The 72,089-nt window shown below is 44.5% G+C and overlaps 1 long non-coding RNA gene across 1 annotated transcript; it reads left to right on the forward strand.

The window, feature by feature from the left end:
- Positions 1-5,730: 5,730 nt before the first annotated feature.
- Positions 5,731-50,686, forward strand: LOC311620925. Its single transcript, XR_014794769.1, has 3 exons — positions 5,731-5,777; positions 37,861-37,926; positions 50,649-50,686. It is a non-coding gene; the product is annotated as an uncharacterized lncRNA (long non-coding RNA).
- The last annotated feature ends 21,403 nt before the right edge of the window (positions 50,687-72,089 follow it).

The raw sequence follows: 72,089 nt of genomic DNA on the forward strand, positions 1-72,089 counted from the left end.
GAGAAATACTCTCGAGATCACTGGCATCCATGCAGGTGTCTGTGATCACGGCACAAGGAAAGGCAACCCAGGAGAGCACCCAATTGGAGGCGAGTTGGGATACTCAGTGGGTTGTGCAGAGCATAGGGGAATGCGGGGTGCACACAGCGCTATGGGGTCACCCCAGCAGGGCACACAGGCTAGACGTTTCTGGGGGTCATTTAGGTAAGTCCGACCTGTCTGCTTTGACCCAACGTAATGTCTCCCTAATAACTGAATATGTGCTTAAACACAGCAGTGTGTGGATACCTAAAACATGCCTTATAACTAACGCAATACTTAAGCAATTGTATACATTTCCCGAGATCACAGTCATAAAAGTCAGCCCGGTCACACCTGTGCATAACCAAGGACTCAGAAAATAAGGTGGTGAAGGCCCGGGGCAGCGGCAGGTGCAGGAGAGAAGGGGTCAGTGGGGACAAAGGAGAATATCTGTGAGACGTTCAACAATAAGGTTTTTTAAGAATCAGCCCAGCCAACGCTGGCTCATAATAAAAGCCTAGACAGTGTTTTTCATGAACATGTCCTTACCGGAAGGGTGTAGGTTTCCTTCAGATGCTTTGACTTCTGCTAACCTTACAGTAACAGACAGAAGCTAGGCATCAGTGGACAGTCTCCAACAGCCTCTATAGATGGTTAGTTGTGACAAACACACACGCAGAGACACAGGCACACATGAGGCCGTTTTGTAAAGTGGCAATGGGCCAAAACATGGTGAGATTAGGCAGCATCACTTACCAGCTGCATTATAAAAGCTAATGTGATTTTATAGTGTGTGTGTGTGTCTGTGTGTGTGTGTGTGTGTGTGTGTAACAAGCTAAGATTTTTTAAAAACTTGTGATTAACATTAGCCACGGTCTTAGCATTAGCGGCTCTTCAGACTGATTATGCCCCGGACACCTCGGGATGCCAGCCCTCTCCTCAGGCAGTCTGCTGGGTACCAGGGAGCCGGGAGGAAGTACCTTGATTATCACGTTACCCAGGTTATTTTCAAATAATTGCGAGTAAACAGGAAGCAATGAATTGGCATTCTCAAATATTAAAAACACACACCCTGTGGTCCTATTGTTTCTGTGATTTGCAAAGTTACTGAGGCAATCACTGCTTGTTTATGCCAGGGGCTTAATTTACAGGAGCGAACTTTCTTTCCAGGCTGATGAGACTGCTCCAGTTTTGACCAAAGTGACTCATTTGTCGTCAACCCTTACCATGCAAAGGGTGTCACCAAACGCAGTCCCTGCACATCAGGCAGGGCTCGTCCATCCTCCCCGTCCCCCAAATCCTGGGTCTCCTGCACCAGGAGTGCCCGGGGTTCAGATCAGACGGCATTGATTATACTGGGGGGAGCTATGGAATGTCACCCCCGTGCTGGCTCACCATCCCCATGGGTTCGATGCCTGTCGGTGACATGATGGCGACATGCTGCCAGCAATGCCAGCTGATCTGAGACAAGGAGACGGGAACTACAGCCCCAGGCTGAGACCCTGACCTTAACCTTGACTATTTCATCACAGCTGTGAGGTACACACTCTTCAAAGGTGCTAGGACCGCCATGAACATTCCTAAGAACCACACTTACAAGAATACGAGAGGCCCAGTGCACGGAATTCCTGCAGGGAGTGCAGCCCCCGCCGCAGGGGCTGCCTCAGCCCCCGCCTGCCTCAGCTTTCTGCGGAAAGATGTCCAGTCTAATTAGCATGTTACACTTTTATTATTATAGATAGGCATTTCAAGTGCTTAGTCACAGGAGGTAAACTCTGCTATGACAATATTTTAAGAGACGTGGTGTTCAGAACGAAATCACATTCTAGTGCCCATCTCTGCCTCCTCAGGGCCAGACATGCTGCCCACACTCAGACAGTCCAATCTGAGGTTCAGGCCTGTCAGTCCTTGACTGAGCTGCCCCTTGACAGCCATGGGGTCCTCCTTTCCCTGGCCGGAGGCATCTGGAAATCCTGGGGGAACGCAGTCCCTCCTGCACGTTCCCTCCTCACCTCTGCCTCAGCGGGGTTGATTCTGTTTGAATGTGTCCTTGGTTCCTGGCCCTGTGATTGGCGAGGTCTCTAGATTCTCACCATAATGTGACTTTTATCCTGAATCTGCACATGTAAGGCACCTCTGCTCTAGCTCACAGTCTATTACTTAACTTCTCTATTTGAGGTGATCACAGGGCTAATACCGCCCACTTTGTATGTTCCGAGAGAGCCATGGGATTGTATATAATGCGCATAACGCAGCACGTGCTACGTAGTAATTGTCTCGTGCATGATGAGTTATTCTCTCGTTAATGCATAATGCGACTTTTAGGGAGGCCCAATGGAGCTTCTTCCCACCGCCCACAGACCCACACACAGGGAAAGAGCGGGTGGGTACCTGAAGGTCCGCATGATGCAGCGATGGTGGGGTCAATGCAGAGTGATAGCACCCAGTGTTAGTGGTTTTGCACCATCCTTCTCAGAGCTGCCCAAGCATGGCCGTCTCTGCTGCATTACATAGTGGAATCTGGGTCTTTATACTTGATATGCCTCTTTCCACACTGAATCTGGGATAGCAGGGAAATAAACGTGGCACTCCTTATTGAGAGCAAAATATAACAGTTTGCTATAACTTATATCTGATTCAAATGTAGGATAATGTCCCATTCAGAGAACCTCGTTTCAACAGCCACTTCCTCCTGCCAGCATCTTCCAATCAGAGAAGCAGTTTCATTCTTCACTGACAAATCTTGAGGATCCAACTGGTAACTGCTAGCCATGCTTTCCACTTTCTGTTCCCCAGACAGCAATGCCTTCTGTGTGTTTCTCCTCCTTTCTCTTATTTTACACCCATTGTGACGGCTGAGGTTTGCACGGTTTTCTCTCCCGCCTTCTGCTTCTGGGTTCTGGCCTTCCCTGTCATTCCCTGGGTCTTCATCATCGAAGTCCAGAATCTGGTCTGACAGCTTCATACTGAGGCCACAGGGCAGCCAGGGACAGGTAGGATGACCAGGCTGTCCGTCAGAGTACCCGTCCATCAGACAGGCCTTGCAGGTCATGACGGGTGACCTCTGAGGGGAGGAGAGGGATGAAGCGGACTGTGTTATGGTGATGCCATTACCACATCAATAACTTTGAGTCTATGTTGATCTCTGTAACATGAGTTCGTATCAGTTTCCAACTCATCAATGTTGGTGTTTTCAATTGGTCAGAATTTATATAATGAAAAATGATAATAATTTATATTGCATGACTACATCGCATGGAATTTACTGAGTGAGTTCACAACATCTAAGAGACAGTCAGGACAGGCATTTTGGCCTTGGCTTGACGAATGAGGGGGAAGCAGCTTGTTGACTGGCCAGAAGGAAGCAGCCTGTCAAAGTCCCTGGGTCAATCAGAGACCCAGACCCCAGATCCCCTTCCTGCTGGTCTGGTGCCTCTCGCCTCCCGCAGTGGCCTCCCCTTGGGACAGGGTGGGAAGGGAAGTGGGATGACGGCCAGGAGTAAAGAGCATGCTCCCGTGGGCGAGTCAGGAGCACGTTTGTAAAGCCGCCTGTGGAAAGCTTGGCTGCATCCACATGGTCTTGACTTGAAGAGGATCTGGTCTCCTTCTTGATAGAAAGCCACCGAGGATCTCGTTCTCATGCCGAAAGGGCCCTGCGAGGGGGCGTACCGGGCTCACACAGCCGTCCTGCGCTTTCACACGGGGGTTCGGGCTCCCAGGGGGTGAAGGCGTTCTGGGGGTTTTTAGAAGCAGCACCAGGTGCTCACTAACATCGTCACCGGGATTTCCTGGGAACAGGGCACATGGCTTTGGCAGCTCTCAAGCTTTAATAGTAACCATTTCTGCCGAAACCGGTTTGGCTCAGTGGATAGAGTGTGGGCCTGAGGACTGAAAGGTCCCAGGTTCGATCCCGGTCAAGGGCATGTACCTTGATTGTGGGCACATCCCCAGTAGCAGGTGTGTAGGAGGCAGCTGATCAATGTTTCTCTCTCATTGATGTTTCTAACTCTCTATCCCTCTTTCTTCCTCTCTGTAAAAAATCAATAAGATATATTTAAAAAAAAATAGTAACAATTTCTGTAAATAAATTGTTACTATTTTTTTAATGTATTTATTGATTTTTTTACAGGTATAAAGCACACAGGTATTTAATAGTGTGTTTTAAAATGAGATAATACATTTTTTTAAAAATGAGCATCTATCTATGTTACTGAGTGCCATTATTTAATTCCCAATGAAAACGAAATATAAAAAGGTTACTGAGTAAACATACAATCACAAATTATTAGAAAACTTACTGCTGAAATAAGAGGTAACAAAGAACGGTTGGCTATATGTGCCTCTGTGTGTGTGTGAGTGTGTGTGTGTGTGTGTGTGTTCCAATCAACAGTGTCTTGGGTCTGGTGTGAAAATTTCCCATTTTCTGGTATTTGTAAGAATTAATTGACCAGATTAGTTGTTCTACGCCTTAAAAGGCTGAGCTGGGGTGGAGGGGTGGGTAATTAGGTAACTGGAGTCACCTGCTAGCTGGAAACAAAAGGCTCAGAGCATGGTCACTAGACTTAGAATTTAGAACAACAATCAGGAGCCCTTGAGCTCAGGGACAGGAAGGCCAAGGCTGCTGCGGGGCGGGGCCTGGAGGCAGAGAGCTGGGAGGCGGCAGTGCGGATGGGCGGTTTCCCCTCCAGCCTCGGGGCTTTGGTGCGGCCAGGAGAGCTCCACACACCTTCCTGTCTCAGATCTCCTTTCCCTGCCGCAAGAGCCACCTGCACCTTGAGAGTGAAAGGAATGGCACTCGCCCAAGTTCAGTGCCCCACTCAAAGCCCTCTGCTCATTTCCATTCCGTTGTGCTTGGGTTGAGCTTTCTAACAATTCAGAAAACTTGAAATATATATTTAAAACTCGACCTATATGTACTTTAAAATCATGCTTAATTTAAATTCTGGACTCTAATACAAATGTTAATCAAGGATCATTTTTTTTAAGCTGAGTAACATGGAGTGTGTGTGTGTGTGTGTGTGTGTGAGAGAGAGAGAGAGAGAGAGAGAGAGAGAGAGTATTACCTTTTAATTTATCTTTTTCATCATGCACTGGAATTACGTCACCATTGATTCAATGTAGAAATTAACATGGATAACCTTGAGAATATTATGCTAAGCGAAGTCAGTCCATCAGTGAAAGCTAAGAACCACATGATTTCACTAATATAAGGGATATAAAAGTGAATTCACAGACACAGACACAGAATGGTGGTGAGCGGAGTGACATGGGGGCAGGGGAGGAGTCAGGGTAAAGGTGGCAGAAGATGATTTGGCTTCGGATGGTGGGCACACAGGGCAATCTACAGATCACGTGTCACGGACATGTGCCCTTGAAACCTCCATAATCTCATTAACCAACGTCACACACAATACATTTAAAAAACAAAAATTAAAAAATGAATTATTAAGCATTGAAAATATTTTGTTTTAATTTCCAACGTGTTACATGTCCATAGACATGATCCACACAACCACACGCTCTGTCAGGTCCTCAACACATTTTAAAAGTCAAAGGGGCTCTGAGCCCCAAATGTTGGCAAGCCTCCCATAAGGCCGGCCTCTCCTGGGGGCCGCTCCCCCCCGGGGGCGGGCATGGAGGCTGCGGCCTCCCGCTGTGTCCTGCCGCGCTGTGTCATTGGGAAGGAGCCAGTCCCTCAGGCCCAGGCCACCGGCAGGGAGCTGCACCGTCAGAACTTCCTCTTTCTGGAACAGCGGGTGAGTGGAAATGTTCCAGGGACGCCGTCGGCTTCAGTAGGAAATGAGGTTTCTCCTGTTGGAGGGAACAGTCTCAGCCACGGGTTTTTGCAAAGGTGCGTTGGAACGCGTGTGTCCTTGGGCCGCTCCCAGGTTGTAGCTGGAATGGGAGAGGGAGAGCGGACTGCTGGCAGGACCCTGTGAGTGCCTCTGGCCCAGGGACTGCGCTTGCTGACTGCTGTCGCCATTGACTGTGTCGTGAATGAGGACGGAAAGCTGTGATGGGAAGCCACCCCTGGGCCTCCCACCTGGCACTGGGACATCACCAGCGGGGGCGCCATTCTTCCTGAAAGGTCCCTCATCCAGTGGTCAGAGGGTGCGAGGAGGCTGGGTGTTCAAAGAGACCTTCTTACAAATTAGGCAGAGGTGGTGTTGCTTCAGACAAGGTCTGGACACGTGGGCAGGAAGAGGAAGGCAGAGCAGAGCCTGCCCGCTCCCCATCTCCTGGGGTCAAGAAACGGCCCTTTCATGGCTCAGAAAACAACCACATGAAGGCATTTGTCCAGGAAGAGCCCTCAGTCATTGCTCCAGGCCCTAAGATAACTGTGACCCATTCGAACATATAGCTCACCTGATTTCTTCCGTAATACAGCTTTGCTATGTTGATGTGTGAAATACGGGATGTTTGTTTTAAGGTGACTGGCTCAAGGTGTCAGGGCCGGCAAGCTATTTGTTAGGTTTTTTTTGTTTGTTTGTTTTAATGATGCTGATGATTTTATTTTACTTAATGTTTACTGTATTGGATGCATTGGCTTTAAGGCTCCGTCTTATAAAATTGACATTAAAAATAGTTTTTTCTTCCTCTGCACAAGGAATTCTCAGTGGAGGAGGAAAGTGTACAGCCTGGTATCCAGGCGTAGCCTGCTCCCAGCCCTGAGCCTGCTGGGCCCGGGCAGCGGGGTGTGGGGTGTGGGGGCCTGCAGGCCGAGACGCCCCCCATCAGGTGCTGTGGGGGGTCTCCCCGGAAGGTCAGGCCACTGAGTGTGTAATGAGCGGGGGGCAGCGCCGCAGCCGTCATCTTCCCGGTGACAGCTGCTCGCTGACCTGGCGTGCCGGCAAATGGAGAGGAAAACTGCGCCGCGAGATGTAAATTCCCCATCCCGGCCTCATGAATATCTTGTCTCCGGGATCCGAGCCAGTGACCTGGAAAACAAGGCTCCTCCCCGCCGGAGTGACAGGCAGAGCTGGTTTCCTGTTAGGAAGACTATGAGGTGTGTAAAAAAATTACGACTTCCGAGGGGAGAAGAATGAGATGTCACACAGAGCAAAATATTACTTTCAAATGGGCCTCCGCGGGCCCTTTGAATGGCAGCTGTTAGGGCTGCAGCGGGTGACGTGCGGGTCCGGAGTGGCAGTGCTGCCGGGGCAGGAGAGAATAGACATTCTTCTCTTTAATGCTCATCTGAGAATATTTGAATATCTGCCATTCTTTTTAAGCCTAAAAGGTTAATTCTTGGAAAAATAATTTCCATTAGCAACACAAATTTTAACCTTGTCAAATCCTCTTATGTAAGGAGTCAGGGCTGAAAGGCGGACTCTTGCTGAACACGAAGCACATAATCCCGGTGTCAGGACAGGGTTTGCTCTGGGGTTTCACTGATTTGTCAGTTATTTGCTTCTGGGAAGTTCATGATGGCACGTTCATGTCTATGTTCAATATAAAATAATCATGTACCATCAATTTTTTTGAATTATGGAAAATACTGAAATGATAAAAAAAAAATCCAATGGTATACATTTTGATGAGGAGATATCTTCATTTATATAGAAAATATGGCCATTTCAAAGTCTTATATTATGCAATAATATCCATAGTAAAACAACGGTTTAGAGTTTGGCTCAATTTTGAAAGCATGTTTATTTACAATATTATAGTTACTTCTAGTAATATAGTTTTTCTACTTTTTATAATAATTTATAAAGCTTAAAGACAATTAAGACAAGTGATCAATGACAGACAATGGATCATATAAAAAATAGCATGCAAAGTATGTATATTCATAGCTCCCTTTCTGCCTTCTGAGAGCAGTATTTACACTTATAGACATTAAAATAAAATACAAAAAAGACATTGTAGGATTTCTCGTTCACATAGATTTATATAAATTTTTCTCAGATAAATATGTTTGTTTTTCATTTAAAAAAGTGTTTGCTAATGTTATGACATATAAATCATTTTTTAAAACACCCTCTTTGAATTAAAACAAATTTTTATATGAAAGAGAATTTTACATCCCCCTGCCCATACACAGATGCTTCCCCTTTGTTGCTCTGTTTACACTTTGCAGGTTTCTTAAACCATTGTATTCAATATAATACAAATGCAAATTATATTCAGTATTATTACAATTATTTTTCTAAAGTTGGGAATTGTCTCCCAAAAGATTTGTTTGTCAGTCAGAAGTCTTCAGCCTCCACATCGGTGCTAAAAATGACTGTTTTGGATGTCGGGGGGTTGCTGCGAGCCATTTCTGGAAAACGACCATTTAAATTTGCACACAGAGCTCGGGCAGAATGAACATGGTAATGAGTTCTGCCATGGATTGCACACTCAAATTATCATCAATTGTGCATGAAATTCTTCCAAGCTATTTGTTCAGAAAATAAGTACTAAATTATGCATTCAACTTAGATTCAGGCATAAAAATAGGTTTTCACAAATATTTTCAGACGGCAATTTTTGTGTGTGCAAATACTATACCATCTCGTTATGTGCCATTTTCCCTTTGCTGGGTTGGTCCATGTCAGCAGACAGGCCAGGCCGGCGCTGCCGCAGGCGCACGGCGGCTTTCCTGCGGCTCTCCCGTTGTCCCGGGATAATGCCGCTCGCATTGTGCGGGGAACAGCCCGAGCAGGCCTTCCCCCGCTCCTGTCCGTCCAGGCCCGGCTGGAAGGAAACGGAGTCAAGTCCTCATTTTCCATCGCCGCTGTCCTGGCCACAGGAGCTCCTGTGGATTTTACGTTTGATCTTTCTAAGGATTTAAAATCTCAGCTACATCCATCGGTATGACCTCTACAACAGAGTCACTGATACTTTCAGGTGAAAAGATTATTTCTTTTAATTACTGCAAAATTTAATGTTAGGAGAAGAAAAATGCAAACAAATGACCTTCCTGTGGCTAGCACGAACAATGTCCTAACCCAAGGTCACTGCTCTTTCACTGAGGAGTTCGATAACGGATCAAATGAAAAAAAATTCCAAGTAGCAGATGGCAGGGCGAGTCTTCCTTTCTGACCACAAGGATGCGAGTCAGAGGAAGTCTGAGCGGATCCTGTCTCCTCCTCAGCGTTGTTACAATTGTGTTTCCAAAGTGGGGAATTGCCTTCCAGAAGATGTGTTTCTCAGACAGGAGTCTGATTTAATTAATATCTTTAATTCAAACAAAGGCATTTCGTAGGCTCAGGGATGGCATCTGTTAAAACGATGCAGAAGGTGAAATGGGTCATGGGTGTCATCGCTTTCAGAAACGGCACCCTCCTCTGCCCAGGCTGCACCCCATGAGGGCGAATCTCCCCTTGATTTTCCCAATTCACCCCAATTCACCCCCGCCGAGTTCATAGCTTCTAGGCGCGCCCTCTCTCTCTGGACCCACCTCCAAAGTCGGCCCCGTCCTCCCTGTCCTCCACCACCGAAGTCCATCCCCAGGGGGCTGTCTCCGCCAGGCCGTGTGTGGTTGTGAGAAACGGAAACCCAGGACAGGGAACCCGAGCCACAGAGAGGCCATCTGCGCGCCCCGAGCAGAAACCGAGCCCACCTTCTGCGGGCTGCGGGGACGGGCATCTGCCACGGAGCCCTCCTCCGTCTGCTTCTCTGGGGTGCATGTGTGTGTCTCCCTTCTCTCGGGCATCCTTCTTCCTCCAGAGAATACACTGCTTCTCTGCTCCTCCTGGATTGTCCCCAGACAGTGACCTCTGTATTTGGCACTCCTCACGTGTCCAGGCTGGCACCCGGACTTGACTGACCCAATGTGCAGGCGCCAGGCTGTCATGTCCAGGCTGTCATCATGTTGGCAGCTTGAAACCAGCAGAGCCACCAAAATGATCATGCTGCCCCCGCCAAACTCCTCTGGGAGAGGCTTTAAAAATATCCGCTGTGTGGACAGATGATTGTGATCTCTGAACGCATAATAATCTGGCCACTCAGTATATTTATTTATCTCAGGTTGATAATATATATTAGAGGCCGGGTGCATGAATTTGTGCATGGGTGGGGTCCGGCCAGCCTGGCCAGGAGGAGGGGACATGGGCGGTTGGCCGGCCTGTCTGCTGGTTGAACTCCTGGTAGAGGGGACAATTTGCATATTAGCCTTTTATTATATAGGATATACACTGAGTGGCCAGATTATTATGTGTTCAGAGATGATAATAATCTGGCCACTCAGTGTATATTTATGTTGATTTCAGAGAGAAAGGGATAAGAGGAAAGAAATAGAAGCATCAATGATGAGTGAGAATCATTTATTGGTTGCCTTCTGCACACCCGCTACTGGGGATCGAACTTGCAACCCCGGGCATGTGCCCTTGATGGGAATCAAATCTGGGACCCTGTAGTCTGCAGGTTGAAGTACTATCCACTGAGCCAAACAGGCTAGGACGAGAGAGGGTTGTTCACACTCCCCTGACACACAGCCAGCTAGATCCAATCTCAAGTGAGCCGTTGCTCTCTCCTGGCTGCCTCCGCATCCTGCGCAGGAGCCGGTGGAGCTTTCCCGGAATCCCTGATGTCACCTCCGGTCCTCCGCCCGACACAGGGCCCTGAGCAGCGGCTGGCTGGGTGCAGGGAGGTCAGCAGTGGGTGGGGGTGAGGTTCCCCAGCCGCTGTCCCTCCCAAACGCATCCAAGAGGCATCCTCACCCTGGAGTCATCGGGTCAAGGAGGTCACCCGATGCTCCGAGCTTGGCTCCTGGAGGCCCCAGAGGGCTGTGCGCCTGGCTGAGGAGGCCCCTCCGAAGGGGCACATGCAATCCCCCGGCTTCAGGACGGAGCTGCCCCTGTAGGTCCCCTGCCTCCCCTTGCCCCGCCTCACCGACCCATGCCATGTCTGGGTCTCCTGCAGCCATCCCAGAGGGCTGCCCAGGAACGGCAGGTGGAATGCTGGGGTGAACATGTTCTGGAAAGCGGGGTCTCTATCAGATTCTGATTGAAAATGTGTGTGCCCAGCTGGAAGGCTTGTTTATCTCAGGCTGATAAGCCAGTGCGGGCTTGTTTCACCCGCAGCCCATGTGCTTGGACACGGGGATGCTGACCCGGCCAAGCAGGCCTCGGGTTTGCTCACATGCTTTCCTGGGAAGGGCGGGCGGGCCCGCGGCTCTGGTGTGCCAGGGCCTGCCTGTCCTCCCGGCTCCAGCTGCGATGACGACGGAGAGGCCCCTGATCGCCGAGAGGCTGCGGCCTTCTGAGCAGATGGACTGGGGGTGCCGCCGGCTCTCAGGGGAGCAGTCCCTGTGCTCCATCCACCCTGGGTCCCCGGAGCACGGCCGCCCCTCCCGCCTCTGTCTCCTTCCTCTTTGTCTCGTGTCACACACGGTGGTTTTTGTTATGTTTGTGAAACAATTTAAAGATGGGAAAGAACAATGTTGTCCGGTTGGCGTGATGTCTGGGGGCCGGCGGTCTGGCGGTCTGAGGGTGACAGGCAGAGGATCCCGAGAGCCTGACAGGAGCTATTAACGTGGAGCTCCTGATGAGGTTCCGGGATGGAGCTCCGTGACCTGGAAGCACAAACCGGGGTCACTGATTGACTCGTGCCACGTCTTCCCAGCCATTTCCATTACCGCGTAATTATAGCGGCCGGCGCTGCCTGGGGGAGCGGTCCCCAGGCCCAGGGCTGCGTGCACGCTGTCTGCTGCGTAAATGGAAGAGAAGGAGGCGGTAGGCGAGGGCAGCTGCTGCTCTCTTCTCACCAGGCGGCTCTGAGCCCGGCACAGCTCCCTGTGCAAGATCGGTCTCCGGCCTCATTCTGTAGCAATGGTCAGGTGGTCTTGATGGAGTATGGTTTTTGCTAGTATTTACTCAGGATTATTATTATTTGCATTTAAAACACAGTCCCATGACTTCACAGGATCTTAGAAATGAGTGCTATCTCAGAACCGAAGCTCTCCCGGGTAATAATATTGAAAAAATGAAAGCATTCTGGTATATTTCGAAGCAGCATCAAGTCACAATGTGTATTGAAGTTTCCTGTGCTGCAGTGACTTTGGGAAACTGTGGGAGGAGAGAAATGCTCATATTTCCAGAAGCTTCTTTCTAATTTATCTCAAGTTTAGACACAGTACTGCCAGGTCAGCTTTTCACCCCCTTGTCCAAGAATGGCAGTAGGAATGTGCAGAGAGGGTGAGGTGGGGTTTGTGTGTTGGGGATGCAGATTTTTGTTTGCAATGTTTTCTTTGTTGCATGGAAAAGAAAAAGTGAATTGGCAGGTGCATGCAGTAAAAAAAGAGGATAGTCAAGAATTTGTTGCTTAAAAAAGTATAACCTGTGTTTTTCTTTAAGCCTTTTCTCCCTTGATCCTACTCAACAGCAGCTCATTTTCCTAGTTGTTCTTTGGAGGAAAGAAAATGAAATAGAAAAACCAAGGAGCATAGCTCTGGCTGAGGGGAGTCAGGACACAATCCCTGTCCCGGAGAGAAGAGGAAGAGAGGACACAGGTGGCAGTTTTCTTCCTAATTCTGGGAAGTTCCCATGCACCGCTGTTCCTCACAAACACCACAGCTAACTGACACTTACACACCGTGTACGCAGCCCCGTTCTCACAGACCGTTCCGTCTTTATAAGCACAGGGAACATGCGGGATTGAAAGCAAAGTTACTGTGTAAAGGGATTTCTTTTGTCAAATATGCATAGGTTTCATGAATCTGAGTTTCTCACTTTGTTCTTTTAGACAGTGTTCCCAAAGGTTTTACACAGCTCCCTGCGTCCAAGAGAACATAGAGTCTTCTTACTTAGTTGGTATTATAGAAACTATCTGTATCTGTATATCATATATCTATCTCTCTATCTCTATCTCCATCTCCATCTCTATCTCTATTTCTATCTCTATCCTCTCTCTCTCTCTCTCTACTTTCCTCTATCTCCAGATTGAGCAGTCTGTCTAGCTATCTAGCTCTCTCTATATTTAGCCATTAGAATGCCGTAATACCCTAGCATGACCTCCTTCTTATAGAATATGTTATTTTCATCCTGGGGATATTCTTTGATGTTTTCTCTAAAACCTCAATTAAGAATCACTAAATTAAAGTAATCTTCTTATGACTCTTCTTGTAAAGGTATTTTTAAAATAAAAAAAATGCTATTTAATTTGCAAAGTTACCAATGTGAATATTTTCAAGGAGAAGTCAGGGTTTTTAAGAACATTTCTGAAAATTACTTTCTATAGAAATCAAAGTTATTGTCTATGGGACATTATAAACAAACTCAAAAGTTATGAAAATCAATTGATCATTGATTTCCTGCTGATTCAGACTTGGTGGCGTGTCCCCCTTAACTAGGACTACAGCCTCGAGTTTGTGTATTTCTTCTCGTGTATTTCTTCTGCTGGCCGCTCCTGGTGCCCTAAAGGTGACCTAGCCACGCCTGACTAATGGCCAGAGACACCTTGCTTTCGCCAGGACCATGGTCAGCAAACTGCGGCTCTTTGGCCCCTGAGTGCGTCTCTTCCACAAAATACCATGGCCTGGGCGAGTCTATGTTGAAGAAGTGGCGTTATAAGAAGTTTAAATTTAAAAAATTTAGCTCTCAAAATACATTTTAATTGTTGTCCTGTTGATATTTGCCTCTATTGACAAATGAGTTTGCCAACCACTGTGCCAGGAGATTCATAATTCAGCAGACGCCGCAGTGCACATTGGGATGCAGGGGCGTGCCAGTAACACAGGGATTCCCCGTGTCCATGAACACTGGATTTGCAGGACGTAGGACGTAGGATGCCCTGAGATTTGGCTGGAAGAGGCATTTGTCTCCCGATAAGTGGGAGGGGGACACAGACACACAGGTGAGAGGAAGGGACACAGACACACAGGTGAGAGGAGGGGGACAGACACACAGGTGAGAGGCTGAAGAGGGGGCAGGAGGAAACCCCGTCAGCCAGGGGGCGAGTGGAGAGGGTTGGTCCCTGCGGCCCTGGGGCTGAGCACGCTGGGAGTTAATGTGCAGATGGCACTTCTGCGGGATTACATGGCGCCTGCTCAGGCCCAGCCGAGTCCCTGTGGGAGCTCAGGGACAGCGCATCAGGAGGGATTAACACGTTTCCGGATTCGCTTTAGTATGGACCTCGCTGCCTGGTTTCTATTCTGAGGAAGAAATCACTTCTGAGGCCACTCACATAGACCAGGGACCTCATCCTAAAGACCGGGCAAGTGGTAGGTGTTTTTGGTGTAACGAGCCTATTTAGTAGCTTAAAGGAAAGGAAAAAGGACTGTTTTACATCTCTTTAGCATGAGCATTTGGTGTTTTTGTACAAGTGGCATTTTCTGGAGACAGTGGGTAGGTATCGGCCTTCTTGCTAGTATGTTAAAATATCACATTTGCAACGCTATTACCCACCCCCTCTTGTTCTTTCCCCACCTCCTTTTCGGATAAGTAGTTATAATAAGAACGTGCATAGCGCCCTCCGTCACCATGCCCACAGCCAGTTCGGGCCTGCTGTGCCGGCCTGCCACTTTCCTCTGGAAATTTGGCAGGAGACACATGAAAATTAGAATATCTGCCACTAATCTCGTAGGTTCTGCCAGCCAGAGCCATCAACGTGAAAAGGGGGAAACACACAGCACACGGCCTTTCACAAGTCAGCCTGCGGGCGCCGGAGACAGAGTGATTGTGGGACCGGTGAGCCCGGCTGGGCCGCGGGCACAGGACGCGCGCGGGTGTCAGAGCAAAGGCGCTTTCAGGAACGCAGCCAAGGCAGGGCGTGCTGCTCGGACCCGGGGGCGGCCGGGATGCAGCATGTCCCCCCCCCCCCCCCCCCCCCAGCCAGTGTCAGGGCCCCGGCCCCCCAATCAGCGCGGCAGATGAGGCACCGGCCTCCCTGCTGGGAGCTCCCGCCCCGGGAGAGCATCGGGCTGGCGCTGGGGCTGGGGACCTGGTGGCCTCCGGTGCAGGCCCCGGGGGCCCCTGTGAGGAAGCGGCCCCGGGTGCGCCTCTGCACCCTCGTGCACACGTGGAGAGGAGAGGAAAGGAGAGGAGAGGAGAGGAGGGGAGGAGAGAGGAGAGGAGAGGAGAGGAGAGGAGAGGAGAGGAGAGGAGAGGAGGGGAGAGAAGAGGAGAGGAGAGGAGAGGAGAGGAGAGGAGAGGAGAGGAGAGGAGGGGAGGGGAGGGGAGGGGAGAGGAGAGGAGAGGAGGGGAGGGGAGGGGAGAGGAGAGGAGAGGAGAGGAGAGAAGAGGAGGGGAGGGGAGGGGAGGGGAGGGGAGGGGGGAGGGGAGGGGAGGGGAGGGGAGGGGAGGGGAGGGGAGAGGAGAGGAGAGGAGGGGAGGGGAGGGGAGGGGAGGGGAGGGGAGGGGAGGGGAGGGGAGAGGAGAGGAGAGGAGGGGAGGGGAGGGGAGAGGAGAGGAGAGGAGGGGAGAGGAGAGGAGGGGAGGGGAGAGGAGAGGAGAGGAGGGGAGGGGAGGGGAGGGGAGGGGAGAGGAGGGGAGAGGAGAGGAGAGGAGAGGAGAGGAGAGGAGAGGAGAGGAGAGGAGAGGAGAGGAGAGGAGAGGAGAGGAGAGGAGGGGAGACCTGGGCTCCGGGCGGGTCTCCCTCTCCTTCCATCGGTGGTCCGGAGGCGCGGGCTGTGTCCGCAGGGATGCTGGGCAGCTTTCCCCCTGGGCCTCCCCCAGCGGCTGCAAGGTCACAGGAAGGACGAGCACTGAGGTGGGGTGGCCGGCATCTCAGCTGTGAGCCCGGGGGCTGCGATGGGCCCCAGGCCCGGCCCATGGGGGCTGCGTGTGCCGGCACCTTCCCTGGCGGCCAGAGCAGGTCTAGCTCCAGGGCCTGGTTGATTAAACAAAACCCACTGGGGAGCTCACCTCTTTGCCTTTAAAGTTAGCTTTATAATACTAATATTATTCATATAATGCTATTTAATATGAAACAAGATGTTAAAGTAGGGATGAACACATTCAGCATACTTCTGGAATATTCCCCACCTGTGCATGTATTGGTGTCAATGACAACATAGTGTAATATAGTATCTCTGTGGGATTGGATTTATAATTTTGCTATCAAATTTTAGCTCACAGCCCTAACCAGTTTTGCTCAGTGGATAGAGTATTGGCCTATGGACTCAAGAATTCCAGGTTCGATTCGGCCAAGGTCATGTACCTTAGTTGTGGGCACATCCCCGGTAGCGGGTGTGCAAGAGGCAGCTGATTGATGTTTCTTTCTCATTGATGTTTCTAATTTCCTTCTTTCCTATTTGTAAAAAGTCAATAAAAATATATTTTAAAAAATGTTAGCTCACATTTGGCCAGAGCACTTCCACAGCATTAGTGTTGAAGCTTTCCTTAAGTAGAACGTCGGTGCACTCGCCAATGTGTCAGGTGATGGCTAATAAAAGGCTAATATGCAAATTGTCCCCTTGACCAGGAGTTTGACCAGCAAGCAGGCCTGCCAACTGCCCATGTCCCCTCCCATTGGCCAGGCTGGCCAGACCCCACCCATGCATGAATTCATGCACCAGGCCTCTAATACACACACACACACACACACACACACACACACACACACAGAGTGGCCAGATTATTATGTGTTCAGAGATCATAATAATCTCACCACTCAGTGTATAAGACACATACCATTTTTTTACCAATGTTTTAGGGAGCTGAAACTTTTATATGCTTCTTTGGTGTACTCTGAAAATTAGGGAGAAGCGAGTTGTTAGCCAGACATAATTTTAGAAGTTCTTTAATTATCAGTTATTTCTGAAACAGCTAACGTACCAGTGCCTATGCCTAGTGCCAGGGTAAGTGCTTTCCATCGATGATTCCTTATAACCGTATCCCAGCCTCCAGGACAGCAGCTGTCCTCCTCGGGTGGAGGTGGAGAAACAGAGATGAAGGGAGACTCACTGGCTGAAAATCACTGAGCAAATGGTCCAACAACCACTCATTTCAGGAGGTCTGAAGCCCTGGCTCTGAACCCCACATGAACTGTCTCTTTCTATTAGATGCTATGATTCTAAGGTCTACAAAATGATAATGAGACTTCTGTACGTATTTGAACATGGTTCTTTTTAAGAACGTCTCATTCCTTTTGAAGTTCTATAACACGTAAGAAATCAGATGTTTACTCAGCCTCCTAGCTCTGAGGAGAAAGAATAAACAAACAAAAAACCTTTTCAGTTTTGATTAGTCAACTAGAGGCAGCTTAAATAGAACAGCTACTCAGGGGGCATTTTTTAATGCACCATCTTCAAATGATTTAATGGGTTTTCCATGATTATCTTTGACACTTTGAATTATTAACAAAAACATTTATAATTTTTAAAGGGCAAGGATACTCTCTTTCCTAGATAATGAGAAAATTTGAAAGATTTAAAAGCATGGCCAATATCTCACTGGCTAATGACTAATAAGTCATCTACTTGGGCACCACTTGATAGGAGAAAAAAATTTATTAAAGTATTTCTTCAGACTTTTGATCAACCTTATTTTTACTAATGAATGGAATATTTGAAAGCTTTATTAGCATCTTCAGATAATCAAAATATTGCTCATTCAATATGTATCATTATTGAATATAAATACATACACACATACACATTCATATATTCTGTATAAGATAGTGGTAATGAATAATAATGGCTTAATCACTGTAATGAGGATGATCTTGCTCTTTTGTGCCAGTGGCATTAAGGATGTTTGTGTAAGTGTTAATTATGTGCTCATTCTCTTATCTGCATTCCTCTTGCCTTCAGAGAATCAGAAAACTTAACTGTCTTGTTCTCCGTTCACTTTTTGCACAGTTTCTGGCTTGTATTAAGAATTCAACAAACACACTGATAGGATGTTTTCATTTTAAAACCAAGGTTTTGTAAGAAGTACATATTTATGTTCATTTCACATTTGCAGAATTTGCATTGATTGCTTTTTCAAGAGATGATATTTTCATATGGCTCAACATTTAAGAGATTATCATGAATTATCTCTTCTATCCCTGTTTTCAAGATTTCCAATTTCTCTTCCCAGACTCAACCAATGTTACCAGTTCTGTGTATCCTTAAGAGATATTTTATGGACATGCAAAGAAACATCTATATGTTCACTTTTAAAAATATATTTTTCAAGCCTAGGTGGTGGCATAGTCAACATGACTAGCCTCTGACAATATAATCCAGTTAGGTGGTTTCAAGGGAAGGGTCAGTGATGAAGGTCTGAATAACTTGTAACCATAGCCTGCTCTTGGTTGAAATTCCAGGGGTGCTCTGAAAGCCACACCTTAATCTAGAACTGGATTAGAGATTTTTAAAAAAGAAGTATAATAATAAAAGTAAGAGCTATGACTTACTGAATGCATCCTCACTGATAGCTGTATAACTTGGCTTCTAGCTCATGTGGAGGACACGGTGCAGTAATTGACACAAAACATGAAACTTTACGGCTTGAAGTGTCCCCTCTGTGCCGGCACTGGGCCATCTGAACTTCACTGAGCTCAGAGTGGGCGTTCTTAGCGTTGAGGCCATGCGTGGATGTGGGGTGACAGGAAGGGCACTGGAGTGATGGTCCGAGGAGCACAAATGGGGACAGAGTCATGTGACAGTGAGAAGTGCGGCCGGGCCGTGTGTCCTGCCATCTTGGAAGTGTCTTCCTGGGGCTTCCTGGGCTTGGACTCCCCTGGAACCTGCTTCCCCCAGGGGCCTGGCAGCAGGCCGCCGCAGAGCTCCCGGTAGCCATATGGCCCGGAAGGCGCCCCGGGGCCAGTGTCCTGAAGTGGGGCTGGCGGCTAATCCTCAGAGAACATCCTTAATCTCATGAACCTAATTATGTGTAAAGGACAGTTTAAGGAGGATCCTTAGAATTATTCACCCCGGGCTCCGGACTTCCATCAGGGGACGGGGAGTCTCATTATGGAGTGATTACATTTTGGCTTTGAGAATGGATTGTAAGGAGGATTAGGAGGATTATTGATCTCCATGGTGACCCGCGTGCCCACTGTTGATCCGAAATACAAATGTGTCTGGCTCGTCCACATTTTCAGAATACCTTAACTCTCACGTGCGTGTGCAACGCTCCTGTTTCACCCGGGGAAAGGCAGCGCCGTGTGCAAATGCTGAGCTTCTTTCTGGAGACCAGTTACAACGAGGGCCTTCTGCGGTGTATATACAAGAAAACGTCACTCTCACGGCGCGTTTCCAGAACCCGTGGTTGAGAGAGGTGTCGTTGAATACGCTTTATTCTTTCTTGACCACTCTGCTCTGAATCCCCTTCCCCTGCACCAAGCATGGGCCTGCGGTCATGGTCCTTTTGGGATTTCCTACCTGATGCTGGGATGCTGGTGCAGTTGTCACACAACGTGCTGTGTGCAGGAGAGGGGCCGGCTCACCGTCACCGAGCTCCCTGCTGAAGAGGGGGTTTGCCGTTTCATCATGGCGCTCACATTCGAAGCAGCCAAGAATGACCAAGGACCCAAAGGCACCAAGAGTCACAAGACAACCGTCAAAATCTCTGCCATGAAATGCTTCATCTCAGTTTGTGAAAACGTTACACGCAAATCGCAGCAATGCCCGCGTCTAACCGAGGGCACCCGGCAGGCCGCCTCATCATCGCTGTCCACGGAAAGTGGTGATCTGGTAGGCAGGGTGATAATTGAAGTCCAAACCCCACCACCAATAAAATCGCGTAAATGTGTTCAAACGAATCTCAACCAGCAAACAGAGCTGTCGTGCGCTGGACACCTGTGGTCGCCTCAGGCCTGACGCAAATAACCAGCATCGTCAGTATTTTTTGCTTGTGATAATGGGGAAGAGCGGTTTTAGGAAACCGTACGTGAAAAATTAAAAATCTTGAGCTCTCTGTGCTAAGAAACACACCCAAATGCACAGTGAAAACTGAGCAGGGCACAGGTGAACGGGGAGAATGCCATGCAGACAGCCGGGCAGCCCAGCAGAACGGAGCTGCGGATGCCCGGGGCGGAGGGCCGAGTCCCTCAGGAGAGCCGGCGGCAGCTCCGGAGGAAGGCCTCGTCCGGACAGGTCCCCTCCCACCGCCCCCCGCCCCCGTGCTGGGCGGGAAGGTGGCGAGTCCTGAACCCCAGACACACTGCTCATTCACCTGCACAAAGGACTTGAACTTGACTTCTCTTTCAGTGGCTTCCTGGTAATCGTGGCCGTGCACAGCGGTTGTGTAGAGCAATAGCTATAGCAGGTGAATGCCAGCAGAGAGGGCCCGCTGCGCGGGGCATGGCCGTGACCTCGCCCACCTTGCAGGGCCCCCCGGAAAAGGGGGGTGTCTGCAGGGGCCTGTCTGCCCCCTCCCAGCTGGCGGCATCAGCGCCGGGACCTGCCCCCTGCCCTGCCCCCTGCCCTGAGGCACACGTGGTCAGAGCATTCTCCTTCGGCGGCGCCGGGGGCCGAATCAATGGCCTGCTCAAGTGCAAACAACACATGTGCGCTGCGGGGAAGAGAGGCGCCTTCTCCGGAGATTTTTATAAACTGATTAAGCCCGGGCACTGCTAAGCCGGGTCCTGCTCTTGATCTGTGACATTGACAGGAAGATTAGAATGAAAAGAGAATGGCCCTGTCGCCGGCGTGGCGTGCGCGGAGCAGCCTCTGAAGAGCCAGCGGGCTAAGAAGTGGCCCATCACTCATGCAAATGTGGCTGCAGCCACGGGGCCGAGGAGGCAGGGAGCGCCTGCCTCTGGGTCCAGAGGTGGATACAAAGGAGAGAGAAGCAGACACACATGCACCCTCACACACATGTATTCCTGTGTCTTACACCCATAGCTCTATTAGCTTTCCCAGTATTTTTCATGAACACATGCAAACATTCTGACTTGAAGTCTTACATAAATGTACATTCCAGCTAATTTGACTTTACAGGATAATATGGGCTACCTAAAGTTCGATCAAGTTAATTTTGTATTTTGCCCTTCCCCCCACCAAACACACACACACACACACACACACACACTCTCTCTCTCTCTCTGATTGGTGGCTGGGGTTAAGTACTGTGTTTAAATGCCAGGTTCACATCAATGCGAGGGTATCATGTGCAGAGTGATTCTCAATTGTTAGAGAAATTATGTCCATTATGCTCCTTGCTGGGATCCTAGTAATCATCCAAATTCCATAAAACTTAAAATTTTAAATTATCCTCCGTAATTTAAATGTGTTATTTAGGCCTTTCACGAGGCATTTTTCTTCTCTGAGGAAAACAAATGAAGTTTCTCAAAAGCTCCGCGGGAGAAGTTGGAAATGACTCTCGCTGGTGATCTGCAGATGCTGGAACTGGAATCTCCCTGTCACCGCCGCCTAATGCCAATTGTTTTGCATTCTGATTTGCAAGGCCAAAGTTGCTCTAAATGTTGGTCTAGAAGTTTGCGATGACTTTAAGAGACGAAAGGTATGCTTTTTGCAAAAGAGTCAGAAATGGAGCATAAAAATGAAGATGTGATTTCTGGGAAAAAAAAGGGGGGGGGATGAATATACAGAAAGGAGTAAATGAGGGAGTAAAAATGTGTCTTATTTACTTCTTAGAAGCAGAAAATGCCACCCCTAGGGGTTTGCATATGTGACATACAAAAAGGATGTTTTCAGCTCTCACTGACTTATTTTCGTGAGAGAAATGGTGAAATGGAGGGGAAATATCCAGATTTCTACTCCTCCTGACCCGGTGATTCCGATGTGACATTTCAGACAGTGGCATTTCAGGTTGAGTCCCTTCCATCCGGGTGAGGGAACTAAATCTAGAGGAGAAGTGGGTGCCACAGGAGCCCGTGGCTGAGGAACTGCCCTCTTGGCCCTCCCGACCTGTTTGGGCCGCCTGTACAGGGCCCCAACTTCCCTGGCAGAACCAAAGCCAGGACCACGGAATGAACACCCAAACCACAGAGAGACAGCGCCTCTTCCTCACGGTTCTCTAATCCCTACGTCAGTAGGATGCAAGTTGTATAGAAACACGTTGCGTCTACATGTCGCATAGACCACAATAAAAATCTCAGGTGGAAATTGCTTTCACTATATTGAAACTCAGGAGACTTGAAGAAGCTGAAAATCTCTTTAATTAATTGTCACTCAGTTCATTGACTTCGACGGATATTAAGGTAATTGTATTTCAAGAGAGGTAGTATATGATCATGATTTAGGACTCAGGGTCCAGAACCACAGAACTTCAGGGTTCAAACCCAAGATGACATGATATAAGTCACTATACCTTAGGGAAGTTATAGGACTTCTCTCCTTATCTTTCCTAGGATGTGGCAACTCATGATATGTGCCTCTTAGGGCTGTTACGAGGAGTAAGAAGCAGAAGTATACACATAGTATGCGTTCCTATAAATGGATATATTACCACATAGTAAGTAATAAGTTCTTAGGTTTGATTATTTTGAAGGCTAATTTTAATCAGTAATACGAGGCTATATTAAGGTAGATTTTTACTTTGCCTTATTGCTATGTTTAATCAACATTATTCAAACAGTTTTATGGAGTTTGAAAATATGCATCATTTGGGGGAGCGAAATAATTGATCCAAGTGATCAGTAGTATTTATTAGGAATATACTTTTTGATTTCCATAAAACAAAATCTTTAATACAAAAAGAAATGAAAAAAAATTATATATGTATGGTGTCCCAAGGAAATGTAGACACACTTCACTGGCTGATAGCTCAATTTTGAAAATGAAATATATTTTAATGAACAGCGCCTTATAATTATTCAAAGTGTGTGTATATATTTTTGGGACACCATATATACACACAAACACACATTTCTGATGCAGTGGGAGAAGATTTGTCATATTGTCCTACTGGCATGATTTTCCTTTAAATATAAACTGTAAATTCTATTGCAAGATTTCTTGCCATATTACTAAAAGGAAAACATATGTGAATGTGGGCTGAACACCGCCCCCCCCCCCCAGTAATTTCAGTGTTAATAATGACTTTATCTATGGCTATACCATGCAATATTTAGTAGCTGTGATTTGGTGGATTAACAATAGAAGGCTCTAAATGAATCAATTAGCTTCTTAACAAAAGAAATATATTTCTGCATTTTGCACCACAGCTATTTCCAGAGATGGTGGCAATTTACAACAAGGATTAATAATGCACATCTGAGCTTCCTGGAAGGGGTCGGCACACAGAGTGCGCCTTTGTCACAGAGTTCCCACACACAATGGGCGGTGTCTCATTACTTCGGTTGTGTGTTATTATTACTTCGGCTTAAGACCAGGGCAGCGAGGCCCCCCAGATTGGAGGTGGTGTGAGAGGCTTGGAGGAACAATGCTCCCAAATGACCCTCATTGTGTGTCCGGGATCCTGGTTTGTCCGCGGAGAGCGAGGCTGAAGGTGGGCTGCAGGGAGCCTGGGGAGGCTCAGCCTCCCGTCGCCCACTGACACACAATTATGAGTCTTTGAAGCTGATCCGTGACACAATCCGGGGTGATTACGCTGCCCAGCGACGCCCCCAATGAAGGAAATGCTTTATTTGCTTGTTCTCAGTTGTGGCAATTTGCCTAATGAATGAAACCGACTTCAGGAAATGTCAAGATTATCTTTTAGTGTCAAGTCTGGAATACAGCGCACCACAGATCCCAGTGCTCACAACTAAAATGTATTCCTAGGGGGCACGTGGCGTGCCAGGGCTCTGTTCCCTCAGGATCATGTCGAAGTCACCAGAAGAGTTGGTCAGCACACAGGCTTTGCTAACAGAGAGAAGGAGAGACTCTCAAATCCCGGTCAACCTAGTTTATCCCGAAACACCTGTGTGCAAGGATACGGAGCTGTAGTTTATTCAGCCATTTTCTTTCTTTCATGTCTGATCTCCCAGCAATGCTGATATTGTCTGAGTGTCACATGAAAACTGTGAGCCAAATACAAAAAGGGACATTGACATTTCTCTTTTACATGACAGAAAACTCCCAAAATGTAAAGGGGACAATCTGAAAACCTCAGGGACGGTGGTGGAGATGACGGAGGTGGTAGAGATGTTGTTGTTGTTGTTGGTGGTGGTGGTGTTGGTATTGGTACTGGAGGTGTTGTTGCTATCGTTGTTGTTGGTGGTGGAAGCATTGTTGCTGTTAGTGATGGGGTGTTGTTGTTGGTGAAGGTATTGTTTGTGTTGGTTGTGCTGATGGTGGAGGGGTTGTTGGTGTTGTTAGTGGTGGTAGAGGTATTGTCATTGTTGTTGGTGATAGAGTGTTGGTGGCGGTAGAGGTGTTGTTGTTTGGGTGTTGTTATTGTTTTTGTTGTTGGTGGTGCAGCTGTTGGTGGTATTGGTGATGGAGGTATTGTTGGTTGAGGTGTTGTTATTGGTGTTGGTGGTGGTGGCGGTAGAGGTATTGTTGGTGTTGGAGTGTTGTTGTTGGTAGAAGAGGTGTTGTTGTTGGAGGTGTTGTTGGTTGTAGTGATGAAGGTGTTGGTGGCAGTGGTAGTGATGGTGGTGGAGGTGGACCTAGAGAATCTGGCTGAGACAGGAATTTTGCCTCAGAGGATTATTTCTGGGGCCCAGAGCTGAAAGTGGTCACTAACTGTCCAAAGTCACACATGCTGTTAGTGGCAAACCTGGAGCTGAACCTGGGACTTTTAGGCGTCCGTTCGTTCGCATGTGGCGTGGGCCCTCTGTCTCAGGCTGACTCGTGGCTGTGAACCGGCTGCTCTGCAGCATGCTCTCTGTGTGGCTCCAGGAGGGCTCCCGCCGGAACATCTTTTCTGTGAGATGCAGCCACGTGGCTCCTGGGCCTCAGAACGACGTCTGGAACACAGTATGGAAAAGGCTGCATGAGAGGACCCATGGCATTATTTCAGAATGGCATCGGAGATGGCAGAGGAGAGTAAGTGAGACACAGGGCCCTTCAGGAAAGTCAGTTGTTTGGATAAAAACGAAAAGTGCTGAGGCCTTAGAAAGTGCAGTTTATTGGTTGTAAATCTGAAGAAATAAGTAAGGTACAGTGTGTAGACAGTGGATGGTGAGGCCTTCGGGGAGAGGGGAGGTTGGGAGCGGGCTGGAAGAGGTAGGGGGAGGGGAGGAGGAGGACCTGAGGGGGTGAGGGGGACGGGAAGGAACTATGTAATACTTTCAACAACAAAGATTTAAAAACCAGAAACCAGCATGTGGCTGCAGACAGGCTCCGGCCACAGTGCAGGGGAAGCAGGGAGCCAGGGCTGCGGCCGCCCCTCGGAGCGCAGGAGGTTATTGCTCAGGCCTGCTTTCCGTCAAACGCTTCCCTGCTCGCTCCCCTTCATTTTTCAACGTGGCCTTTCCTCATGTTGCCAAAGCAGGTGCCTCGCTCGCAATAGCAGGGGTATGTGTTTCAAAGGGTCCCTCGGGGAATAATTTATCACGCAAGATTACTCCGTGACTAATGATGATCTTTATAAACATTCAGGTGCTGCCGCGGCCTGGCTGGTGGTGGTCCAGGCCGGTGACAGTCGGCATGTGTTCTCTCACCCCGCCTTGCACATTCTCCACATAGCCCGCTCCGCGGAGAAGCGGCCCCAGGACGGTATAAAGAATACAGTGATGGATAGGAGCTATTAAATAAAATTACTGCAAATCAAACATTGAACGTGGGGCCTTATCCTCTCCAGTTTTATCAGTGACAGAGGAGATCTTTTTGAAGCTCTATTCCAAACCTAAAGTATGAGCTGCTGGACACGGTCAGATAACAGTACCGCCGGGCTCGGGGCTGGGAGTGTAGGTGGGGAGGAGAAAACTTGTAAAATTAATTTGCTTCTCTAGCTAAAGCTTCAAAGCGACAGATAATAACACAGGGAAATGCCGTGTAAAGGGTAAACACGACGTGAATATGAGGTGTTTTTATATTCCTAGAATACCTACGCCATATTTTTATTAGATATGCATTTCAAACAGCCTAAGCCTATCTTTTAAAAAAATATTTAATGACTTGCCCTGGTCATTTCCAGCTCATTCTGCAGCATCAGGGAATGTTACCTTGGCTTACTTCAATACCTAATGCAAAGTCTGACTCATAGTAGAGTTCAATAGTATCGGTAAACACAAACAAACAAACACCAAACCAACACCAGACAAACCAGTAGCAGGGGTGGGGAACATCCAGCCACGGGCCGTGTAAGGCCCCTGAAATCATTGGCCTGGCGCTGCCAAGGCATTAGGGGTGAGTTGATCCAGTGTTTGACCAAACGTAGCAGGCTCATCTTTAAGCTGATGACGTTGTATGGCCGTGGGTGACGTCATAACCATCCACGGGCCATACAACGTCATCAGCTTAAAGATGAGCCTGCTACGTTTGGTCAAACACTGGATCAACTCACCCCTATTGGCAGAATGAAGACTCCCACTCCTCACCGAGAATGGCGGGAAAGGCAGAGAGTATTTAAGTAAAATACTCTGTGAGTTCACTTCTTCAGTGATAACTTTTCCTACACAGGAACACTGATTTACCGGCTACATTTCTCTTTTTAAGAATATTGGCTCTCTCTTGCAGCCCTGAAAATGCTTCCTCGGTTGTTAACGTTTGCCATTGTGATCACGGTGTGTCCTGGTGTAGGTCTTTTGGGGTTTGCTGGGGTGGGGGTGGACTGGGAGAGGACAATGGTGGAAAAAGGGGACATATGTAATACTTTTAACAATAAAGAATTTTTTAAAAATGAAAGAAAAGGAGTTAACCATAAAAAAAGAATATTGGCTTTGGAATACTGTTTTTCAAGAGCTCTTTATGAAATTTGCTTTTTTATCTGTATTTTTAAAATGAAAAATAGTAAAATTAAGTCAATCTTTTCTTGTTGACCGGAGTCACTAAGGGTGTCCTTAACGCTACTGTCTCATTAGAGTCGGTGTTTACCTTTCACCCTCCCTCTGTGTCCTCCAAAGCCCAGTGGCACTCTTCTGATGCCAAATCCTCCTCTCCCCCGTCTCTGTGACACTGACCAGCCTTTTTATTTTTATCCCTTCAATTTCTTCTCTCATCTGCTATTGATAAGAAAACAAGATAATAAAGCTTTCAAAGTAGATAGCTAACATATGAATCAATAAGGAATGGAGGATCTATGTTAGGACTGAAGAAGAAGATACATTACAGCAGAGACTTATTCATAATTATTTCAAACATACACCAAACATTTCACGAATGTCTGAGTTTATAGATTTAGTAAGAGCTTTGCTTTTTCTCAAATCCAAACCCTAGGCAAGCAAGGTCTTTCCCAAAGGAAACGATGTAGAGGTAGCTGGGTGGGCCTTACCTGAGAAAAATCTAGCTGCTGACCTTGAGAATGTAACCAAGACACCACCTCACAGATGGCATTAAGCACCCCCCCACCCCCCTAGAGGCGGGAGGAAGATGATGAACAAACCATTTCCCTGGGCACGCTCCTGGCACTCGGACCTGAAAAGACCCCAGATGGCTTTGACCCAGAGAGCGTGTCCGCAGCCAGGAGCAGGACCTGCACTCAGGGCATTGCCGTCATCTCACGCAGGGGAAGATGCTCAGCCTGGACACGGGTCCGAGGACGCCCTGCTGGATGCTGAGCAGGAGCTAAATGACAAAGGAAAACCTTGAGCGCGCGAGGGAAGAGCCAGAAGGCATGGACTAGGCCTATTTATTTATTTATTTATTTTAAATATATTTTATTGTTTGTTTCTTTTACAGAGAGGAAGGGAGAAGGATAGAGAGTTAGAAACATCGATGAGAGAGAAACATCCATCAGCTGCCTCCTGCACACCCTCCCACTGGGGATATGCCCGCAACCAAGGTACATGCCCTTGACCGGAATCGAACCTGGGACCCTTCAGTCCGCTCTATCCACTGAGCAACACCGCTCAGGGTGACTAGTGCCTATTTAGAGCCCATTGGGACTGTGGGACTGTGGGACTGAAACCTACCGACTGTGGACCTGTGCACGTCTCTGCCCATCCCACTTTATTTCCAGCCAACGCCCACAAGCTGACAGTTCCGGAATGGGGGAAGGAAAGCCCAGTGAGCTTTCCCTCCTCTGAGGCTGGTCTTCATAAAACGTAATAAACAGCATTGATAGAGCGTCTGCTATTTGGCAGGACTTATTCTAAACAGTTTTATGAAGATTACTTTACTTGCTCCTCATAGAAGACATATGGAGTAGATGCTGTTGCACTGTTTTACAGGTGGGGAAACTGAGGCACCAGGAGCCACTCAGAGCGTCATGCCTGTTGCTGACTACCACTTAAATGAGAAATGTGTGTTTTACCTGCTCGTTTCCATGTCGTCCATGTGTGAGAGAACAGACAGAGCTACAAGAGTACCAACACATTTTTTTCTTATCACTTGAAAAACATGGCTGATTGTTTAGCAGTTTTCCAATCATTCTGAGAGAAGCGAGGGGGAATGGCCCAGAGAAAATGTAAATGGCGTAAAGGAGACCCTAGCAGATGCATTTCCAGGCGTGGCGTTTCATTGGACTTATGAGCGAATAAGGCAATAAACACGAGGAAGCTAAAATGTCACACACTTTAAGGACGATTTCCAATCGCACGTGCATTTGTGTGTCACATTAGGCACAATTCCGACTATTCACTTTCAGAGTCGGAGGAAACAGGAGGAAGAGTCTATGTTTCTATCTCAGGGTTCAGTCGCTTCACAAAGGGAAGAAAATTATATTTTGAAATTTCAATCTGCATGCATCTATTTCTCTGGGATTTTTATAGAAAAAAAAAAATATATATATCTTCCCCTCCCTCCTGCGTGGGCTGCAAAGCCCCCAATTTAAAGAAAACCAGTGCGGAGTTGTGAGCTCTGAATTGTGGCCCCATCGGCACCGTGGGGACAGTCTGGACAGCAAGGCTGCCAGCAGGCCTCCTGAGCCCCCGGCTGTGTGTGTGGAGAGGAGAGGGACCCGCAGGGGCACGGGAGGCCCCGGAGGTCTCTGGTGGCACGTGGAAGAGGCTGTGAGTCCGGATGCGGGTGAAGAACTGGGCGGCTCCTTCCGGTGAGGACTCCGCAGCCAGTGCGATGGCAGTGCCATCAGTAACGATAACCAGAACCCAAAACCCTCACGCTCTCTCCTGGCCCAGGGCACACACACAGAGGGGATGTTTCCCCGGGCCAGAATCTGGCCGAAGTACAGTGTGTTTGTGTAAAAGTGCAAGATAACCCACCCCAACCCAAAACCAAACCAAAGTTAACAAGATGGGCTATGGAGATGACCAATTCACAACGTCAATATGGTGGTCCTGCTCTTCCCCCCGAAGGAGGTGGGATGAGATATAAGAGAGCCATGGTCCCAGCTAATAGAAAGAATCTGTTTGGCCGAAACCGGTTTGGCTCAATGGATAGAACGTCGGCTTGGGGACTGAAGGGTCCCAGGTTCGATTCCGGGCAAGGGCATGTACCTTGGTTGCGGGCATATCCCCAGTAGGGGGTGTGCAAGAGGCGGCTGATCGATGACTCTCTCATCGATGTTTCTAGCTCTCTATCTCTCTCCCTTCCTCTCTGTACAAAATCAATAAAATATATTAAAAAAAAAAAAAGAATCTGTTTGTAGGGGCCTTTCAGTGCATCTGATAATAATCACTGAGCCAGCGCTACTCTGTCTGCTTTCTGTCCTTTGTTTGCGTGAGTAAGATAATGACATCTGTTAAAATGTATGTTGTGCACTGGATGTAAACGCACCTTTTACAGAGAGTGCGTGCCTCTCGGTCAGGCCTTCCATCCGAACAGCACTGCACACAGCGCTGCCTCCTCAGGGCGGGGAGAAGACAGCAGGCTTGGACAATCAGACTGAATGGTGTTTTGCCAAATGATGATGAACATAAATCAAGGCTTATCTGTGCAGGTGGTTCTTGTACAGGAAGCAGCGTTATGCGCAGTTTGACTGAAGGTCACAGAGGAATAAATATGGTTCTTTTTGAACTTGACAATAATGTATTGGGACGTAGCTTACTTTAATAACAACGTGGCAGCCTAAGTCTCAAAATTCTCCATTGTATATACTCACTGCATGGACAGGACTCGTTCTGGGGGTAAACTGGTCCAGAGGGAAAAGGAAAAATCTGTGTTGAAGGACACTGTTAACCCTTTAGATGACGTGAGAGTAAAAAGCTTCCGGGAACACTGGTCTTAAGTTTTATTATCTTTTGGGGATTGACTGACATCCAACAGTCACTGATTCAAGACTCTTATCTGTCTACCACTCTTTCTAGTGATCTAATCTATTTATTTTAAAATCAAGTTTAGTGGAGAATTTGCGCACTACCTCAGTATATCTCTATAAGATATCACATACCTAGACCTCAAATTATATCTTGACATGCTAGCTTCCATGGGTCGCTTCCATTTTAATGGAGCCCTCTATCCAATTTTGGTTTATATTAGACTTTTTGTGCTTCTTGAGTTGATGTATTCCGGCCTTTCTCCACCCCCTCCCCCACTTCACCCCAACTCATTGTCCTTTCTCTGGAAAGGTAGGCAAGCTAGAAACGTTGACAGAAAGAAAAAAGTTTTCGGTAGAATTTCATTCTCTCTGTAAATAGAAAATATGCTCACAAATATAATGAGCTGCATATTGTTCTATGACTATGCTTAGCAATAGATTTTCTGATTTTATAGACTTTCATTGAGCAAATGGTTCAGGCAGAACCTTGCAGGAGGCATCGCCTGCCCTTCACTGCTGGTGAGTTCCCGACTGGCCTGGCCCTTCCCTCTGGGGTAAGAACAGTCTATCCCAGTCTCCTTCCTCCCGGAGACGCCCGGTAGGCATTCCGCACACGTGTTCTCGGAAAGCCCATGCTGTAAGCACGGCAATGCAGGCTTGACAACTGGGAGGAGTCACCTTGTCAGGGTAGGAATGTGACTTTGGCAGGACGTGAACAAGTGGCTTTAAACACAAGTAGTTTTAAAACACATGTGCATATTTTCAAAGTTCTTGCCTTTTCAAAAATACGTATCCAAGTTGCAGGCAGCTAGAACGGAAAAGCTGCATGTAATATAAATAAGCTATGCCCTCTGGATTTTAAATTAAAAAATCTTTTTTTTTTTTATTATTCTCTAATGCATGACAAAATAACCTGTGAGTGACAGGCTTTTTTGAGAGAAAATCTAATTTTAGAAGTAAACATTTTAGTGAAGTGATCATCAATGGAACTGTAATATTTTAAATGGAACAGTGCACGGACTTACTAAATAAACAGTGTTCTCCGCCAAGAAGGAAAGGTCGAATAGCAATGTTCTTCCTTAGTTTTGTGGTTAAAAGTACCCACAGCGCCAGCCCTCAGCTCAGGCGGAAGAGGCCTTGTGGGGATTAGCTGAGACAGGGCATGGCTGGCTGTGTGCTGAGGACTGAGGTTCCTCACAGCCCCGCGGCCACTCCGGACCGGGAAGCTGCTTCCTTATCACCAGCTCAGGGGACCCAACAGCAGGGGACGATGTGTCACTAGTTTGTGTAAAACCCATCAGCGTTAAAGCAGGAAAGAGCCTCTAACGGGGCTGCATAGTTGCCCAAAGCTAAGACAACAGATAAAAAAGTGATTAGATTAATCCCCTTTTCTTTAAAAGGGTTTCTTTGTGCTTGTTTATCAAAATCAGCTTTTGTTGCCTTGGCCTATTTGGCTGTCCTCTCCCCGGCATCTTTTATATTTAGATTTTATTGGAAAGAAACACTTATCTTTAGTGCCAGTTCCCCTACATCTTCCCAATTTGAATTCTCCACAGGGGAAGAATTCACAGGAAAAGTGATAGGTTTAAGTTAGAAATGTTTACCTTCTAGCTTTGCCAAGAAAAAAAGAAAGTTAAAAACATGCCAGGAGGTGTTTCGATAGGGCTTATATCAGTGCTTTCAAGTCTATTTTACAGAATAAGCTGGGCCTGGGAGAGGCTTGTCAAAGTTGTGTTTCTTTAACTAAGTTCCCAATAAGAGACAGAATTCTGGCAATGAGTTGTTCTAGAGTTTTCATTGGCTAAGCTGAATCGAACGGAAATTAATGGCAGAGCACAAATCCGTATTAAATATAGGTAATAGAAAGTGTGATACAATACAATGTTCCCCAATAGCGTTGTGCATGCTTTTGAGGTTTGATACATATTTCTACCTTGACTTTGTCATGAAAACCTGCAACAGGAAATGTATATTATTTTAAATAGAGGGTATTTATTGGTCACAATGATGTGGGTGTGGTATCAAGCATTTTAGTTGTATGTGTTCATGAACTATTTGAATCAATTAATAAAAACTAGCTAGACATTTTATAATTCATATTTCTTTAGTTCTTTTTAGAGATAGGATTTCTATTTACTGTTTCAAGAAGTGATATTACAGTATTTGGAGTATAAGATTTAATATGTGTCTCTATTTCTTATAAATTTAGAATTTTGCTTTTAAAAATTAGGACATGTAATGCATTGAGTTCCTTCATAAAGGAAAGTTCTGGAAATTGCTGTTAAAACAAAGTTTCTGATAGCTTAGTTAATCATGGAATCACGGACGAACATATACATCTCCACAAACCTTAACTTATGTGATTATAAGAGGCCCAGAAAACCAAATACAAATCTGACCACTTTACAAGTTGGCCAATGATTGCATTGTTTTTGGTAGAGAGAGTTTTCTTAGAAAAATCTGATTTGGCAAAAGAGAATTCACTGAGACAAGTTCTATGACTATGCAAAATAGGACCTGGTGTGAGAGGAATTTCTCATACTGAGCTGAACACACTAGACTAGTGCATGGAAAACATACAAGATCTGAGAACTGGTTGTAAGCTTCACAACCAAGGGCACGGCGTATGACGTGGGCAAAGAGAGGGATGTAAATAACGAGTCAGCAAGAGGAAAAGACGGTGAAAGGAGGAAGTAAGAACATCGGCAGATGGCCCAGCAGCAGCCATCAAGAGCATGCTCACCCTAACTCCTTCCCGCTAGAAGCAAACCCAGAAGGAAGATTCTAGACTAACGGTATTTCACATAGATGGGCTTCTTGAGACGTTTTCAGAGCAGAGGCTATATGCAACACAATAATAGACTGTGTTTTCTCTTTGAGGGTCTTTCCAACATAAACTCACCAAACACAACCTCCTGGAATAATGAGGCTCATCGGCTCATGGAACCCCCGTCAGGCACAGGCATGTTTCTCGTCCTGGAGGAATCCTGGCCAACAACAGAATCGCATTCCCTCTTTACTGCCGTCTTAAGAACTCCTGTCCTTTGTCTTTTGAGCTCCTCATGGATGTTCCTGTGGACGTTTAAAGCTGCCTATAATACAGCATTTAAATTGCTCTAAGATAGAAATAACTATTAGGTTTAGAGCAGTTTTTTGACATGGGAGCAATTTTGCCCTTAAGGGGACAATTAGCAATTTCTAAATACAGTTTTGGTTGTCGTAACATGGGAAACTGGAAACTGGAACGGAGAGACCAAGGATGCTGCTAAATATCCTACAATGCACAAGAACTCCCCTCCTCCCACCCTTTCCTCATAAGGACGTATTATCTGATCCAACATGTCAATAATGCCAAAATTGAGAAATTCTGATTTATAGGGAAAATAAGAGCACTCAGGCAGAGGATTACGCTCTCTGTCTTTGAGGACAATGGAACAGGGAGTAAAGAAATACTAGTAAGTGAGAATCTGAGGGCTGAGACAGCTTGGAGAGCCCTGGGAAGCAGAGCACTATGAAGATTTACTGAATACATGTTATGTGTAAGAGATGGGACCCCTTTTGGGGACTTCCACATCCCCAATAAAAGCACAATGTACATGAGCTTGATTTCTCTCTGCAATCCTGGGAAGGGACTGAGTTTTACGCTTAAAGCTAGTCAGTCCATAAAGATAAAAGAAGAAATGAAATTTTAGTTGATATTTAGTTAGTGCATATCAACTCACCTATAGTAATCATTTCACAGCAATTGATAAATACTTTCTCTCTGAATAATCCGATTCCCTGAATAGCCCCCTGTTTAAGCCCCTCACAAGCCAGCAAATGAAACCATGATGTCTGACACAGTTGGGGGCCAGAACTAAGGCCAATGTCCCTTCAGGTGGTTTTCTGCCCCTACTACACTGTGGTTGCATGTTTTGAATACCACTTTTTATTATACTCTCAATAAAACCAACTGTCAGTCCTACAAGGTTGACCCATAAAGGCCAACTTATACATAAAACCAGGAAGGGAAGTAAAAACCAGTCACTCTTCCTAAGTTGATATTTTTTCTTTCTATTGACAAGCTTGGAAGTATAGTTTCAAATTTATTAATGAAGGAGACGGGTTTCTGGTGTGAAATTCAAAGTGCGAACAGTCACTTCCTTGTCAGTATGCTTCCTTTCTAAGTAAAGCTAAAAGTAATTTAAATAGCATAATAAACATTTGTCCAGTTTAGGGCCCTTGGAGTAAAAGTGCTTTGAGAAAACTGGCTGAGTGTCAAAAGAATAAACATGTCAAGAAAAGGAAATCTCTTTAAAAGCAGAATGAAGATGGGGATAGACATGTCAGGATGGGGCTGTACAAGTTCTCAAATCAATTATCTCAAATGAGTTCTCGTTATCTGAATTTACTGGCTGTATTTATGTTAAGGACGTTTTTATGGTTGCTATCAAACTCATCTCACAGCACCCTGAAATAGTGTGCTTTTTCTCTAAAGGGAGATACCTGAAATTGTTGTCATGAATTGCCAAGGACAGAGGATCTGGCTGTTGAAAGGCTATGGGACGTTACAATTATGTTTTGAAAACAAGATATAAGTGTAATCTGGGTCAAAAAGTTCTATGGTAATGGTTATGTTATGGTGGCATTTGAACAGCTATTTTTCTTAAATGAGTAGAACGTGTTCATTATTATAATAACCTCCATGAAATATTCTTCTGGCTGTATTATACCAGAGAGCTAAATGACATTTCATTGGACTATTAACCTATCTAGAATTGGTTTTAAAGAGTCAAATTACATTATAGCAATTGGGTAGGAAAAAAAAGAATATCTGATTTAAAGAAATGGATGTTTAGATGATGAGCTTGAGAGCAGAGAAAATGGCCAGGCACCAGGAAAGATCAGATGGCTTTGATGATAAATGTTTAAGTTTAAATAATCTTCTATTGCTTACACTGATAAAAAATACATTTTTACTTTCTGCCCACATATATACCAAACTCTGTTCCCCCACCTACCCAAAATGTGCTCATGAAAATACATGTACGCAGACATACATGCCACCATGCTTGTAGTTAGAAAGTCATACATTTCCAATGTCAATCCACCTTGTGATGGATTATAATAAAATTGTCAAAAGTCAAAGGCTAAAAGAATTCTCTAAGTATCAAGAGAAAAAGCATCTCATCAAGTACAAAGAAGCACCCTCAACTATTACTGAATTTCTCAGTGAATCTTACAGGCATGAAGAAAGTATGATATATTTAAGTGCTGAAAGAAAAATATGCCAACCAAGAATACTATATCTGCCAAAACAATTCTCCAAAAATGCAAGAGAAATATATATTTTCTCAGGTAAATAAAAGCTGAGTTTATCACTATTGTACCTGTCTGATAAGAAATGCTGAAGGGATTCTTTCAAGTTGAAACTAATTGATGCTAAACAGCAACATGAAACAAAATGATAGTATAAAGCTCACTGGTAAAAAAAAGTATATAGACAACAGAATTCTGTGATACTGTAATGGTGGTATGTAAATCATTTTTTATTTTTATATAGAAATTAAAGACACAGTATAAAAATAACTGTAACTAAAATACATTAAAGGGAACTCTTTGAGTTCCGGTAGTCACTCCCTCTCCGTGTCCATTCAGATCTTGTGTGAGGAAGCACACCATTCCTTGTTCGTTTTCTTGTCTCCACTCACACATTTATAAACGGTTCTTTTATGAAATTCACAATGTTCTTTTATATCTTTTATCCCGGCACCCTGACTGATAAAAACGGGCAAATAAACAAATTTTACAAACAACAAAGTTAAGCAATGGCCTCCATGGTCCTCTGTTGAGATCAATTTAGAAAATGCTGGGGGCTGTGGAGCAGAGTCTTGCGTGGTAACAGGCACATGAGCTCCAGGTGGTTGGAAGAGACTGTCCTGATGCTTTAAACTCCGACCAGCTTGGGGAAAGCTTGCTCTGGTCTGCAAACAATTCCCCCTTTGGCTGCTGGCTCCCATAAAACCCCACCCGCCGCCCAGGCCCAGCAAAGGCCAGTCCATTTAGCTGTTGAAAGCTTAGCTGAAACGTAAAATAAGATGATTGAAAACTCTGAAGAAAGGAATGGACTGTGTAAGGCACTTTTCAAAATGAAACACAGGTGATTCAGGAATTCATTTCTCTTCATTTCTCAATGTTTACATTTGAATTTTGTATCAGTAAGTATTATCTATGAACATCCAGTTTCCCAGTGATTGTAATTCAGCTAAACTGACATCCAAAAATAATTAGCTCCCAGGGAATCATCAATGATATTTTTTTCTCATTTATCTGCTAATGAACCTTTGCACTTTCAAATTAGACCGCCGTGTGTTCCATTCAACACAACTAAATAATGATTTTTTTCTCTGACTCGTTTCATATTCTCAATGAAAAAAAAAAAATCCCTTTCATGTTCTTTTTACCCCAAATCCGAGTTTGGAACGAACTTTAAGCTCAAACAAATGGGACCGTGGTTATTGGCGAGAAAAGGAAGCATGATGCCATGGCGTGCGGCGATGATGAAACAGAGTGCGCAGAGCATTGCGAGCAGGTGGTGCCACCTGTACCCATCTGACTCCTGTCCTGACAGTCTGCCACCCACTTGTTCAAAGGATGGAGAACTTGATACGGGTTCAGGCTTGGTGGGGGAGGGGCCTGTGGCTCCAGCTCAAGGACTGAGTCAGAAATGGAGGAGGGGATTAGTCCCCTTAGTGCCAGTGGATAATTTTCTTTCTGTGAAACAACTGCGGGGATCCCCTCGACAAATCTAGCTTTGATATTGGCAAGCTATCCGTTGCGAGCACAGACACCTGTGGGCCTGGAATTCTCAGCTGTACTTGCTGGCCTAGCTGGCTGGCTCTTCCTTACAAAGAGAACAGAAAAAGGTCTGGTTGAGGGAGAGCCAGTCCATTAGAGACGCTCAGCCTGCTCTGAACTCAGGAAATCCAATGGGAAATCATTGTAAGAGATGCCATGTTTGGGGAACCAATAGAAGAAGAAGGAAAACCAATAGAGCCAGAATCCTTTAGGCAACGCCTAGGGTATTCTTTCTTCTGTTGTCATTTCGGGACAGATGCTCGGTGGTCATCCCTGGAAGGAAATAATGGAAGCCTGGGTGACAACAGCTGAAGAAGAGTCATAGTGATGGTGATCTTGTTAGGTTCTAGCCCAGCCCTTCATGTCCCCATTTTCCGAATGGGAGGTTATTCCCATGAGGTTATGGACAGGCGTATTTCTGTCACATTCTCCATCAGCCTACATCTGATAGCCATTGCATCTGATAGCCATTGCGGTTTGAGTGGCCATAATTATCTCACACTGGTAGTCAGTTCACAGTATCACCTCATGTGCTGTGCCGGGGGAAGGAACAGCCAAAGATGCTTCTTGGAGAAGCGAAAGCAGCTGGCATTCCAGCAGCAGTTAGTGAGAGCTAATGTGAGTTAGCGAGGTGAGAAAGAGTTAAAATTGCCTTTTGGACGGTAATGTGCCCTTCCGCTCTTAAGTCATTTTGTTATTACATGTATTCAGTCTTGGATAGCCTGACAGCCCTTGCGGTGTGAGGTCCGAAGTAGGATCCTGTTACTGGGTTCCTCTTAGGTGCCTAGAATTTCCTCAAGAAAATGAGCGTCTGTGCTTCTGGGTCTTAATGGAACCAAGGGGCCAGTCATCTGTATAAACATATGTGTGCTAGGCGGTGTATCTGACTTCCATGTGAAAAATCTTCCTGGTAGGGACATACAGAGTCAGGTCCTGAGAAAAATAACTGTGAAACCTCATATGCGTTTCCTAGGTGGCACCTTCAGACGGTGCGGTGTGAACCAGCATCCGGCACCACACTGAGATCCGGTGACAGCGGGTGAGTAACCCCAGCCCGGCGCTGACAGGTGGGAGCCGTATGGCTCTTCCTGTGGGCTCACCGGGCAGGGGCACCTAGTCCCGCCGCCCAGGCTCCTGTGAATTCAGGGGCTCTGCCTTCTTCATCTTCAGATCACCACTCCTCCAACTGCTCAGAATGGTGTCCATTGCCACTGGTGGTCATTCGCCAGTTAGCTGCCATGCATCCAAAATGGAAACCATCCCCATGTGCCACGATATTTTGAATTTAACTTGAAAAATCAATTTGCAATGAATATTATAAAAATAAATATATTACAGTTTAGGTGTTCTTGAATATTTTCAGTTGAAAATTCTCATGAAAAAAAAAATGGTTTTAAAGCATGTATAGACGCTTGTGGTTACAAAGGGTTCAGCTTGGTTCCAATCATCTCACTCTTTTTTCTGCTCACACTGTGTAAAGGGCTTTCTGTTGGGTCGTTTCATTTTACTGTAAAGCTGGCTTAGACAACTGTGTGAAGATGATGATGGGCGAACCACTCTGCTTTAGAATATACTTAACATTTTCCCACAGATTAAGTAACGGTTCCTCAATGTTTATTTAACACGAGAGGCCCGATGCATGACAGTTGGAAGGTCGTCATTTGGTTGTCGGGTCTAATTAGCATATTATGCTTTTATTATTATAGGTGATGCCTCCGAAAGATCAGGTGGGCACTATGATGTATGTGAACGGATTTGGCTGAGTTCCTTATTTTATTAATTATGTGTGTTATGTTTGCAAATGGCAAGCATGTCCTCCTTTATTTCTCATATCATGTAATGATTTATTTGCATCTTTAAAGACATGAACGTGTGGGATGAGGTTATTATTTCCGCCAGGTGCAGACTTACAATCTCATTTGCTGGCTGAGACCTTTGGAATTTGAAGAGGAAATATAATTTATAAATTCCTCTTACTTCACAATTCTAACAAATGGATAGCTCCCCCTCCCGCCCCCCCAACACACACGCACACACTCACATTCAAACACTTGGAAGCCCACTACATGCAGCAGGGAACACTCATCTGATGTCACAGTTAGTGCAGAGTTTCACACTGTTCACCTATAAGGTACTGGGGTTTCGTGGAAGGTTCTCGGGGGGAAAGTTTTGCTTGTGTCATTATGGCTGCTGTCCCTCCTGCAGCTGAGTTATTCTCCTACTGGGGTTGCCCCCTCCCCTTTACCTCTCAAGCAAATCCCTCCTGATCTCCTGCTCTTTTTTCCTTTGCTTAAAACAACTCTATCCATTTGCCTGCGTGTCAGTGCCCAGAGCCCTGGCACGTGCCTGTCATCTACCGCATGTAAAGGGGGCACTTTTATAAAATTCAGTTTACCCCACAATGTACACATTTCTCAACCCAGGAAGCACCTTAGGACTATCTGGGGACATTTTAACCAATAGTCGTGTTTGGCCACTACACCAGCCCAGTTAACTCAGAATCGCTGGGGCTGCTGCCCAGGGTTTGGCATTTTACCCGTCTCCCCCGAGGTACCCTGCGTGGCAGGGGCTGAGAACATGGCGGTGGTGGTGGGAAGGGCCCAGCACAGGGAAGGCCTGTAAGCACCCAGCCTTCCTGATCTGTTGCTCCAGAAAAGAGCAGCGTGAAGGGAGGAAAGAGGTTTTGCTTGAGTGTAACACAAACAACTGGGGATCCTTCCTGTGTGGTAATTGCCAGCCCCTGGAGGACTTCTAAGCTGGAAGTGGATATTCAATTTCTGTTTAAGGATGGCTGTATTCACAGATGGGAGGACTCAATCTGGGGTGTACAGACTCCGAGTTCTGTAGATGGCATTGAAACGGAAAGTACCATTTCAGAACACTGTGCACCCCTAAGCATAGGCACAGTTTTCTTAGAAGCTTCTATAGCTTTCACCTTGTCAAAGGAATTTGTAACTTAAGGTTGTTTTAAAATTATTAACTTATTAGAGGTCCGATGCACGAAATTCATGCAAGGGACTCAGCCCTCAGCCACAGTGGCTTGCCTCGGCCCTCGCAGCTGAGGCTTCCTCAGGAAGGTTGTCCGGAAGGTCCTATGGAAGAATTTTGGCTGTCCAGTCTAATTAGCATATTATGCTTTTATTATTATAGATAGCACATAAAAATTTACTTAGGAAAATTACATTTGGTAACAATATGGTAATTCTCTTATTAGAATTATAATTGTTATAGTTGACACTAGAGCCCCAGTGCACAAATTTGTGCACCAGTGGCGTCCCTTCACCTGGCCTTTGGGATTTGGCCAAAACCCGCTCTCTGACATCCCCTAAGGGTCCCGGATTGTGAGAGAGTCAAGGCCAGGCCAAGGGACCCCACTGGTGCATGACTGGGGCTGGAGAGGGATGGGGGAGGTTGTCCTGCAGAGGAGGGCTCCAGGGCCCATTTCACTCAGTCCAGATTGGCCAGACCCCAGCAGCAGGCTAACCTACCGGTCAGAGCATCTGCCTCCTGGTGCATTGCACATCACAGTGACTGGGCGACTGGTAGACTGTCTGCCCCTTGGTGGTCAGAGCACATCATAGCGAGCAGTTGAACAGCCTTAGCATATCATTAGCATATTACACTTTGATGATTGAACGGTCAACCAGACAATTAGGCTATTAGACTTTTATTATATGGAATTGTGGTTCTTTGTATTCAGTTATTTAAAATTTAATCATAAAAACTTGAAGAGATGAGTAGTTTTGTCTTTAGTCGGACACAATCTGAGTCCCCAGTGCTGAAATCACGTGAGTGATGATAATGATGGCTAAATCATCTTGAGTTCTTGAATGCCTCCTCCTTGCCCAGCACCATCCTAAGTTCCATAGATGGCAGGGGACTCTGGACACAGAGGTGTATTTATGAGCAAATGTTTGAGTGGGTGATAATCTCTTGGAGGTAGTGAGGTCACCCCTGTTGGAGAGACAAGCACATGCATGGCTAGGAATGTGCACTATCTGATCCAAATCTTGCCACCCGCTGGCTAGCCATGAGAGCAATTAGAAAAAAAATTCCCTGAGCTTTGGTTTCTTCAGAGATAAACTGAGACAATACTAGCAACCTCCCCATACAGTTATTGTGAAGATTAATTGATTTCTTAAATATAAAGCATTTAGAAAGGAGTCTGGCATATCATGTTATAAATATTAGAAATCTGTCAACTTCTGGATAAGTCATGGTTCAACCAGGGAAACAGACACACTCTGCGTGTCTCTAACAGAGAGGATGGGTCAGGGATTGATTAGTCCGCTGATGACAGTGCCACCCTCGGCACAGTGAGGCCACATGGAGACTGGGAGTAGCAGGAAGCAGCTCCTGTGTCACGGCTAACGGGATGGGTGAGGTGAGACTAAGGAGTTCAGAGGTGAGTCACCAGGGCACGTGGAACCAGACAGGAAACTCTGGAAGGTGAGGCTCTGGAGGGGATGGGGTCCAGCTGGAGGCACTGCCCCAGGAGGAGAGGCACTCTCCTAGCCCCCCTGTCTCCTAACCTCCAGCTCCTTCCACCGCTCTCCTTGCTGGCAGTCAGCTCTGCAGGGCTTAGAGGGCTCACGGAGGCTCCCTCCCCACTGAGCAGTGCGCTGGAGGGGGAGAGAGGTCCTGAGCACATGTGTGTGTGTGTGTGTGTGTGGGGGGGTGCTGGCCCCAGTGCTCTCATTACCACCTCCGCAGGTGCTGCGTGCCTGGGACAGTTATAGTTCTGCTTATGTCTGTTTTGTGTGGGGAAAGGTTAAGGAGTTTGTGTTTATCAGCTTAGGCAATTTCACATGTAAATTTATTTCTCTTTTATATTGCTTAACATTTCCCCCCAGAATGCATTCGTATCTATTATCTCTTATTAGAACATACGTTGAAATGAAAAAACAACTATTATATTCATTTTGCAACTGAAGAAGTTGAGTGTTCAAGTTTATATATCCAGTTATTTTAGGAACTTTAGGAGGAAACCCGGTGGAACCCTTTTTACTTCTATAAACTTAAGTCCATCTGTTCTAATAAGGCTCCAAGTACAACAGTAGAAGGAGAAACTGTGTTGTCCATTTCTTCACTACAAATCTGTATCATAATTATCTGTACATAGTTGACCGTTAATAAAATGCTTTGCTAATTATACAGACAAAATAAGGAATGACAGCTCTTTATATCTAAAAGTAGTATCTTCTCCAAAAATGCTACCATTAACAGAATATTTGGATTTAGCATATTGATTTTGAAATATCATTACATAGATAATTAAATTTCTCTTGAAGTTCTATTTTTTCCATTTAAATATATATATATATATATATATATATATATATATATATATATATGTATATTGATTTTTTTTACAGAGAAGAAGGGAAAGGGATAGAGAGCTAGAAACATGGATGAGAGAGAAACATCAATCAGTTGCCTCCTGCACATCCCCCACTGGGGATGTGCCTGAAACCAAGGCACATGCCCTTGACTGGAATCAAAACTGGGACCCTTCAGTCTGCGGCCAACACTCTATCCACTGAGCCAAACCGGTTAGGGCAAAGTTGTATTTTTTTTTTTCTTCTATTTTTAAGTCTTCAATGCGACAATGAAAAAAAAATACTCATATCCTTGAAGAAATTTACATAAACAAGTTCCACAAAATATACACTATTTTCAAGAACCTTTATCTAGAAATGAAAACATTTACATATAATTAAAACCTTAAAAAGGTACATGGTAAGTATAGCAAGTAAAACAACAGCCTGGCCACGGGTTAACATTTGGTGGCAAACCCTCCCCTCTAGAGGTGCTAATCTCCTCGCATGCAGGTCTGAATAAACAGGAGATGTTTTCCAAGTTTTATGATGGATTTCACTTCAGTTTCTGTTTGAAAAAGATGGAAATACGCTAAGCTCTCGGGAAGTCGAAAAAGCGGTTAAGCTCATAAAGAAAAGTCTGCGCGGCCCTGCTCAGCGTCCACGTCCTCAGATAAATGGGAGGTGACAGGACCAGTAAGTCTGGTGATTTTCACCACCAGCGCGATTGCCTTGAAGTATTTTTGTCTCCATAGAATCTCTTTGGCTCCACTTCCCAAGGAAGTTGACTCCATGTTAATCCTGTTGACTCACAGCGGCTTTAACTAGTTTGGCCCAGCCCGTTCCCGGGGAGGGGGGGAGGGGGGAATGCCCCTGGGAGCGGGCTGGCCCAGCCTCCGCCCTTCTCCCAGGAAGGCACGCTAATTCCCACAAGAGGCGGCTCAGGTCTTAGCACAGCCCTGAGAGCTGAAGAGGAATTACTCCGTCAGGGATTGTGTTTGGGCTTAAAGAGGATGCCCTCTCCAGGGTCTTCCAGCTGAGCCTGGCCACACGCAAAGAAGAAATGGCTTAAAATGGTGATGGAGCAAGACAACGTATCTTCATGGCCCGTAACACGATCCTACTTTATAAGGGAGCTGGTGTTGGGTTGACTTACAGGGACCTGGACGGGTTTATCATAAGATGGGAGGCACTCGGGGTTCAATAGGTTGCCCTTGAAAACAATTCTTTACTTCATTCTTTTGTCACTTCATAACTGCTATTTAAATACCTTGCTACTGAATTGCCTGCAGGTCAGGGTTTTAAACTTTACTCTGGTTTTGCTTTTGTGACAAAAATATTGGCATTTGCTTGTTTGCACTCTTCACCATTTATATAACTCCTAAGGTAGATGTTTTATTTAAGTAGTAAACTCTATTTAAGTCCTCCAAAGCAAGAATTTGAAGAAAATGAACATTTTAAATGAATAATCCTATGTAATAAAAGGCTAATATGCAAATTGTCCCCTGGACTGGTAGTTGGGCTGGGAGTTCAACCGGGAGTTAGACGGAGGTGGGGGGGCCTCTAGCCAGCCAACTACCTGTGGTCCCTCCCCCGGCCACGCACAAATTCATGCACCGAGCCTCGAGTTTAAGACTAAATTACTATTAAGAAAACATAATGATTAAGAAAATATTTTATTAGTAACTTAGACCATAAATTGGATGATGAATGATAATAGAGTACAACTTACCAGGAAAGAATTGATTTTGATGGGTAGAAAATGTTCCTTCAGAGATATTCTGCTAGAGAAAAAATATACTCTTTGAGTTTATATAAATTTAATTTTGATATTATTACCATGACAATGACTTACTTGATTTTTCTAATTGTATTTCCAGTATGAATGTGAAATAATTATTGAGTAAGGTAAAATGATTATTACTATGTAGAAGACTAACCCATGTTTATAGCTCTTTCATTGATTTTATAGAACATTGATAGGGCACCTGTTTTCCTACAAAGTTCTGCTTGGGATGATTATGTTTCTCATCTTTAATTGTCGCCCTTTTGAATGTCATAAAATTTAATAAAAGTTCTCATAGGATACCTCTCTAAAAGGCCTTCTAGTAAATAGTAATAATAGCAACTTAGACTAAAGTATTTGTAGGGAAAGATAAAAGCTCATATTCCTCCCCAGGAGCTAGTTTTAAGCAAGGGGGCCATTTGAGATACTGTTGGTACATTCCAGAACTCCCCTCGGTCTTAATTAGAACAATTGAAAGAAACTGTTAATTTTGATCAGCTGGTGACGAGGCCTGCTGCTGCTGTCAGTCATTTCTATGGAGTTCGACTTTCAAGTTCATAAGCAAAAGGGGTGGATTAAAGGATTTCTCCTCCTGGTAAATCATTAGCACAAATGCATCGCTTCAAAATTAATACTTTAAGATCGAGCTGCATTTTAAGGTTATAGAGTTGCTGGTTTAAAATGTGACTCACGATGCATGAGTAATTCAGTTCCCAGCGGGGTGTCTATTTTCAGTTTCCATATTTAGAGGTAAAGAGAGTATTTTAATTTGTGGGAAATCTATCTTTGGGGAACCTATGCTGATATCAGTACTCGATATCTACATGATAATAAAAGGGGAAAGGTCATGCGGGAAGGCCACACAGTCTGTTGGAAGGGGATCCAGTGAGGAAAAAATGAAGTAAGAATGTGGTGGGTAAGGTTCCTTCAACAACTGTTCTGCTTGTAACACAAAGTCAAACCGTGGCGCAGTGAGAGAGGCGGCAGGAGAAGACCCCTCACAGGGTGCCTGCAGCCAGGCGTCTCCTTGGCTGGCGCGGTGAGGAGATGGCACAAGATCTGCTCAGTGGAGGTGTTGCAACCAAAGGCGTTGGCTGGTCTTTCCAAGCTGCCTTCCCCGCGGGGAGCCTCGGCCTCGCCCCCTCCTGGCACAGGCACCTGTGCTGTGCCGCCCTCCCTGCAGTGTGGCTGAGCGCAGAGGCCATCTCAGACCCATGGCTTACGCTCGGGCACCATGCCAATGGGATGAGAGATGGATCCAGGGTGTGGGCCATCCCTGTGGGCAGAGTGAAGCTGAACACAGACCATCTGAAGAAGGAGCTGAGTGGCCGTGTGTCTCTGTGACCAGGAACGGTAGGTAGGAGCCTGAGGCCCCGGGGGCAGTGACACATGTGTGCAGAGAAGCTGCTTCTCAGCTATTAGTGCTTTGGACCCAAAGGAAAATCCGTTAATATTCATCTTGAACCTTGGACCAACGTTAGCCATTCAACTTTTGCTAGAATTCCACTCACAAATAACCCAGAGCCCTGAGCTACACAGTGTTTGTCCAGCCCAGACTGGATTGAGGGAGGGTGACCTGATGCAGAAGCTTGGCTTTCCTTATTTCTATTCTTTTTTCCAAGATGCTACGTTAATTCTCTTCTTACTGATTTTAAATAGCATGCCCTATTTGCATAGGAAAACATAGTATAATTCCTCCAGCAATCACTTGCCCAAAGGAGTTCCTGTGCTAAGTGGAGAGATTCAGAGGCCGCCCGCCCGCCGCCCGCCCGCACTGGGCTCTGCAGGTGGGACACAGGGTGCTCCGTGGGGGTGGGGGTGGGGGTGGGGCCGGGGCAGGAGGGCAGGCTGCAACCTTATCCGGGAGCAAAAGCACTTCCATTCCACTCTGCCCAGTAAATGACGGCAGGATGAACAGCTAAAATTACTAATTGGTTTACTGATCAGTTGTACCTTGTTCGATTGATTCGCTATTAATTCTGGTTTGTGGTTCACAGGGGAGGCAGGTCGGCGCCAACCTTCTAGGCAGCTGACACCGGACACCCTGCGGGGGCTGCGGGCGGGGGTGGGGCGGGGTGGGGCTGGAGCCAGCGCCTGGCCGGCCCCCCAGCCTCCAGGAAAGGCCCTCAGCTCCACCTGTCCGGAGGCCAGCTCATTTGTTTCAAGTCATAATCAAATGTGAGCTTTTGAATCTGATGTTTGATTTCTGCATAATTAGGAGCAAAAACACGACGTGCAAACACAATTTGGGGCTGTAAATCTTTTTGTTCATCTTCTTTCCTCCCATTTGAACCACAAACATCACATACAGTCATAGCCACACACACACACACACACACACACACACACACACACACACACACACTCCCAACCGGCTAAAGAGAATCCTGTGGACTTATTCTCATCGTGGAGAAAGAGATGAGTGAAAACTTCAATGTCGACCTGCCCAGATGCATTTTCAATGTAATTCCTCTTGAAACATCAGAGGCTGTTCAATGGCCAGTGGGTCACTGTGGGAGGCACAAAGCACCTCCTGCCTTGCTGTTTTTCACACGGTTGTGAGTTGCTGCCTCTGCTAATATTAGTCCCCCTCTCCCACCCCTGCCCAAGAAATGATCCGTGTCATGCCTTCTGTTCTTAAGTGATTTCTTCTGCCATAGGCAATTTTTTGAAGGCTTTTATATGTTATTTATTACTGAATTTTCTACTGTATTTTTATGATGAGGAATATATTAATGCCAACATTATAAAATTATATGACCTTGTTTAATAAGAATTGAAATCAGAATTCATCCATATTTGTGCCTCTGAAGCGAGATATACAATGTAAAGTTTCACGGTAACATTTTAATCATCCTGTGCAGATTCTCACCTGGTGGAGTTTGTCTTGTCGGTTTCTGCAGCATGTCAGCACATTTTTCTCCCACTAACACCTGAGCACCCACCCTGTCAGCGAGGATTATATTAAGGGGCAATTAAGAGAAACCTAAGGAGCTTCATAAATAAATGTTTGCTTGTTTGTTTGTTTTTCTTACCTGACATGCAGCTTAGGGTTAGGCGAGCCAGGGCTAATTCTGCCACTTAAACCAGCCCCTCTCTGCCTACCTCTCCTCCTCAGGGCATAGCTGGCTTTCCCGGCTGATAATCATCTGTCCCACATTCCAGGTGAGAGGCTGGATGAGGAAAAGAAAACAAAACAAAACAGAAAGAGCCCGTCCAGGGACCTGAGCTCATTAGTTAGCACCACATCGTGTGGACACACCTAAATACAAGGAATTCTGATGCAGTATGTCCAATGGGCACAATGACATCTTTAACAAAGACGTTCTATTGAGAAGTAAAAGATGAGAATTTATGTTAAGTTTGATATTCATTTGTTGAATTTACTATCCACATTTTAGGCTCGAAGATTCTATTTTTTCCTTTTGTTCACTTTAGCCTACTTGAAATTACTTATTTAATCTATATTTTCTATCTTGTCCAAGTAAAATAAAAGTCCCAAAAACCGGGGACCTTGTTTTCTTTATGTTCATTTTATGCTGAAGGCCTATAACCATTTTTAAAATATAGTAGTCATTTTTAGATATTTACTGAATAAATGAATGAATTTATTCATTCATGAATTCATTACAGATTTATTGAACATTCGGTTTACAACCCAAGGTTAACCAGAATTTGAAGAATTTAAAACACAAACTTAATGTCAGTTTTTTAACATTGATGTGCTTAACGTTTATGATGAAGTGAATCAGTCATGGAAACATGTGAGATGATGCGTACAAAAGGTCATGATCAAGGTAAATACATAGAAATCTTTTTGAGACAGGACATCTGAATCCAGGTTCAAAATAGAAGGGTGTATGAGCTAGAGGAAATAGGGTGAGATTGTGTAGACAGGGAGGAATTGGGAGGTGTGTCAGTCAACAGGACAGAGAGTTGTATAGGAAGTGATGGCTGATCATGGTACAGTCAGGAAACTCCTAGTAGATGAATATAAACAGACAGGACTGTGTGTGTTTTGGATTGGGGAGTAAGTGGAGGTAGGTGGGAGTTGATTGGAAGAGGAAGGTCGAGTTAGAAGACATGAAATTGTAGATATATATGTGTGTGTGTGTATATGTGTGTGTGTGTGTGTGTGTGTGTATTTACTTTTTATTTTCCCCCATCACCATTTATCCCCCTATATCCTCTTTCTCCTTTACCCACTCCCTCCATCCTCCAATCACCACATTGTTGTTCATGTCCATGGGTTTTCTCTCTCTCTTTCTTTTTTTAGAGACTAAATTCTAGGCCATGAATAATTCTTTCATTGAATAAGTTTATTCTTCTGGTCACAGTTAAAAACTCCCTTTAGATTTATTTCTAAATTCTGATTTTGATAATCTATCCTAATCCAATCATGGTTTTTAGCTTCTAATGAAGAAAACAGCAGGTGCATCTTCACAAATTTATATCCATCTCTCAGCATGTGATTAGAGCTATGGATTAAATAATCATGCCTGTTAGGTACTGTATTTATAAGTATAATTTAGACACTGAAATGCCTCTCAGTTCAGAAAAAGAGCAACAATTTAATTTAATTAATAGAAAATTCTCAGTAAAATAGTGGAACCAAATAAATATAAACTTGCCCAATTTAGTAAAAATATAATTATCGTTTTCTATTTCATGAATGGAAACATTATTTATAGCTAAGGATTTTCATCTAAATGTATTACTATATTAACCACATACTATACTTTCTTCAGATGAAAATGGAGCTAATATTATAAGAGTAATGCAAAATATATGTCATGATGAGGTGAGCACTTTTGGGTGCCTGGGTGAGTTGGATTCCAGGTCTTTGGATGCGTGTCAATGTCTTTTACAAACACAGGACAGGGTTAATGCATCGCTAGCATGGCTCTCAGATCACCTAGCTCTCTCATGTGGTCAATGTGACTGACAGCTACCACTGAAGCTGATAGTCAGAGTTCATGCCTATTTTACTTGTCAATTAATTCAAGAAGATTGGCTTTCCCATTGGTTACATCTATCAGCCATGTTTCTCTAGTCTTTGTGTCCCTCCACCTTCCATGGTGTCCTATAATTAATGGAAAAGAATGACAAATCTCCACAGTCTAATAACAACCCTTAGCCCCATAGGAATATTTTCTTATCTTTTCGATGTAAACTTTACTGGGTTTTGTGGACACTTAGTTCCTTATAAGAAAATAATTGCCTAAAGTGACTTGTAGCAATTTGTGATATTAATTGTAATTATGACATAACTTCTTTTTCTCCCACATATTATTTCAGAGCATTTAACTTGCTACAAAGCAAGTTCCCATGAGTGAGCAGAAAATGTGGTCCGACTGCTCCCTCGTGAGTTTCACTGGGCACCAAGCAATGCCATCCCACCCGCAGTGCCTTCTGCGCGAGAGACACCTACTTACATTCCTGCTGTTTTAATTCCAGCATCCAGGGCTTTAGGTTCCCAACAATCCCAATCTTGAACCTTACCCCTGTGTGGTTTGTTAGCATCTGGTAAAGGAGGCTCTTCTAAATGAGCATTTGTTTCTTTTCATTAAGAATGGGATGGCATGGCACAGGTGTATATCCAAGAGAGAACAAAACGGGGCCCACAGGAAGCTGTCGGAGTGAGTAGAGCTCATTAACATGAGAAGCCTGGTTAAAGTATGAAGAACGGTGATGAGGAAACGAATCTCAGACTCTCTCTCACGGGTGGTCCCTGAGGTCTGAAATGTTGGCGATTGCTGCTCTAGGGAGCCTCCTCACTACTATTGTGGTCTTTCTTTGCGGCCCCATGAGTTGCCAGCTCCATTTCACATCAGCTACAACAAGGACACTCTAGCCTTCTCAGACCATTCCCAGGAGAATAGTGACAGGGCTTTTGACAGGCTTTTTAAGAGAGCAATCTGCCACTTTATCTGATTAAGCTCTTTCAATTGACGCCAACCCTGCATCCGTACTCTGTCATCCTTTACTTTGTCAAAGTAAGGGCATCAGTACTCTGTCAGAGAAGCTTCTGTGGTTAGCAAGGCTGTGAGGAAGACAGAAGTGAGTGCGTTGTGGGGGTTAGGGGGGTGGAAGAGGGATGTCTTGCTAAGTGAATAAGATGGCCCATGTGACTTGCTTATGGTGTCTATTTATTGTGATGTGCAATGGTACAATTTCTCAATCTGGAGAACATGAATCCTTATGGGACCATTTCCTAGCTTATGTCTTAATTTAGTCAGCATGTCACATTATTTATGTGTCAAGAATCAAGGACCCTGGTGGTGGGTCTAAAATAATCTATAGATCCACTGCTTGATAAAGAGACAACTGCATGTTCTAGTATTTGAACTGTAAACCAATCATTTTCTATTCCATAAGTGCCAGTCCCAGGACAGGAGTTGGTGGAGAGGATGCCAATGAAGCATAAGATGTAATTCCTACATTGAAGGAGAAATGAGGTTCATGTCATGTGACATTAATGATAAATGTACAGGGTCAGAAAATGGAGAAAACCATCCTGAGCAGAGGGAGAGAGAGTCACAAAAATACTGGAGTTGAGTTAAATTGTATGAGAGAGTGAAGACAGTGGGGAAATGAACCCTTGAAAATTTTGCTTATTTTAAAAAGTATGTTTTTTTAAAAATGTGTTGTTTTAAGGTGGCATTAAAACTTGGGACTCCCTACAAACCTGAAGAACAAATAAATTTTATGCTTATTGAAGACCTGCTGGATTACTCAGTGGGTTAGCCGTGGTCGGCAAACCGTGGCTCGCGAGCCACTTTCGGCTCTTTGGCCCCTTGAGTGCGGCTCTTCCACAAAATACCACGGCCTGGGTGAGTGTATTTTGAAGAAATGATGTTAGAAGAAGTTTAAGTTTAAAAAATTTGGCTCTCAAAAGAAATTTCAATGGTTGTACTGTTGATATTTGGCTTTGTTGACTAATGAGTTTGCCGACCGCTGGGTTAGAGCATTGTCCCAATAAGCCACGGTTTTAGGTTCAATCCTCAGTCAGGATACATATGAGAAGCAATTAATGAATACATAAATAATCGGAATAACAAATTGATGTATCTATCATCTATCTATCATCTATCTATCATCTATCTATCTATCTATCTATCTATCTATCTATCTATCTATCTTTCTCTCTATCTTCCTTCCTCCCTCCTTTCCTCCATCTCAAAACAATCAATTAAAAAAAAAAAAAAAAAAAAAAAAAAAGCAGCCGGGACTGGTTTGGCTCAATGGATAGAGCGTCGGCTTGGGGACTGAAGGGTCCCGGGTTCGATTCTGGTCAAGGGCATGTATCTTGGTTGCGGGCATATCCCCAGTAGGGGGTGTGCAAGAGGCAGCTGATTGATGACTCTCTCTCATCGATGTTTCTAACTCTCTATCTCTCTCCCTTCCTCTCTGTATAAAATCAATAAAATATATTTTTTTAAAAAAAGCGAAGGGAAGAGTAAAGCTTGAGTGGAAAAGCATTAAAAAACACATTGTTAACTAAGCAGGCTCATGGGAAATGTAGCTGTTAAGTCTAAAGACAGAGGCAAGGTGTAGCCATTCCCAAAGGACAACAAAACTAATTGGAGGTCAAGAAGCAGGTGAAAAGGAACGGGCAAGCATGGAGTCCCAGCTCTCATTGACAGGGAGAATTGGTACACTGTATGTATGACTTGGGAAGAAGGAGGGGAAGAATATAATTAAACATTATGACAGGCCAGTGTTCAAATGCTCCTCAGTGGCGTAGGCATCGGTGGGTAAAACGCTGGGGGACTACCAAGCCGATGGAGAGCAGTGAGTGCCCAGGCCTCCACGTGTCCCAGTTTAGCAAATCCATCCCTTGGCGGTTAAACCTGGAGCAGTAGGATCTTTATCACCTTGTCCCAGACCCAAGGTCACCTTGGGTTTGATGGAGATGCTAGTGCTTGTGGCTTAGTCGCAGTCCAGCATTAGGGCATTCACATAGGTGCTTTAAAAAAAAAAATTGTCTTCTCTACCAAATGAGAATAATTCTTTAGAGGATGGAAACCAACCTCTAAAACAGCAAGTGTCCATCAGTATTCATCGGACACTTTGAACACTATGTGTATTGTTGGCCTGAGTATGGGAGCAATGAGAATTGAATAAAATGTGTGTAAAAAACAGAAGTATTACAGCTGCAGATAGCTTTATTTTTCTCATGCTCACGAGGATCAGGTATAGGTGTTGGCAAATATTAACAGGAAAATAACCAGGGAATGGTTTCCTTGTGTTGTTTTCAAGCAAATATTTAGCATGGTCAACAAAGTGCACACATTGGACTATAATGTAGTTTAGTTCTTTCTCTCCAAACGCTGTGAGCTTGTGTTTCATCTCACAGAAGCACAGCTGCCGCAAGTATCAGGGCATATGCTTCTAGCACTTTCCCCTTAAGATCCTAACATACTTTTCTTTTTGTTTTTCCACCTTCTTCCAGGAAATATTTCTTCACTTAGTCTTCTGGCCTTCAATCCTTCTTTTTTTCAGAGTTATTTTAATTCATTTTCCACTTAGCCAACAGTGGATTTATTATTATCACTTTACATCACACTCTGTTCAAAACCCTTTATTGTTCTCCGCTGTCTCTAGGATAAGACCAGTCACCTCCCTCCCTTGCCGCTCCAGTTCCTTCTCATGCATCTGGCTCCTGTGTTCCTGCCTTCCACCCCACCATACGCACAACATTTGCATCAGCCAACTTCCTTTATATCTTAAATGTGTCATATGATCCTTCGATTTAATACCTTCTGTCCGAAATGCTTTCATCCCCTCCGCACTTGGCCACCTCCTCCAGATTCTGTGGGGTTCAGCTGTTTCATCTTGAACTACCTGTCTTCCTGTGGGAACAGACATGACTTTCTGATGACCTAGCACAGTGGTCGGCAAACTCATTAGTCAACAGAGCCAAATATCAATGGTACAACGCTTGAAATTTCTTTTGAGAGCCAAAAGCCGACTTCTGCACATGGGCCATGAAGTTTCAATCCCACTGTATGTGTGCATCTGCATGTGGTATTTTGTGGAAGAGCCATACTCAAGGGGCCAAAGAGCCACATGTGGCTCACGAGCAGCGTTTACCTATCACAGACCTAGCATTTCTCCTCATGTCCTGCACACAGTAGATGTTTGATGGTATTTGTTAAATGAACACGTGAAGAATTCCCCTCAACTTCCTCTCCATGTCTTTAAAAACAGTTCTCACCATGCCTGTACTGAAGTCTCTCTCTTCCATACCGGAAGAGAAGTCCTTCCTGCTGCTCAAGGCTAATTGAGCCACAGGAACTACTTCCTCAGATTCCTTCCTCAAAAGCCTTGTCCTCTCCTACTTAGGTTTCTTCAAAGTCCCCCTACCATCATTAGGTGCAGTTTTAGCATCTCAAATATAAGCATAAAAGATGAGTATAATATACTTAAGTAAAAGATAAGTAGACTTATTACAAGCTTCCAAAAAGCAAATCAAAGCAAAATAAACCAGTCTATCCCATGTTTTCTTTCTGTTACTGTAGTGCTAAGGTTGATGCCAGCCATGCTACGTTACAGGACCAAATTAAGCACCACCTTGAGCTACTCAAATTGCTTTGTTTATGGATTGAATCCATTTGAAGCATCTCGCAAGGAGCAAGGGAACAGTGATGAGGTAGGTTCACACACTAAGAGTGTCCAGTGGGGTGGGAGGACTACGCCACCCCAATGCTATGGTATTTCATGCGCACAGGGAAAACATGGAACTGAGCACAGAAACAAGGAGCGCCTGAGTCATTTCAGACGAAGATAAGCAATAAAGTGAATGCGTGCTGACCCGATGGAGGACGGGATGGAGGACCTAGTGAATGCTGATTGTCCCTCTGTTCATCAACCTCCCCCTGACAGACAGACAGTAGGACCACATGTGGCATGCACAGGAGCTCAGCAGATGAAACTGCATGGAGCCCAGCACACTGGCTCTGTGCGAGGTGCAAGTCCATCACAGCATGGCACCCTCTGCCCAGTCCATCCATCTTGCGTCTCTGTCTGAGGGATTGTCACCAATTTCCACTTCCTGCTCAAGCTGTTTGCCTCTAAGACACCTTCTTGGTCTATGCTTCCACGTTTCTAGGTGCCATTGCAGCAGGAAACAATTCTTCTGTGTAATTAAATAGAGAATATTTTTTAATGTAGACATTTTCTTATCGTTTATTTGTCATGTTTATACACCTGCAATATGTGTCCAGATAGTTTGAATTGTTCAGATAATTTGAATTATTTGAAATTTGAATTCCAGTAGTATTTCAAAAATTCAAAATTTGCCTTCCGTGGACCACCTGTCCAATGCTGCTCTTGAAGAACGCATGTTTATCCAGGACATTATTGACAAATAGTCATCTTTGGATTTCAGAGAACGCATTATGGTCTTATTTCTGGTAGTGTAAATCTAGGTACAATGCCTACTAATTCAATTTAGTGCGCGTGTTTCTTTTTTACAAATATGTATCGAAATACTATAAATAATGGCTTAATGATAAAATATGAAGTCATTTTTATGTCCTTTGCTCCAGAGGGCTAACACAGTTATTTTAACTTTGATTAAGGCCAGAGTGATTTACTTCTCCAAAAGGGGTTCCTAATAAGGAGGGAATCCGGGTGTTTCCACATAAACATTCTGTAAGGTCGTTAAAGTGAAAGATGATTACCCAATATTTTCTCTGTGAAAAATCGTCCAAGTACATCATGTTTGCTTTTTATTAGCGAGCACGCCGGTATTTCCCTGGAAGTCTGTGAATTTCAGAAACGTGCTTAGTGATTTAAAACACGGAGAGTTAATTGCAGGTTAAATATATGTGCCCAGGACCCTCTGAGGAGGCATGGTCCTAAGACCCATATAACATGTCCCTATTTCCACGTGCTTGCTTATCTGCTTTTTATCAACAGGAATTTTACAAGGGCCTTCTTTTTTGTAAGCAGTTTAACCATGAGTTGTAAAGAAATTCAGACAAAGCACATTGATTTCTAGATTACATTCTCATTCTTGTTTTTTTTTTTTTTACTAAATTTTTGCTTTGAAATAATTTTATTTTTAAGGGCTTCTTGAGTTCCTTAAATAAACCCCCATAGTCTTTTGTTATGGCTTCCATCTAATTTCTTCTATAATTTTAGATAGATGAGTAGCAAAAATTTAGAGAAATCATTGTATGTATTTCAGTTTTGAATCTGTTCCTTGCATATCTTATGGCTTACTCAATTTTATGTTCAAATCTTTATACACGTTGTTGTATGCCGATTGGTAAAGTATATGAAAGTGTTTTCTAATGTTTTTCCCTTTTTACAATTAAATATGTTATTGGATTTTGAGATTTGATTCAAGTTGGGGTTATTTCCTTATAAACATAAAAATCAGCTGTACTAAAGGGAGGCTCAAAGACCAGGAAGTGTGCTGGCCTTTTCTATTCAAAGATTTAATAAATATTGGTTAAAGGGAAAGATCATTAAAGAAAATGCCCTTCTTTCTACTCAATTTCCCATAAAGGTAGGGGGTGAGCAGTGGGATTAGCAGTCTGCGGTTCCTAGGGTTTAATCGCCTCAGAGACTGGACATGCTCCCCAGTAACTTCTTTTACCGGAATGAGTGCCTTCCCTCCTGCTCTGAGCCTGGAGATGTGCAGTTGAACTTCCCAAGCCGTGTTTTGTATCCCTTCCTCATTCTCCCACATGCTCAAAATTCTGGGAACACATGAACCATTCACGGGTCTCAGTCCTTGCAAAATTGTTTCACACCCCAACAAAGCCATCATTCATCTGTATGCACTAGCACTGTGGTCTGCAAACTGCGGCTCTCGAGCCACATGCGGCTCTTTGGACCCTTGAGTGTGGCTCTTCCACAAAATACCACGGCCTGGGCGAGTCTATTTTGAAGAAGTGGTGTTAGAAAAAGTTTAAATTTAAAAAATGTGGCTCTCCAAAGAAATTTCAATCGTTGTGCTGTTGATATTTGGCTCTGCCGACCACTGCACTAGCGTATAGGAGTGAAAAGCAGGGGTTAGGAGAGGATGTTCTTCAAATAGAACACATTCTTAATCCATCAGAAGACTCAAAATAAAAGGTTATTTGTTTATTGTTTGTTAAGTTCAAAGTTAAGAGACAAGGAAGTATTTGAACATTTTCTACCACCTGGGACGTGTCTTTTTAAATCTTTCTTAGTATTTATATCTTTCTGCTTATATTGCCCATTTGTTCTTGCGGGCTGTCAACTTGATCCATTAGAGCCCTTAGCACAGTGGTTCTCACCCTTTCTAATGCCCTGACCCTTTAATACAGTTCTGGTTCTACAGCAGTGGTTTTTGAGAACCGCTAGCAGGGTTGCCTAAGACCATTGGAAAACACAGGTATTTACATTACGATTCATAACAGGAGCAACATTACAGTTATGAAGTAGCAACGAAAATTTATGGCTGGGGGTCACCACAACATGAGGAACTGTATTAAAGGGTCGCGGCATTTGGAAGGTTGAGAACCGCTGCCTTAGCACAGTGATCCAGATGCTTTAAATTCTGTCTGATAATTCCACAGTCCTGGCCAGGGAGCAGAATGAGCAGGATGGGCTGCAGGTGGGGCGCTCCCTGCTCCCAGCCAGCTGGAGCCAAGCCTTCCTTTCCAGGCAGTTTCCCTCTGATCAACCCAGCAGGTCAGACCAAGAACAGAAAGCTCTGGAAGGTTTCAGAATGGCTCCTTTCCCTTCCAGCCAACGGAGGGGACTCTTCTTCCCTGGGAATCTGTCCCGCTCCGGTGGGGAGGCCCCCAGTGCTGATGCCAGGACCCCTGCGTCTCCCTCTCTGAGTGCCTGCTCTGAGCCGCTGTGCCTCCAGGAAGGGGAGGTGTCCCCCCCCACCGCTGCTGCTCTGGGGAGGTGTCAGCTGTGGTCCCTGCTCTGGTAAGCCACCCCCTTGTCTGCTGTCCCCTCTCTCGGCGAGGCTTGCTCTGCGGTCTGCCCTGTGTCCTCCTGTCTGTCTGTTCAGGTTTGACTCGGGGTTAGGACACATGTGACTCCCAGCTCCTGCTCGGGAGCCAGGATCCTCCTGTCCTTCTCCACAGCCTCCTTCCCACCAACCTCTGAGTTCTGGAGAACTCCCATTTGTCCCCTTTCTCCCTCTAAGGCAGTGGTTGGCAATCTCCGTAGCCAACAGAGCCAAATATCAACAGTATGAATGAAATTTCTTTGGAGAGCCACTATTTCAAAACTTAAACTTCTTCTATCGCCACTTCTTCAAAATAGACTCACCCAGGCCGTGGTATTTTGTGGAAGAGCCACACTCAAGGAGTCAAAGAGCCCCATGTGGCTCTCGAGCCACAGTTTTCCAACCTCTGGGTTAAACAAAGTTCTTAGATTCATCACCAGATACATGACCTTGGAGCAGTGGTCGGCAAACCTCAGCTCTCCAGCCACATGTGGCTCTTTGGCCCTTCGAGTGTGGCTCTCCCATAAAATGCCACGTATCCTAATTAAGTTAATAACAATGTACCTACCTAGTTTAAGTTTAAAAAATTTGGCTCTCAAAAGAAATTTCAGTCGTTGTACTATTGATATTTGGCTCTGTTGACTAATGAGTTTGCTGACCACTGGTTTAACCTAAGGTCAAAAAGGTGTCTTTTATGTTTTCTGATAGAAATTCTATACTTTTATGTCTTTTGTTAGCTCTTTGAGCTATGTTGAGCTAATTCTTTTTAATGTACAAGGTTTAGATTTTTTAGTATTCTTTTTTTATTTATTTACAAATAGATGACCGATTTTGCTTAGCAACATTAATTGAAAAGTATCTTCTTTATTTCATTGAATTGTTTTTGCATTTTGTTAGAACATCAGTTGGCAGTATCAGTGTGGGTATATTTTTAGATTCTCAATTCTAAATTTTTCAATGGTCAAGCTTGCTAACAGTGCCTCACTGTAGTCTGGAGATCTGTTGTTATGAGTTCTCCAATTTTGTTCTTTTTCCATATTTGACAATTCTAGTTCATTTTTTCCACATACATTTTTGAATCAGCGTGTATAACTCTACTGAAGGCTGTGTTTGGATTTTGAAAGAGAGCACTTCAAATGCCTAGTCAATCAGGAGAGAATTGTTATCTTAAAATATTGTCTTCCAATTCATGGTATCTGTTTCTGCTATTCAGTCTTTTTATTTTTATTTCCTTTCACCTCCTTTGAGTTGATTAAACATTGATTTATGATTTTATATTTTTCCACTATTATTTGTACCCTGCCAAAGTATTCTATGGATTTCCTGAGTTTTGTAATGCTCAACTTAATTTTATTATAATTGGCTTTTAATTTATATTATTTGCCTCACATGTTGTGGAAAGACCTTAAATATTTACATTTTTGTTCCTCCCTCTGATTCTTTGTGCTATTTTTATTACACATGCTGCTTTTATGTATTCTCTAAACACGTAATACATTGCCACTTGTTTTAGATAGAGTTATGGTTAACTCCATTTGTCCACTTTAAAGTTTTTTTAAGTTTTTGTATGAGGCTAATATGAAGAGGTTATTGTTAGGCACTGCTTATAAGAATCAGACTGGGCTGGTCTTAGCTAGACTTGCCTATGATTCCGGGCTCAGCTGACAGGCAGGGCCTGTGACTGAGTGTAAAGCAGATGCCCTCTGCACTGTAGGTGAGCCTTACCCAGTGAGGTGAAGGCCTGAATGGAACAGAAAGCCGGCCTCCCCGAACGAGAACAGCCTCTCCCGGGATGACTGCTTCTGGATGAGAGCTCCACCGGCCACTCTCCTGGGTCCACGCTGCAAACTCTGGACTTCCCAGCCTCCATAGTCATGTAAGCCAATTCCTTACAGCGAATTGCTGTGTCTCTCTTCCTCTGTCTTTCCATCTCTCTCTCTCTTTCTCTTTTTTATATAAAATAAAAATATTTTATATAAAGCATTTATATTAATATTTTATAAAATATATTTTATAAAAGGTTTTATATAAAATATATTATGAACTGCTATATTAAAAGCATTATCTATCTACATATATATAATATAATCTGGAGACTTATGACTAATGTCCATGTCCAGGACATTTCATTTCTTCATGGAGATTCCGGCTCCTGTCCGTCTGATGCCCTTCAGCCTCATGAGCTGGGTTAACATTTCTCCCAACGGTGGCCTTCCAGTAATACAGTGTCACTTTGTTTATCCGAGAGTCTTTATTTTAAATTCACCTGTGAAGTATATTTGAAGCATATTCCTGTGAGCAGAATTATGATTTGTTGCAAACCTTTTTTTTCCTTTCAGCACTTTGTGATATCGTCTGCCGTGTTTGCTTGCGTGGTTTCAGGTAGGTGCGGTGTGATTTTATTCGTATTACTCAGTTGGCAATGTGTTGTTTTCCATCGGCTGCCTTCAGGTTTTCTGGTTTTGGCGCGATACATGTCTGTGCGGAGAGAGGACAGTTGGTTTTATGTCGTGCAGCGACTCTGAGCTCTTGGATCTTTGGCTGGTTATTATAAACTTCGGAAAATTCTTGGCAAATTATTTCTTCCTCCTATTCAAGAAGTCTAAGTTTTTGTGGATTATACTATTTGATGTTGACTCAAAGTTTTTGAATGCTCTGGTTTTTAATTGTGTTATCATTGCCATTATTATTATTGGTTAATGTTATCCTTCTGTATGGGTAACTTCTTTTAACCTATTTTCAAGTTAGGTCTTCGGTTATTTGCCTAGTGAAGGTGTGTGCACTTTGCTTAACTGAATTGACCAGTGTGTTGTCCTGATTAAACCTCTGCCTTAGGTAGTCACTGTTTCCCAGAAGGAGACAGATCAGAAAGCTTCAGAAGGTTAGAAGGACTTGACCCACCATTGTTGGCTTTGAGGATGGAGAAAGGGATGCCTTGGTTTCTAAGGCCCTGGCTGCTGTGGTGAACTTTGCTAGTTTGTGTCTTTCAATTTTATTGATGTTGTCTAATTTATTGGCATAATGTTATTCATTATAGTCACTTTTATATTTTCAGTATCAGTAGAATCTCTATTGATATTGCCTCTCTCGTTACTCAGAGGTCACTGACCTTCACTGCCTAATGTTCATTGTCTTAGAAGACATGGTTTTCCATAGATTTTGTTTATTTACTGGCCGCTTCAGGCAGGAGGAAAGCCAATTTCTTTTACTGCATCTTGGTAGGAAGCAATTAGGATAGTCAATATAAATTGGATGTGGGGAATTTCAGAACATTCACATTGAAATAACTTGGTAGTTAGAAAGAAAGAAAGAAAATTCAAGAAACAATTCTGAATTAATATGCGAATGTATGCCTGTAAATGGATGAGTAATGAAAGGGTACATAGATAAAGAAGAGAAGGTGAATAACTCCAGACTAGTGTTTGGAGATAAAGAGAAAGCAAACGGCCTGCAGAGATATTTAATCAGTGATTTTTCAAGAAGGCAAGTGGAAGTCAGTCCACTCTGACTCCAGCCCCCAATGCCGTGGGGAAATCTCTGGGTTGAGAAGCATTTTCTCTGAAAAATAAAATTGGGTCTATCTAAACTCCTTGCTTTACAAATGAAAAATCTAAGATTAAAATAAAAATCCTGTGCCTTATCTTAATAAAACTAATTCTGAAGAATTATGCCGTTGAAGTAAATATTTACTTGATGCCCAAACCCCAGTTTGGTTGATTGGGGTTGAACCATATCAATCTACAATTTTTTATTCCTTAGAGTGCCTGTACTCTTTGAACGTCATTTTGTAGCGCCTCATTTCCAGGGGTAGAATGTGTCATGTTCTCATTGCATCCAGTCTGCTTGTGTGAACTGTGTTGGTTAACAAAGAGTGTCAGAAGTGAGGAATGCTCCTTCTGAACCTAACTTTCAAGAGGTTTTGCAGTCATCCACTCTTTCTCTCCTGCTCTTGGCCCTTCCTCCATGATGAGAATAAATTAAGGCAGTGGTCTGCAAACCTTGACTCGCGAGCCACATGAGGCTCTTTGGCCCCTTGAGTGTGGCTCTTCCACAAAATACCACGGCCTGGGCGAATCTATTTTGAAGAAGTGGTGTTAGAAGAAGTTTAAGTTTAAAAAAATTGTCTCTCAAAAGAAATTTCAATCATTATACTGTTGATATTTGGCTCTGTTGACTAATGAGTTTGCTGATCACTGAGTTAAGGCAACCCTGCTGGGGGATGGGGAAACATGGATTAGAGACAAGCCCCAGCTGAAGTTATCCTAGACAAGCTTTTTGAGACCTTAACTGCCAGCTGACCCCTGAGTCATTAGCAAGTTTAGCTAAGACCAGCTGATTCTTATAAGCAGGGCCTAAAAAACCTACAGAATCGTGGGATAAATAAACATACTGATTTAAGCCACAGAGTTGGAGAGAGTTTTCTTATACTGTACAGTAATTGCTAACTGATACGTCCAGCTAGTGTAACGCAATAATTATATATAGTTTTGTTCATTTCTCTTGCCTAATAAAGACTTTCACATTATTTTCCTCTTCCACATAAGAAAGTATTACCTGGCCAAGGCCACGTTATTTTTGCATGAATCATAAGAGAAATTTTCAACATAGGAAAGATAAAATGTGAAAAGGATATATAATAGAACTTGTGGGTTGCAATCCACAGGTTGAGAACCACTGCTGTAGAGCTTAAGACCATCAGAAAACACAGATAGTCTTTAGAAAGCTTAGAAACTTGACCCGGCTTAAAAGAAGTAAGAGATGGTAGACCTTGCAAATGACTTTAGGTTTTCTCACTGCACAGAATATAGTCAGACACTGCTGCAGTTAAATATTTCACCCTTTGTTCTCTCTGCGTGATCCACAATAATAATCCACTTCATGTTGACATTACTGCTGTGTTGCTGACAATTATCTGAAAGAGAAGTTGGGGTGCTTCACTGGGCTAGAAAAAGTTTAGCTAAATCAGAAAGTGGGTCTAAAGAAGCAAGTTTATTCTATATCTATAGAAGTCTAAGTTGACTCTGTGCTTGCACAATACATATGAAGCTCCTGCTGGTGCCAATTGCACACGTGTGTTTTGATCTGTCATTGTCAATACTGAATTTTGTTGACGCTTCTATTATAAAGGGCAAATCGTGATATTAAAATATTTCTTCTAATTTCCTTTCAATGCACATGAATCCATTCTCTGGGCCACTAGTAATTAATAAATACTAATATAAGAATAAACTCCTGTTTCACCTACTCACAGCTGTAAACCTACTTTTGCCCAACTCTGTATAATTATATACCTTTGCATATGATGATTCTGAAATGAATAACCTGAAAACCAAGTCTGTGTTCCCATAACCTATCAGTGGTGAGGCCTGAGGCCTTGAGGTCTGTGATGCTCACTCCTGGGCCTGTCTCACCTGAGCACAAGAGCGTGGCACAGACGCTCAGATGTGCTTAGGCAGGCACCCTGTCTCTATGAAGCTCATTTGTGTAAAATGATCACTGTGCTTCACATGGTATCTTTACTGTTTCTATGTTTATCAATATCCTCCGAGCTTCTTGAAATAAGGACCATGCATGTTTAATTGTTGGCTGATGCAGCAGAAGGGGCTGAGGATGCACTTCCAGCTGAGGGTGCAGTTGACCTATTTGTCTCCCGCTGGAGAGTGTCTGCTCGGGGACACACTGGGTCTGGGAAAGGGCAGCTGTAACACGTGGGAGTGAAAGCGAGGGGGCATGCTCCAGGTCCACGTGTGGAAGAGTGGACTGGCCTGTTCTTTGAGTAGAACAGCTGCATCTGAGCACCCGCCCCTTGGCCCCACATGCAAGCATTTGTACCTAAACAAAGGGGACAAGTCATCCAGAGGAGAGCTGGACAGACTGCTCGGATAAAGGCCTTTGCATCCTGCTTTCTGGTATTTAGGACCCCCTGCCTCCTGCCCCCACCACCACTTGGCATAACACTGGCTTCCAGGTAAGCATCGGAGTCGCTCGCTCCCTAAGGGCATAGCTGGCATCTTGTAGACATTCTTGCTCGCGTGTGAGGTGTTACCGAGGCACATGCCGCTCTGCTCTGTGAAGACCCAGCCACCTGCTCCCCACGTGTGCAGAGGCTGCCCTGTGGGCAGGACCTGGCAAAGAGGTTGGTCCACTTCTGTGAGCTCACCTCCCACCGCCTTCATTTCTGTAGGAGCCGCATTTTCCGATAAGATGCCCGCAGGTGAGAAGATAATGTCTCCATCAGGAGGCGGAGAGGGAGCTGCCCGCTGGGATCGCTGCTGTAGAAGTAATAGATCTGATGGATGCTGTTGCCATTTTTAGGTCAGCGGGACTAGCTGCCCATTGGAAGAAAAAAAGCATTATTGAGATCCAGAGTTTAAAGGCGTTCGCAGAGGAAACCGGGAGTGAGTGTCAGCATCACGTCCACTGCTCCCTGCTTGGTGCACTTTGACCTTGATTAGGAGCTGGCGCCTTGGCATTTGACCCTTTTAGTTCAGCAAGGCATCGTAGGTGGAGGGCACTCTTCATCAGGACTCTAAGGGCCTGCACTCCTTTGTCTCTTTACCACCCCGCTATGATTAGACCTTGGGAATAACCCGCAGGCATTTAGTTACGGCCTCGCCTGTCTGTGCACGGTGCACAGTGCAGTGTAAATGCCGAACTGGCAGAGAGGAAGCCGAGAGGAGAGTCAGAATCTCTGACATCTAAGGTAAGCAGCAGAGGCCCTATTTCTTTGTCAAAAAAACATGAAAGCGATCAGTGGGCATTTATTGTCTTTGGTCTTAAAAGGAGAGTTGAAGAAGAAATAGTCTTTTTTCTGCTTCCAGATGCTTGTATGTCTGTGTGCGAGACACGGAATTGCAGCAGACACCTGGGTACCTTGCAGACAGTTAGGTCAGAGCCATACTCGGGAAGGCAGCTTGGGCAGAAAGGGTCACTGTCTCAGTGAGCCAATCAGCTTGTCAGTTGAATTAGAGAAACCTGGAGCTACCCCCTGTGAAGTGCTTATTATTTGAGAGAACAAATCTCATTGTTCGAAGTATTTAAAACGGGCGGTTCACTTACTTGCAGCCAAATGCCTTGTACCTGACTTGCACAGATTCATGCGTTCTTTTCAAGAAACCTGTGACATAAGCAAAGCAAATATTAACAGCTTCATTTTAAAGATGAGTATCCTTCAGTTCAGAAAAATGGAATGAAATGCTTAGTTATTGACAGGCCTAATAAAATTCTAATAATGAATCCTAGAACTGGAATATTATACACTGCCACATTGCCTTTCAAAACACACACACGGTAGTCACTGAACGCTAATAAACAAATTTTTATGACACACAGTGCCTCTGCAGGAAAACAGTACAGACAGGGAGGCCGATTCTACTCCAAGGAGATGGCCAGACGTAAAAGTGAAAACAGGTAGGAAGCACCACGTGTCCATTCCTTCTCTCATTTGCTCACTCATTCATTTTCTCCCCCTCCATTCAAACACTGCTGTGGAGTGTTTTCTAAGTGTCACGAAATCTATGAGCAGCTGGTGTTGCACAAGTAAATTATAGACAGCCCTGTGTGAGGAATCTTAGGATATATAACACGTAGAGACGTAAGAAATGGGTGGAACGAAAAGTTTCCTGCTCTACGGGTTTGGTCCTGGAGGAAACTTCTCCCTGACCAGGACCCAGCAGTGATCTGCAGTCAGAGGAAGAGCTGTGGGCCCAGGGAATGAATCTGAGATGGTGCCATCAGCGGTGGGATCGGTGTGTCCGGGAAGAACAGGGACCTTACAGAAGAGAGCAGGGATACCAGGATTCCAGCTGGCCTGCACAGATGCTGCCAGCAGATCAGCATCTCAGTAGATCAATGGACGGCAGATTATGGCTCACAGCAGCAAACAGTACACCCATCAGCACTGCACCACCGGTTCCCCTACCTCAGGTGCCACCAGTGGCATGACAGGCCCCATAATGGCCCCACCGTCGGTAGGTGGCCTTGCAGAACCCACAGGGGAGGCTGACACCTATGGCTGCAGGCAGTAAGCAAACCAGCCCAGCTGCCAGGGGGGGGGGGGGGCAAGTTCTCACATGGCAGTCACGCCCTGGTTGCCTTGACTAATTGCCTATGAGGCAGCTTCCGGAATGGCTCCGGGTCAGAGGACGGTGAGGCTGGCAGTATGGCACACCCAGCAAGGATGTGTGGGGAGTCCTGGGGCCAATGGTGGATCACATCTCTACAAGATTGCTTAGAGTCAGGTGCTTAGAGGCCGATCTCCTGGCTTCAAGGAAGTCTGGGTTTCCATGGACCACCGACTGGCTCTGTGGACTCAGGCAGCTTCCCCTTTGTCTTTGCATTTGGAATGCGGGGACTTAATGGCGTCATGTCCGTGGGATTGTTTAAAACAGGGCCTGGCATATAATAAATACTAACCAATGTTTGTTTCTATAATCATTCAGTGCTGTGATATATTCAGATTGCTGGAAGAAAGCATGAACATGACTAAAATAAAAAATGATAATTGTGTTTTTCTAGGAGATAAGCTACAGCATGTATGAAGAGTTAGTTTGGCCCTAACTGGTGTGGCTCAGTGGATAGAGCATCAGCCTGCAGACTGAAAGGACCCAGGTTCAATTCCGGTCAAGGGCATGTACCTTGGTTGCGGGCACATCCCCAGTAGGAGGTGTGCAAGAGGCAACTGATTTGATGTTTCTCTTCTATCGATGTTTCTAGCTCTATCCCTCTCCCTTCCTCTCTGTAAAATCAATAAAATATATATATTTTTAAAAAGAGTTAGTTTGGACAAAAGTTCAAGGACTTAATGTTGAATGAGAAAGAGGAAATTAACAAATGTCCCCAAATGGACACAAAGCCCCAAGTCCCATGGGGATGGATCATTTCATCTGTAAGTTTGTAATTTTAACAAACTTACTGCTTTTAATAGAGGATTCGTGTCTTTATCCATTCAGGTTTTTTATACATAAAGCTGTCCCACTTTTTCTCATTTGGAAAATTGAACATTTTCTTTCATCTGGCATTTCTGATTATTACTCAGAGATCAATAACCCCGATTCAAAAATTGACATGGTGAGTTTAGATATTTCAGCAAAGGACACAATTAGAGTCCTGAAAATAAGGTAAACTTTTATTTTTTTCATTGTCGAAAAACTGTATAATATTGCTACTCTAGTCCTTTACTGTTATTAATCATGAAAATAAAGTAGTGACACTTGGTCACAGATATGGAGTGCTTATTCTGTGCCTGGCACTGTTTTCAGTTTTCAGTGTTGTGCACAGAATAATTCATTTAATTCTCAAAACCACAGGAGCTCCTGCTTTTATTACCTTATTGTACAGGTGAGGAAGCTGAGGCAAAGAGAGGTTAAGTAAGTGGTTCAAGGTCATACTACTAGTAAGTGGCTACAGTCGACACAGAGAGCTAAACTCTAGGGTAGACACACTTAGCCAGCATCAAAGCAGAAAATAAAGCCCCTTTATGAGTCTGGGAAGCATCTAAGAAGGACAAGGCATTAGAGCATGACAAGAGAGCCAATTATGTCCCCCCAAAATATAATCCATTTTTGCTGCATAGACCGTGGCCATTGTGCACGGGTTTCTCAGGGTCCCCACACAGGTTCTCAGTGAGGGGACCGTTTCGCACAGCCTTCCCCACATTTGCTACTGAAGCTCCGGTGACCTGTGTGCTGACCTGGAACTTCGGTGTCAGAAGTTCTTGCTGGTCTTCACCGATGCAGATCTTATAGATTCCCAGACTCATAAAGGGGCTTTACTTTCTGCTGTGATAGATTTACGGACTTATTTATTGTGAATTACTCACCAGAGAGAGACATTTCATTGTAAAACACCTCCTGGTATTGATTCAGTAAAATGAGGGTGTCATCATTAAACAAATCTCCCCTAACATGCTATTAAAGCTAATTGGCCGTGTCTCCTCAAGGTGAGCTGTGCATTTCATGAGCTCACAGGGAAGCTTTTATCTGAAATTTCTACCCAGACACACAGCATCTCAGGATGATGCTCTTACTCAAGTCCTCATGATGGTTTTCCCCATTCTTTTAGATACAAGGAAAATTATCCAAAAATGCTTTGCCATGTCCATTCTACATTTATGTTTGCTAATTAGCTAAACTACTAGATATCTGAATTTGAAGAAAGAAGTGCCCTGGGGGTTATGGGCTGTTCAGGCGGGGCTGCCGAGGCTTGGGGGGAGCATTGGAGAGAGCCGTGTTCCCATAGGGCCATGCTGGGGTGCAGCCACGCTGGGGAAGCGGGGGGATCCGGTGTCTGCAAGGCGTAGCTGGGCGTGGAGCCATATCAGGGCACTGGGCAGTCCACGGGCTTTGTGGAGCCGGGAGGCCAGGGCCCGGGGTTCCCGCAGCTCCCAGCCCGAGCTGTGCTGGGGAAGGTCTCTGCTCAGTGCCTGGCTCAGGGCCATGGGGCCCAGGTTGCTGTGACTGGCGCCTGGGATGTAGATGTGGAGTGACTCACAGGCGTGAGTGAGCTCTTCCTTCTGTGTGTGAGGCACACACTGGGCCGGCGGGTCCCGTGGTCCCGTCAGACCCGCTGCTGCAGCTCCGGCTCTGGCGTGGGGGGTGCTGGCCCCAAGCTGCACACTGGCCGTTGGAGGCCTCCACAGGCTGTGCCCGGAGGGGAGAGCAGTGGCCCTGGCCACCTCACTGCGGGGCATCAGGCCACCGGGCCAGGGGCCACGCCGGCCTCTTTGGGAAGGGACACCGCCTGTCTCCCGCTAAGATGACAGCCCTGGAATTAGAGGTGATCATGAGCTGCGGCTGCTGGGGGCTCCCCGGGGGCTGGCTAGTGCTGCCCACCAGTGGCTGTGTGCCCCTCCCCCCCCCCAATACCGGATCTCTGGACACGGGGACCTTTATTGACTTACTGACGGGCACAGCCGACGTGTGAGCTGTCGGGTCACAGAGAACTAACACTGAGAGTGCGTGTCATTAACAACTCTGCCTTATTTATTTTTAACACGAGGCTTTGTGAACAGGATGACGTGATCTATTGCACACCTGGCGCTAGGTGTGTGTGTGCTTGGGTTTTGTTATTGGTTTCCACCAACAGTGCAGTGATTTATTCAGAATTCAGGAAGATCAACTCAAACCTGGAGGCAGGACAATCTCACGCCGGCAGCACAGGAGCCGGGTCTGTGCTGACCGGCGGGGCTGGAGGGGCCTGGCCGGGACCAGAGACCCGCCCGCACCTCTCCGGGAGCATGGCAGCAGGACTGACTACGGAACTGGCTTCAGGTCTCACTTGCTCTGCCTTTCGAATTTTGCTTTATCTGCTTTGGGCACATTATCCTTTATATCCTATTTTTCTATTTATGTATGTTGTAGTTTTATTGTTCAACATAAGCATTTTTCTTTAAAAAATGTTTTATTGATTTTTTTTGCAGAGAGGAATGGAGAGGGATAGAGAGTTAGAAACATCGATGAGAGAGAAACATCAATCGGCTGCCTCCTGCACACCCCCTACTGGGGATGTGCCCGCAACCACTGTACATGCCCTTGACCAGAATTGAACCTGGGACCCTTTAGTCTGAAGGCCGATGCTCCATCTACTGAGCCAAACTGGTTAACAGTGGTGGGTAAACTCATTAGTCAACAGAGCCAAATATCAACAGTACAAGGATTAAAATTTCTTTTGAGAGTCCAATTTTTTAAACTTAAATTTCTTCTAAGGCCACTTTTTCAACGTAGATTCGCCCAGGCCGTGGTATTTTGTGGAAGAGCCACACTCAAGGAGTCAAAGAGCTGCATGTGGCTCGCGAATCGCTGTTTGCCAACCATGGAATTAGGCCACAGGCATTTTTCTTTGTAGAAAACAATACTTCAGGAAAATGGCTTCTTTCAGTTGGCCATTATTCTTTAAAATTAAGGCTATTGAAATACTTTTAATCATAAATTAGGAAGCTATGAATAATACTAAGTAATGAATGTCTTAGCACTTTTCTTTTTATGCAATTATCTTGAACCTTGAATTGGAATTAAATGTAAAATATATTTTTGTCACTTTAGTTCTTGCATGAAAGATAATTCTTTGTAAATGAAATCAGTAGAAGACTATATCCCTATAAGTACACTTTATAAATTATGCATATCATGTACACAGACACACACTGCAAGCACGTTAGTATGTATATTATTTTGCATTCCAAAAATACACTTTGATTCCACTTCTTATTATTCTAGCTTACAGCAGAATTTGGGAGCAGTTGTAATTCCTTCTAATACTGAATCCATTAATATAAAACCATTGCCATTAGACCTCACACATTAGTCTTTGCACATTACAAAACTAAAAGCTACTTCAAGACGAGTGGAGGTTTTGTGCTCAGATGTCTAATTACAGTGATGTATTTCTAGTATAAAATATTCTTAGACATCCAATTCACTAATTTTGGGCTCCATAAGACAAATATAATTTTCTCAGAGTACTTGATACTTTATTTACTCTTTTTCCCTAAAAGCAAGGAACAAAAAATGGACTGCTATTGCCATTGTTTCTAAAAAATGTACAATGCACATATATATGTAGACATATCCTTCTATAATAATAGAAGAATATGCAAATTGTCTCGTCGGGTGTTTGACTGCTCACTATGACATGCGCTGACTACCAGGGGGCGGCGTGGAATGAAGGAAGACCCGAGCCAGCAGCCAGCAGTCAGGGGAAGGAAGGCCCCACTTGGCCCTGATCATCGGCCAGGCCTAGGGACCTACCCATGCATGAATTCTGTGCACCGGGCTTCTAGCATACATATAGTTACATCCATTCAGATAGAAAAAGTCAGTCATTAGAATTATAATAAAAAGGAATTATAACATTGATTACATAACAATTTGTGCTAAGTATGTTAAGTTTATTTTGGAATTAGTTTGTGATTTTGTTTTCTCTGCAGTCTAAGGTGACAAATTTCTGTACAGTTTCCAAAGGATATGCAATTTGGTTAAAGTTAAGTGAATGCACCTTTGGAAATACCAGAGACTTCATTGACAAGCTATAATAATAAAAGCATAATATGCTAGTTATTCTTCAAGACGACCTTCCCTGCAAGGGAAGCCTGGGTCCCGGGTGCCAGAGAGAAGCCAGTGCCGGCAGCCGGGGGAAGGAAGGCCTATTCCGCATGAATTTTGTGCATCGGGCCTCTAGTTTTAGGATAATTCACTTACCCAGCATAAAAAGCTTTGTTTTTTTGAATTAAAAAAAAACCCCAATGTTGTTCTTAAGTGTACTTCTAATAATATTATACACTTCAAATGACAAAATTTTTAACCACACTACTATCGTCTGTTACTAAATATGACTTTAAAATGTAGAGCATTCTAAAGTGAAAATACTACTAACTAGAGTCTGATGGATAAAGTTGTTAACAATAATTAGGAGAAAATGTTCTCCCTCTACAATATATTCCCTTCTATTGAGAATGTGGTTAGGACTTAGAGTTTTTTAATAATGTTAATTATGGGCAGACCAGTTATAAGCCAGGCCAGGCATTTATTTTACATAATTTGTCCTTATTGATGCAGCAAACATTTCCGGTAATGGGGCAGCTGCACTTGAGCAGCTAATCACTACCCTTGGCTTTTAAATTATGTTATTTGTCCTCCAGGTTATTTAAGAGACATCAACAGTGACAGTGATAAAACTTTTTATTTTTCTCTTTGGAAGACGTTTTTAGTCACACATTCAAACTAGGAAATGTTCATAAGCCTTGAATCATCAAAGTCCAATGACTTAGGGTGGGCTGAGGCCGAATTTCCTAATCAAATTTGATGGATTAAGTACTTCATTAATTCATTTATGAGTATGTGTTAAAATTAGTTAATTGATTAGTATTCTATATCAAATGGCTGCTATGTTTTCACGGATTAGGCTAATTCAGGCTAATTCATCAGAATCAAGCACACATGGTGATTGAGTGGCATTCTGCTATATTTTTGTTTTATGGGCTCAGACAAATTATTGATCTATTCCTCATTTTTTCCATCTGAAAAAAAAGGAGCAATGAAAACCTACCACGCAGAGGGTTAGAGGTTTATATTATTTGAATATAGTTCATTATTCATTTTAGGAAATCCAGCAAATCCACAAATGTATAGAGAAGAAACTGAGAAGTATTTTCACCACCATTCCATCACCGTATCTCTGTTAATGTTCTCATTGAATTTATAGTTAGAGTATATTCACACCACTGTAGAGTATAACTATTTACTTACACAAAATTAAAATTATGCACTTAGATCATTTGTATTCTGATTTTTCCTTTTTCTCGTTTAATGCACTTTGATCACTTTAAATGTCATTTATTTGAAAAATAATTTTAATGAAAAGATAATTAAAATAATGGCTATATTATCATTTATTTAACTATTCTATAATTGTTGATAATTAGATTGCTTACTATTCTCACAAAAGCACTACAATGGAAATTCTTCTACATATACTTTTGTTTTCCATCTTCTTAAAATAGAGATTTGTAAACAACTAATATTTAAAAAAAACAAAAAACAAAAAACAAACCCAAAACCCTCTATTTTCCAAATGGCTTTCCCAAAAAGCTACTACTGAAAGTACCTTATGAGTATCCTTGTCCCATCAAACTTATCTTTGCTTTTAGAATTCTTTTAATATTTGCCAATTTTATGGAGGCTGATATATCTCTTGCAATTTTGCATTACTTAATTACTGGTGATATGAAGCTTTTATTGTGTTTAGTGGCCATTTGTATTTCTTGCTAAAGCATCTACATGACTTGGGCCATTTTTCTTACTTGAAAGTGATCTTTGTGTAATGCTGTTTGTCACAAACATATTTCTTTTTGTTATTTAACTTACACATTTGGTTATGAAATTGTTGACATATAACATTAAACATATTTATTTACATCTAAACACCTTTCCCACTGGAATTCCAGACTCATTCACATAGAAATTCATCTCCAGTTTCTAAATACATTGACATTCTGTTATTCTAGAGCTTTTGAATGATTTTAATTTTTACATCTAATGTTTTAGAATGTTCATACGTTATTTCCACCTATGATATGTACAATAATATAATCTAGCTTTACTCTCTTGACAGGTTAATCCAATATTTCTAAAGTCGCCTCAAGAGTAACCTTTTAT

Source organism: Pipistrellus hanaki (assembly GCF_964339955.1).
Source record: "Pipistrellus hanaki genome assembly, chromosome: 4".
NCBI classification, from domain to species: Eukaryota; Metazoa; Chordata; class Mammalia; order Chiroptera; family Vespertilionidae; genus Pipistrellus; species Pipistrellus hanaki.